Raw genomic sequence first — 72,089 nt, forward strand, 5'->3', positions numbered from 1 at the left:
GTACGTGCTGTACACGTCATCGCGCACGCTTTCAGCGGACTGTTCGTTCATCGTGTGTGGTCAAGTCCGCTCATGCAAATTTTGAGCGGACTGTTTGTCGGATTGTTTGACAAACTAAGTTGGGCGAACAGTCCGCCCGTGTGTACGCGGCCTTAGGCTGCATACACACGAGAGGATTGTCCGTCCAACTAAGTCCGTCAGACAATCCGACAGACAGTCCGTCCTACTTTTGAATGAACGGACTTGACCACACACGATGAACAGACAGTCCGCTGAAAGCTTGCGCGATGACGTGTACGGCACGTACGATGGGACTATAAATACGACGTCCAATACACTGCAATGCAACCTTCCGCCGTGTAAATCCTTTCTGAGCATGCGCCATACTTAGTCCGTCCAACTTGCCTACTCACGAGCGGACTGTCCACTGAAACCAAAGTTGGACGGACAATATTACGGAAATTCCGAAAGACTTAGTCCGCCAGACTGTCCGCTGAAAAAGTCCGCTGAAGCCCACACACGAGCGGACTGTCCGCTGAAACACGGTTCAGCGGACTAAGTTGGGCAGACAATCCTCTCGTGTGTACGCGGCCTAAGCCTGAAAACCAGAAAGCAACTGAAAAAAAAAAGATTTTTTTTTTTATCCTTTTTTATCCATTTACTAATGCTGGCAGCTTAAAGCGGAGTTACACAGATTTTTTTCATCATCTGCTGACCTTTAAAATATGGACACTTACCTGTCCAGGGTGCCCGCGATGTCGGCACCCGAAGCCGATCTGTCGCTCGGCTCCCGGTTGGAGGTGCCGCCATCCTCTGTAAGGGAATCAGGAAGTGAAGCCTTGTGGCTTCACAGCCTGGTTCCCTACTGCGCATGAGCGCGAGTCACGCTGTGCGATCCCACTGGTCCCTGCTGTCTTCTGGGACCTGTGTGTCTCCCAGAATACAGCAGGGGGGATGAAGGAGGGGGCTGGACATGCGGTAGATCGCTGAAGAATCTGCGGCGATCTTTCTCCAGAAGTGGGAGCAAATACCTATATTAGACAGGTATCTGCCCCCCCCCCCCCTGAAAGGTGCCAAATGTGACACCGGAGGGGGGAGGGGGGGAACGGGAAGAGCGAAAGTTCAATTTTTGAGTGGAACTCCGCTTTAAGGTTTAAAAATAGTCCATGTTGCTTGAGGGAGTGAAGTTCCGCTTTAAATCCAAGGACAGTCCCTCAGAAATCGGGACAGTTGGGAGCAGGACCGTCTTTAATACTGATTGGACCCCGGGCATAACTTTTCTTGGGGCCCCCCCCCATGCAGTTTTTCTCCCCACCTGCTCTGAGACATACAATAAATAACAGCTAGACTCAAAATCGGTTTACTGAATCCGAGATTCGCTGTCCAAGGGCCTCGGCTATGGAATGCTCTACCAATCAACATCCGCCTGGAAGAAAATCACCTGGCTTTTAGGAAAAACTCAAGACCTTCCTCTTTTAGCAGATGATCAAAGCTCGCCACAGCGCCTAGAGGCGATTCAGTTCGCATTGTGCGCTATACAAGTATTTAATTCATTCATTCATTCAATCAGATCAGGCAGCTATTGCGATTGATTGCCAGAGGTTACAGTGTATCATTACCGCTCACTGACTGGTTGTTAGAGGTTACAGCACATCATTACGGCTCACTGATTAGTCACTAGAGGTTACAGCACATGATTTCTGCTTGTTTATCGGTTGCTAGACATTACTGTGGTTATGACCTCAGGGGGGCATGGTACATATCAATGCCGCCAGCCGCCCCAATTTATATATGAATGCTGCCGCTATTTACATATGAATGTTGGTAATGTACATGTAAACACAGGGTCTGCAGGTGAGTCATCTGTACACAACAATAGGGCAGAGCTGGGCAGCATTAGTAGCAGCACTTCACACTGAGATATCGGGACACAGCACAGGACTAAAACCTCAAGGGACGAGGGAATTTAATCCAGGATAGTTGCCAAGTATGAGGCAGCTGCTTTGGGCCCCACAACAATGACAGGGCCCAGGGCAGCTGCCCCTTTTGCCCTGCCTTAAAAACGGCCCTGGTTGGGAGGTATGCCAGCCTTCCCCTCTTCTTCCCCTCTTCATTTATTTATTTTTTGTTGGAGACTTTGCTGACTTTCCTGTTTGGTAAAACATTGCACAAGAACAAAGGGTAACAGAATTTTTTTTTTTTTTACAGCAGCAAAAACCCAACAGGGGTCCTAAACCTTCTCTTCGTTTTGTTTTTTGCTATACACACACGCCCTTTAAATGTTTTCCTCCCCCGATTCTCCAATCAACCAACATCCCGCCGAACAAATACCCACAATTTCCAGGAACGGGGTGACACGTGTCACTCCCTCTGCGCAGATCTGTAGAAAAACAGGAGAAGCCGTTTGCTGTTGTGCTGGATATAGGAAGGCGTCTTCCTTATACAGATATAAATAGTAACCTGGGAGTTCCATTAAACACCCGCCTTGCTAATGCCAAGGTTGTTCGGGCAAATGAATTCCTCCTCCTTCTACTTTTACAACTTCTTAGAAACATAAAACCCGAAATTGAAGAGAGATGTCAGAAAAAAAAACACCAAGTCCTTTGAGTCTGGCCGCAGCTTTGACTCCGTTCAGGTTGTCTCCTGTGGTCCAGGTGGAGGGCAAAGAATGGCAATCTAGCCTTGGGGGGGACTTTATTTTATTGATTTTATTCACAAATAACACATAGGAGTGTATTTATACAGAAAATTGAAACCTCGTACATTCTGTTTTTGTTCCGTGTGAATGCCAGCAAAATGGAATGTTACTAGGCTATTTTCTCTGCAGGTTAGATATTCCTCATTCATAAGAATACAGTGAATGAAGAAAATACTGCATTGTGGCCACTAGATGGAGCTGATGGGCATAGCAAATAAGTATTTATTTCCTCCTCATTGAGTGGCCATAATGCAGTGTTTTCCTCATTCGCGGTATTCTTACGAATTAGGGGTATTCGCACGGAGGAGAAAATAGCTCAGCAACATTCGATTTTCCAGCATTCACACAGAACAAATGTACATACGTTTTTATTCATTTTTTGAAAGACACCCCCTTCTTTTTAACTATACTGCTATAGATGTAGCCAGGGCTTTTGTTTTCTCAGAGAAGAGGTGCAGGTACTCCCTAAAACCCAAGTAACCCCCTTGCCTCCACCCCCTACCCACCTCAGAGCACTGTCCATTGGTTCCACCCCATATTCACCTCCCATTACCGCCATTTTTAGAGAATAGAGCAGTGGTCATCAACCCTGTCCTCAGGGCCCACTAACAGGCCAGGTTTTATGTATTACCTTTGGGGAGATGCAGACTAGAATACTGCAATCACTGACCAGCAAATAATATCACCTGTGGTGTATTTCAGTTATCTTGCAAACCTAGGGTTGCCACCTGTCCAGGATTCACCCGGACAGTTCGGGTTTTGAATCAGGTGTCCGGGTTTCATTCCACCTGAAACCCGGACACATTATTCAGACCAGGCTGTGGCTCCCCAAGTAACCAAGATAGTCATACACAAGGCGGCTGTTTGGGGGCAGGTTTGGCAGCACTGAAGGGTGGGGCGATGATGTCTGCAAGAGCAATTTGGCCACACCCATTGGCGCGCTCTGTGCGCTATGTTACTGCTCCCCTTGGGGCACCCAAATCTGTCCCAGATCTTTTATAATCCTATAGTGTTTACTGCAGGAAAAAAAAAATGCCCTGTGCCGCAAAAGTGTTGGGGTTTGGCTTGAAGAAAAGGTGGCAACCCTATACAAACCTGGTCTGTTATTGAGCCCCGAGGACAGGGTTGATGACCACTGGAATAGGGAACCAAGTATGATTTTGTTAATTTGTTAATGAAAACATGAAAAAGCAGTAAAGTAGATCCCCCTACAGCCAGCAGCAATAGGACCCCTGGCAACAATAAGACCGGGTGCAAAAAATCCCCCCACCAGCAACAATAGATCTTCCATCAGCCAACATCAGGAGACCCTTCCCTCAACAGTAGATCCCTCTTGGCAAAGATTGCCCCCCCCATGGCAACAATATGCTCCCTAATACAATAGATACTCCCACCGACAATAGATCCCCACCAGCAACAAAAGATCCCCAAGTAGATACCATCAATAGACCTTCCAGAACACCCCATCATGCCAGTACATACATTCAGTGCTGGGGGTGCCGGTGTTGTGTCGAATACTGTCCCCCGTCGCATAGTGTCCACCCTGTACTGCGTTTGCGCAGTACGGAGGGCAAGGAGACGGCGAAAGTCTCCGACGATGAACGGCCAGGTTCAAGCCCACCATCCAAGTGGACATAGAGTTAGAATAAAAAATTGCAGAGCGAAGCGAGGCCGTGCCTGAAGCATGGCGAGCGAAGTGAGCCCGCGAGGGGACCTGTTACTAATTGCTACAGTATGTCCACTTGGATGGTGGGGCTTGCACCCGGACTCAGGGCAGAAGGTACTATTAACTGCGCAGGCGTCGTTCATCTTCGGAGACTTTCAGAGTCTCCTTGTCCTCTGTACTGTGCAAGCGCTGCGCCTGCGCAGTACGGAGGCAGACACTATCCGATGGGGGGACAGTTCTCGTCAGAACACCGGAACTACGACCCCCCACATTCTTGCTGAAAAAATGCCCTGGATGTAGCACCCTCCTAGTGTAGAGTGGGCTGCTAGATAAATGTATTTTCCACTGTAATCAAAGGAGTAAGGGGTTGATTAATTAGGGCTGCTCAGTGTTTCCCAGGCTTCTGCTCTGTTGCTCCTCCCTGTCTTCCAGAGGATTATAGAACCACAGTGTGTGGGGGGGGGGGGGGGGGGTGGAAGACATGCAACCTGGATATTTATGGAACACTAGCCAATCCCTGGGGAGGTGTGCCCAGAAGGTGACGAGGGACCTAATAAATAGCCAGAGGCCTGAGCAGCAGCAGAGTTCCTTGGTCCAGTCCTGCTGGGGGAGACCCCTGTGATGGGGTTTTGTCCCTGGGGCAGACTTCTAGAAGAATCCATTGGGGAAATACTGAGGTCCCAGCTAGGCTTAATTAGGGGGCCTACTCGCAAGCTTGAGTCCGGGGATCCAGTTGGGTCTGGAGAAGCTCACTGAAGAGAGCTAGGAGAACGTGGTGGGAAAGAGTCCATCTGTTCTATGGTGGTGTAAGTCTAGCAATAGCCCAGTGGATATCAGCAGGAGGCAACCAATGATCCTTTGGCTAAGCGAGTAAGCAACAACGTTGCTGAGGAGTTCCTGTCTGTTTGTAGCTTTTAGACCCTGGAAGGAGTCACCATCAGCATAGAGATCCTGTGGGACTTTTATTTATGTAATATGCAGCCTGAAAGTCAGGACATCCTCAGGTTATTCAGTTCTACAGTTTTCTGGGATATCCCGTGCTCCCTCTCCTTATCCCAGTTCACCGTTCTCACTAAAACCCCCCCAAAAGAAACCCTAAGCCCTTGTACACACGGTCGGAGATTCCGACGGAATGTGTCCGATCGGACCGTCTTGTCGGATATTCCGACTGTGTGTGGTCTCCATCGGACTGTTTCCCTCGGAGTATCCGACGGACCAAGTTTTCCAACTTATTGGTAAAATTTTCAGACAAAATGCTCCGATCGGACATACTTCGATCATGTGTAGAGAATTCCGATTGGACCAAGTGCCACGCATGCTCAGATCAAATTCCTACACCAAAGCTATTGGCTACTAGCCTGAACGTAGTCCCGTTGTAACGAAATAACGTCATCACGTCGGATTTCCCGACAACTTTTTGTCCGACCGTGTGTATACAAAAGTTTCGGACAAAATCCGTCGGACAAAATCCGACGGATTTGGTTGTCGGAATCTCTGACCATGTGTACAAGGGCTAAGACTGCTCTGGAACCAGTGGAAGGATGCAGGAAATGCTGTGTTCCTGGCTGTGTGTGCTCTAAGGAGGAAACAGAACCAAAATTCACCACAGGGGGGCACCACATATAGATGCTGAAAGAAGACATTAGTTTTCGTGACTTATTATAATTTAGGATTTAATCTATTTTATCATTACATACATAATTTAACATCTTTCTAATTTTTCTTAGTGGAAAATGAGAACCTCCAGTGGGACTTTCCTGCATCCCAGATATAAAACCAGGTGAAATCAATAACACAAAAGGTAACAAAGGCTCTAACCTTTCCCTTAAGCCACGTAAGAAACAAAAATGGTCTGGAGTTTCACTTGAAAAATGGCCGTAGCTGAACAGTTCGTCGGTGGAAGAGATATAGTCCATTAGGTGGCACTCGCGAGAGACCAGAAACTGTCATCAGACCCTTGAAGGGAAGAGAACAACGAACAAACTAAAGACCATAATGAGTCCGCCATATGCTCCGCTCTGCAGGTGGTAGGTCGATGCCCCACGGTGGTTGCTGGCTTTTGAGGCAACTCCATACTTATTGTTACACAGACTGCCTTCGCAGCAATAGAGTTCGGTTTCTGAGCCCAAGTCCTCCGAGTCGCTGTCGCTGCACTGTTTAGCACAGTCCCTGGTGACCATCAGTGTTGATGTTTCGTAGGGGAAGCCTGAAATGCACAAAGAGGGGAAAAAAAAAAAAGTAATTATCATAAAACAAACGCTAGCTTTGGTTGGACCAAATCCTGAAAATAGGGGTGAGGGGCTTCAGAGGAAGTGGTCCCTCTCAAACTCATCAAAAACCACATATCCAAGAGGAGCTGGGACTTCAAAATGTATTCGTTCAATAAGACGAAGAAAAAAGAATTATTCTACTGAGGCGGCTCACATAAAACAAGGCTCCCCGTCAGCGGGGACCCAGAATGTGGCTCAAAGCGTAAAAACACAAGAGCGGTGCCAGATCAGATTGTGAGATTTAGCATGCGATCACCTATTCGTCATGGGCTTCAATAATGCCCAAAGAGGCAGAATTACCAGGGCACATTAATTGATCAGTGGAGTATAAAATATCTCCAGAGTATCTCCATTACCAACCATTGACAGATAGGAATCTGTCATAGGTGGTGGTAGAGATACCAGTACTATATATGTTCAGCGTGGACAGCCACAGGGCTGAGGATCTTTGGTGATGTCATTTACCATACTTGGTTACGTCCCTAAATAAATAGTCAACTGGGTTGAGTGAAAGGCTTGGACCGAACCTTGAGCTCATCCCTAATGACCATATATGGTCAAATCATGGGAGTCCTCACAACACATACCCCCTTCCCCTTCTCCCCCTCCCCCCCTTTTTTTTTGTTTAATATATTGATAGATTGTATAAATATATATGAATTATTTTATGATGTTGATCTGATTGATATATTCTCTGTTGCGTTGCTCAAAAAGGCGAAACATGTAGAGCGCCAGAACATATCTGAGTTTTAGTTTTGTACTTGATACCCTGTCTTATTTACTTCCTGTATTAATGTATAATGTGTCATTTTCTGGATATACAGTGGTGTGAAAAAGTGTTTGCCCCCTTCCTCATTTCCTGTTCCTTTGCATGTTTGTCACACTTTTTGCCCCACTGATGCATTTGGCTGCTACTGTCAGGGGGTTTTTCGCCTTCCTCTGGAACAACCATAGGTTAGCATACCCCTACCTCCGGCCTCCTTTCCATTTTTACGCTATCCTAGGACGACTATTCCAGATCACAGCCAGACTTCTTTTCTAAGCGGAGACCTCCACCTTAAGTAAAGGCAACTGGAACAGCCAGCAACCGAATACAACAACTCCTTCCGCATCCATATAGGCATCCCCTGATCAACTTGCGCGCTAATAGCCTCAAGCACGGCGGCAAGTCTGATACCTAGCCCCACCTCAGGATCAATACCCTGATCAGGATCATCATCTTAGGCCCATAGTACCATCAACAGCATCCACAAACCATGTGCTACTTCAAATACTCAGCTGAAGTTCTGCACAGACTAAGGAACATCAACACCACATTGCCATCTTCCATACAAAAAATACTTCAAAGAGAACAACTATTAAAAACCGGACGACAAGCAGCTCCCAACCACAGGAAGACATCTACTCGACCACTACAATTAGATTGCGCCTTGATTAACGCCAGGTCTGCAGTCAAACATAGACTGGAAGTACACGACTTCATCATCGAGAACAATGTAGACTGCCTCTTCATCACCGAAAGCTGGTTAACCTCTGACTGCAACACCATCCTCACCGAATTGGTGCCGGAAAACTACAGGATCCTAACCGAACACCGGATAGGGAAAAAAGGAGGAGGCCTAGCAGTGATCTTTAAAGGTCACCTGGATCTCACTAAACCATCATCTCAGAACCCAGTGCCTTTTATGGAAACCCTGACGCTACATCTTCAACCAACACCCCATGACACCACTCATATTCTACTGTGCTACAGACCACCGGGACCAAAGTCCAATCTTCTTTCACCCCTCACGGAATCCTTTGCAATGCACACCCTAAAATTCAAAAATTTCCTGGCACTCGAAGATTTCAACCTTTGGGCAAACGAGCCTAAAGACCCCATCGCAACTGCCTGCATCAATCAACTAGAAGAACTGGGTCTACAGCAACTGATAAAGACTCCCACGCATGGGTCAGGACACACCCTGGACCTCATTTTCAAACAGAACATCGACGTCAACATACTCGACAACATAACTCTGCCATGGACGGATCACCACGCCATCAAATTCAAAATCACTACCAACATGACCAACGCAAAACGGAAACCTGTAACAACGCACTGGACCAGATCGCATAAAAAACTGTACTCCGAAGCCTTCAAAACCACTCTGTCCAAAAAAATATCTACAATAACCTTAAACCACTCTACGGAGGAAACACTCAACTCCCTGAACAAGGCATTACTGCAATCAGCAGACTCGGTAGCACCAAAACGCAGGGCTCTCAACAGGAAGAAAAATGCTGGATGGTTTAATAGCTCCCTCTCCGTACTAAAGCAAGAACGAAGAAGAGCGGAAAGAACATGGAGAAGAAATCCCACCGAGGAAAACCTATTTAACTACAAAGGTCTGACAGAGAATTATCGGAAAGCAATCTTCAAAGCCAAAAAGGACCACTTCTCATATACAATCTCAACGGCCGCAAACCAACCACAGGAACTGTTTAAACTGGTTAATCAATCAATGAATCCGGTGTGCCTAGAACCCCCAGAAAGCGAATCCCAGGATTACTGTGACAAACTGTCGGATTTTTTCATCGATAAAGTCAAAACCATCAGGGAAACAATTTGTCAGAAGAAAACATCCAACCTCAGCCAGCAAATACATAAAGAGGATGTCCGCACCAACATACCGCAACCGCCAAAATTTTCACTATCCCCAATTACCGTAGACACCGCAAAAAACATCATTAATAAACTGCGTGACAGTACCTCACCTATTGACATCATCCCCACAAAACTACTGAAAGAATGCTCCGACATCGTGGCTCCAACCATAACCCACCTCATAAACCGATCATTCCACGAAGGGATTGTTCCCAGCATCCTCAAACAAGGCATCGTCAAACCTCTACTCAAGAAACCAAACCTGGACCCTCAGGATCCAAACAACCGTAGGCCGATTACAAGCCTCAACGCCATTTCTAAGATCATGGAGAAAGCTGTAGTACATCAGCTACAACTTCACCTGGATACTCACAAACTCCTGGACCCGCTGCAATCAGGCTTCCGCCCGGGTCATGGAACAGAAACGGCTCTCCTCAAGATTTGGGATGACGCCCTCGAAGCAGCAGATGACGGAGAGCCGTGTCTCCTCGTACTGCTAGACCTAAGTGCAGCGTTTGATACAGTAGATCACAATACTCTACTCGTCCGCCTCACAGAAGTAGCCGGAGTCCAAGACATAGATCTCCAATGGTTCGCGTCCTTCCTAGGAAATCGGTCACAGACAGTGAAACTAGGAAAATTCCTCTCCAAAACTCGGGCAGTCACCTTCGGAGTCCCTCAAGGCTCTCCGTTGTCACCCGTTCTCTTCAACATTTACATTCGCCCACTCCTTCAAATCATCAGATGCTCAGATCTCTGCTTCCACTCTTACGCTGACGACACGCAACTTTATTTCCGGATCAATGGAAAAAAAGATCACCAACAACAACTTGAAAACTGCCTCAAATCAATAGAGGACTGGATGACCACCAACTCCCTCCAGCTGAACCAATCAAAGACAGAGCTTCTTATCTTACACCCAAATCATAAGCCCGCAACCAAAACCTCCTGGTCTCCACCAACCGTCTTTGGGCAGACTATCTCCCCAAAGACCAAAGCGAAGAGTCTCGGGGTTATTTTAGACGCACAAATGTCAATGGATGCGCAAATAGGATCTGTAGTCAGTCGATCTCACCATCTGCTGCGAATGCTTCGCAGACTCATCCCTTTTATCCCAAAGAATGACAAAGCAGTGGTAGTTGGAACAATCATTAATTCACGACTGGACTACGCAAACTCGCTTTACATAGGATTACCACAATATCAACTTGCGCGATTACAACTGATCCAAAACACGGTGGCAAGGCTGATAACAGGAAAAAAACCCTGGGAATCCATTTCTCCTTCACTGAGGAGCTTACATTGGCTAACCGTAAAAAATCGGATCACGTTCAAGACCCTTTGCCTCACCCACAAATGCGTGCATAGAGAAGCTCCGCAATACCTAATGGAGAAAATAAATCATTACACACCAAACCGCAGTCTTCGATCAGCCAACAAAAACCTCCTCCTCGTGCCCAAAGCCCGGTATAAATCCAAGGGTGATCGGAGATTCGCTGTCCAAGGGCTTCGGCTATGGAATGCTCTACCAATCAACATCCGCCTGGAAGAAAATCACCTGGCTTTTAGGAAAAAACTCAAGACCTTCCTCTTTTAGCAGATGATCAAAGCTCGCCACAGCGCCTAGAGGCGATTCAGTTCGCATTGTGCGCTATATAAGTATTTCATTCATTCATTCATTCATTCACACTTAAGTGTTTCGGAACATCAAACCAATTTAAACAATAGTCAAGGACAACACAAGTAAACACAAAATGCAATTTGTAAATGAAGGTGTTTATTATTAAAGGTGAAAAAAAATCCAAACCATCATGGCCCTGTGTGAAAAAGTGATTGCCCCCCTTGTTAAAACATACTATAACTGTGGTTGTCCACACCTGAGTTCAATTTCTCTAGCCACACCCAGGCCTGATTATTGCCACACCTGTTCACAATCAAGGCATCACTTAAATAGGAGCTGCTTGACACAGTAAGGTCCACCAGAAGATCCTTAAAAGCTACACATCATGCCGAGACCCAAAGAAATTCAGCAACAATTGAGAAAGAAAGTAATTGAGATCTATCAGTCTGGAAAGGGTTATAAAGCCATTTCCAAAGCTTTGGGAATCCAGCGAACCACAGTGAGAGCCATTATCCACAAATGGCGAAGACATGGAACAGTGGTGAACCTTCCCAGGAGTGGCCGGTCGCCCAAAAGTACCCCAAGAGCGCAGCGACGACTCATCCAAGAGGTCACAAAAGACCCCACAACAACGTCCAAGGAACTGCAGGCCTCACTTGCCTCAGTTAAGGTCAGCGTTCATGCCTCCACCATCAGGAAAAGACTGGGCAAAAATGGCCTGCATGGCAGAGTTCCAAGGAGAAAACCACTGCTGAGCAAAAAGAACATCAAAGCTCGTCTCAATTTCTCCACAACACATCTTGATGATCCCCAAGACTTTTGGGACAACATTCTGTGGACCGATGAGACAAAAGTGGAACTCTTTGGAAGGTGTGTGTCCAAGTATATCTGGCGTAGAAGGAACACTGCATTTCATAAAAAGAACATTATACCAACAGTAAAATATGGTGGTGGTAGTGTGATGGTCTGGGGCTGTTTTGCTGCTTCAGGACCTGGAAGACTTGCCATGATAAAAGGAACTATGAATTCTGCTGTCTACCAAGAGATCCTGAAGGAGAATGTCCGACCATCTGTTCGTGTACTCAAGCTGAAACCAACTTGGGTTCTGCAGCAGGACAATGATCCTAAACACACCAGCAAGTCCACCACCGAATGGCTGAAGAAAAACAAAATGAAGACTTTGGAGTGGCCTAGCCAAAGTCCTGACCTGAATCCTATTGAGATGTTGTGGTATGACCTTAAAAAGGCCGTTCATGCTCGAAAACCCTCTAATGTAACTGAATTAGGACAATTCTGCAAAGATGAGTGGGCCAAAATTCCTCCAGGACGCTGTAAAAGCCTCATTGCACGTTATCGCAAACGCTTGGTTGCAGTTGTTGCTGCTAAGGGTGGCCCAACCAGTTATTAGGTTTAGGGGGCAATCACTTTTTCACACAGGGCCATGATGGTTTGGATTTTTTTTCACCTTTAATAATAAACACCTTCATTTACAAATTGCATTTTGTGTTTACTTGTGTTGTCCTTGACTATTGTTTAAATTGGTTTGATGTTCCGAAACACTTAAGTGTGACAAACATGCAAAGGAACAGGAAATGAGGAAGGGGGCAAACACTTTTTTACACCACTGTATATGGAAATGAATATGGATTTCGTCTAGACTGTATAAACACTGACAGGATATAAAGTAGCACTTGATATGCTTTTACAATCCACCCTTTTTTTGTTCTAATTTTTAGTTTTTTAAATAAGAAATATATTTTTTGGATTTATCCTTTTTTATTTTTTAATTTTGCCTAAAAAGTCCAATAGAACCAACACTTTTCCTTGAGGTCTTTTGTGTGAAGGTTTTTTTCTTTTTTCTTTTCTTCTTTTTTCCCTTTTTCCCTATTTCCTTACAATTTTTTAATTGAAGTTATGATTAGGACGTGGCAATTGGTTTTTTGACTCTTGAGGGTATCCGCAGATGCCACCCTATGATAGATACACACCCTTATTTAACATATATGGTTAATGACATCATCCTTATTGCACCAATATGGTCAATGACTTCACCCAGGGTCCACTTTGATTGATGGTGGACTTTAGTAAGTGCACCCATGTGTTTATTTACTGTACATTTTGCTCTTTCTGGTGAATGAGCAATAAGAGGTACTAATGTACCCTGTACCCACCCCCCCCCCCCCCCCAGAAGGGGGTGGGTATTTGAGGGCCCCATATTTTAAAGGGGTTTCCACATTCTTTTATAAGCACTCTCACTTTTTTTTTTTAGGCCCTTATCCCTCAACATTGGTCATGACCATATTTGGTCATTTGGGATAAGCTGAAGATTTCGACCAACCTTGAGCTCATCCCTATTGACCATATATGGTCAATGACAGCATCTCTATTGAACAAATATGGTCAATGACATCACCCAGGATCCCCAGCCCCGAGTTAACATCACTGGATGCCTTAAAGGATGATGGATTTACATTGGGGACTTTAGAAGTGCGTCCGTGTGTTTATTTACTGTACATTTTGCTCTTTCTGGGAAAGCGTAATAAGAGGTACTAATGTACACAATACCCATTCCCCCTGGGAGAGGGTGGATATTTGGGGGTCCCTTATTATAAAGAGGTTTCCAGATTCCTTTAAAATCAATGACTGGATCAAGGGATCCCGATATTCTTTTTGAGGCTCTTAAACCTCAACATTGGTCATGACCATATTTGGCCAATTGGGATGAGCTAAAGGTTTCGACCTGAATCTTGAGCTCATCCCTATTGACCATATATGGTCAATGACATCACCCCGGATCCCAGCCCCATGTTCACATCACTGGACACCTTGATTGATGATGGAATTACATCAGGAGACTTTAGTAAATATGTTTGTGGTGTTTTTTTTTGTTTTGTTTTTTCACAATGTATTATTTCGGGGGAATGAGAAATAAGAGGTAATAATGTACCCTGTACCCATTCTCCCCGGGAGCAGGTGGATATTTGGGGTTCCAACAATATAAAGGGGGCTTCAAGATTCCTTTATAAGTACCCCCACATTCTTTTTTTGGGCCCTTATTCCTCAGCATTGGTCACAATTATATTTGGTCAGTTGGGATGAGCTAGAAGTTTCAACCAATCCTTGAGCTCATCCCTATGGTCGATGTGTGTTCACATCACTGGATGCCCGGATTGGTGATGTATTTACATCAGGGGACATTAGTAAGTGTTGCTCTTTCTGGGAATGAGTAATAGGAGGTACTAATGTACCCCTGTACCCAATTTCCCTGGGAGAAGGTGGATATTTGACGGTCCCATATTATAAAGGGGCTTCCAGATTCATTTATAAGCACTCCCACTTTCTTCTTGAGGCCCTTATCCCTCAACATTGGTCATGACCATATTTGGTCAATTGGGATGTGCTCAAGGTTTCAACTAAACCATGAGCTCATCCCTATTGACCATATATGGTCAATGACATCACTCAGGATCCTCAGCCCTGTGTTCACATCACTGGATCCCTTGATTAATGACACATTTACATCAGGGGACTTTAGTAAGTGTGTCTGTGTTTTTTTTTTTTTCAAATTTTGTTCTTTTGGGGATGAGTAATAAGAGGTACTCATATAACTGTGTATCCATTCCCACTGGAAGTGGGTGGATATTTGGGGTTCCAATATTATAAAGGGGGCTTCAAAATTACTTTATAAGTAACCCCAAATCCATTTTGGGGCCCTTATTCCTCAACACTGGTCACAACCATATTTGGTCAGCTGAGATGCTCTAGAGCAGTGATGGCGAACCTTGGCACCCCAAATGTTTTGGAACTATATTTCCCATGATGCTCATGCACTCTGCAGTGTAGTTGAGCATCATGGGAAATGTAGTTCCAAAACATCTGGGGTGCCAAGGTTCACCATCACTGCTCTAGAGGTTTTAACCTTCAAACCTTGAGCTCATCCCTATTGATCATATATGGTCAATGACATCACCCTGGGCTTCCAGATTCCCTTTTAAGTGCCCTCACATTCTTTTTTGAGGCCCTTATCCCTCAACATTGATCATGACCATATTTGGTCAACAGGGATGACCTAAAGGTTTCGACCGAACCTTGAACTCATCTCTATTGAACAAATATGGTCAATAACATCACCCAGGATCCCCAGCCCTGTGTTCACATCACTGGATACCTTGATTGATGATGGATTTACATTGGGGACTTTAGTAAGTGTGTTCATGTGTTTATTTACTGTACATTTTGCTCTTTCTGGGAATAAGAGGTACTAATGTACCCTGTACCCATTCCCCCTGGGAGAGGGTGGATTTTTTAGGGTCCCTTATTATAAAGAGGTTTCCAGATTTCTTTAAAAGTACCCCTATATTCTTTTTGAGGCTCCTATCCCCAAACATTGGTCATGACCATATTTGGCCAATTGGGATGAGCAAAAGGTTTCAACCGAACCTTGAGCTTATCCCTATTGACCGTATATGGTCAATGACAACAGTTCTATTGAACAAATATGGTCAATGGGATTACCCAGGATCCCCAGCCCCATGTTCACATCACTGGATGCCTTGATTGCTGATGGATTTACATCAGGGGACATTAGTAAGTGCAGAGCCGGACTTACCATTGGGCTTGACTGGGCTCAAGCCCATGGGCCGCGCCCAAAAGGGGGCCCCCACGGGCCCCGCTGAGATACATAGCCGAGTGTACTCGGCTCGGCTCCGCTCACAGTCAGACCCAGTCCTGCCGTATGATGGACATAACACAGGGACTGGGCGTGACTGTGAGCCGAGCTGAGTACACTCGGCTACTCTGGGCTCCGCTCGGGACTGCGAGAGGACCCGAGAGCCTCAGAGAGGACCTGAGAGCCGCCCAGAGGACCCGAGGGCTGCCGAGAGGACCCCCAGAGCCGCCGAGAGGACCCGAGAGCCGCCAAGATACACAGGACTCTGTTTCTTGCTGGCGCCATTTTTAAACTTCAAGACTGCAATGACAAGGCTGCAAATGACAAGGCTACACTGACAAGGCTGCAATGACACTGGACAAGGCTGCAGATGGACACTGATAAGGCTGCATTAATGGGCATTTAAATGTAAGTTTTTTCCTTAAACTTCCCTCCTGAAAGGTTTTTTCCTTAAACTTCCCTCCTGAAAGGTTTTTTCCTTAAACAGAGGGAGAGCACACAGGGGGACACTGGAGGGAGCACACAGGGGGACACTGGAGGGAGAGCACACAGGGGGACACTGGAGGGAGAGCACACAGGGGGACACTGGAGGGAGCACACAGGGGGACACTTGAGGGAGAGCACACAGGGGGACACTGGAGGGAGAGCACACAGGGGGACACTGGATGGAGAGCACACAGGGGGACACTGGATGGAGAGCACACAGGGGGACACTGGATGGAGAGCACACAGGGGGACACTGGAGGGAGAGCACACAGGGGGACACTGGAGGGAGAGCACACAGGAGGACACTAGAGGGAGCACACAGGGGGACACTGGAGGGAGAGCACACAGGAGGACACTAGAGGGAGCACACAGGAGGACACTAGAGGGAGCACACAGGAGGACACTAGAGGGAGCACACAGGAGGACACTAGAGGGAGAGCACACAGGAGGACACTAGAGGGAGAGCACACAGGAGGACACTAGAGGGAGCACACAGGAGGACACTAGAGGGAGAGCACACAGGAGGACACTAGAGGGAGCACACAGGAGGACACTAGAGGGAGAGCACACAGGGGGACACTGGAGGGACAGCACACAGGGGGACACTGGAGGGACAGCACACAGGGACACTGGAGGGAGAATACACAGGGGGACACTGGAGGGAGAATACACAGGAGGACACTGGAGGGAGAGCTAGCAGGGGGACACTAGAGGGAGCACACAGGGGGACACTGAAGGGTAAGTTAACAGGGGGACACTAGAGGGAGCACACAGGGGGACACTGGAGGGAGAGCACACAGGGGGACACTGGATGAAGAGCACACAGGGGGACACTGGATGGAGAGCACACAGTGGGACACTAGTGGGAGAGCACACAGGGGGACACTAGTGGGAGAGCACACAGGGGGACACTGGATGGAGAGCACACAGGGGGACACTGGATGGAGAGCACACAGGGGGACACTGGATGGAGAGCACACAGGGGGACACTGGATGGAGAGCACACAGGGGGACACTGGATGGAGAGCACACAGGGGGACACTGGAGGGAGAGCACACAGGGGGACACTGGAGGGAGAGCACACAGGGGGACACTGGAGGGAGAGCACACAGGGGGACAATGGAGGGAGCACACAGGGGGACACTGGAGGGAGAGCACACAGGGGGACACTGGAGGGAGAGCACACAGGGGGACACTGGAGGGAGAGCACACAGGGGGACAATGGAGGGAGCACACAGGGGGACACTGGAGGGAGAGCACACAGGGGGACAATGGAGGGAGCACATAGGAGGACACTAGAGGGAGCACACAGGAGGACACTAGAGGGAGCACACAGGAGGACACTAGAGGGAGAGCACACAGGAGGACACTAGAGGGAGCACACAGGAGGACACTAGAGGGAGAGCACACAGGAGGACACTAGAGGGAGCACACAGGAGGACACTAGAGGGAGAGCACACAGGGGGACACTGGAGGGACAGCACACAGGGGGACACTGGAGGGACAGCACACAGGGACACTGGAGGGAGAATACACAGGGGGACACTGGAGGGAGAATACACAGGAGGACACTGGAGGGAGAGCTAGCAGGGGGACACTAGAGGGAGCACACAGGGGGACACTGAAGGGTAAGTTAACAGGGGGACACTAGAGGGAGCACACAGGGGGACACTGGAGGGAGAGCACACAGGGGGACACTGGATGAAGAGCACACAGGGGGACACTGGATGGAGAGCACACAGTGGGACACTAGTGGGAGAGCACACAGGGGGACACTAGTGGGAGAGCACACAGGGGGACACTGGATGGAGAGCACACAGGGGGACACTGGATGGAGAGCACACAGGGGGACACTGGATGGAGAGCACACAGGGGGACACTGGATGGAGAGCACACAGGGGGACACTGGAGGGAGAGCACACAGGGGGACACTGGAGGGAGAGCACACAGGGGGACACTGGAGGGAGAGCACACAGGGGGACAATGGAGGGAGCACACAGGGGGACACTGGAGGAAGAGCACACAGGGGGACACTGGAGGGAGCATACAGGGGGACACTGGAGGGAGAGCACACAGGGGGACACTGGAAGGAGCACACAGGGGGACACTGGAGGGAGAGCACACAGGGGGACACTGGAGGGAGCACACAGGGGGACACTGGAGGGAGACACACAGGGGGACACTGGAGGGAGCACACAGGGGGACACTGGATGGAGAGCACACAGGGGGACACTGAAAGGTTATGTTAAGCATCCATCTTGTTTCTGTCAGCCATCTTAATATTCACAAACTTCCATTTTACAATATGTACAGTTTGAACACCCCTTTAACTTCTCAGATAACTGTCTCAACATGAGATTCTCCTAACTCATTTGTTCTCACACACTTATCTATAACTTTCACACATTTTCTCAGCATTGCTTTAGCTACAAAAGAAATCATGTACTGTCTCTTATCTTTTTCTCATATTAATTTAGCTAGCTTAGAACAAAGAACAATAGCGTTTTGTCTTGACCAGCTGTAATCGTCTTGATGTCTACTGAGCATGTCTTATTCTGTGTGACGTGAAATTTACTATATCAATCGCTTTGTAATAACTCAATACAATTAGTTCTTGAAGGACGCCATGGTGTGTGTGTGGTTTTATTTGTCCTTCGAGAATTGATTCCAGAGCGCTCTGAATTTATACAATACATTGGATCTAAGGTCTGAGAGGTTGAAGGGACCACCCTAGACACAGGATTAACCCTTTCAGACACTAGTGGGAGAGCACACAGGGGGACACTGGAGGGAGAGCACACAGGGGGACACTGGAGGGAGAGCACACAGGGGGACACTGGATGGAGAGCACACAGGGGGACACTGGAGGGAGAGCACACAGGGGGACACTGGAGGGAGAGCACACAGGGGAACACTGGAGGGAGCATACAGGGGGACACTGGAGGGAGAGCACACAGGGGGACACTGGAGGGAGAGCACACAGGGGAACACTGGAGGGAGCACACAGGGGGACACTGGAGGGAGCACACAGGGATACACTTGAGGGAGACACACAGGGGGACACTGGAGGAAGCATACAGGGGGACACTGGATGGAGAGCACACAGGGGGACACTGGAGGGAGAGCACACAGGGGGACACTGGAGGGAGCATACAGGGGGACACTGGATGGAGAGCACACAGGGGGACACTGGAGGGAGCACACAGGGGGACACTGGAGGGAGAGCACACAGGGGAACACTGGAGGGAGCACACAGGGGGACACTGGAGGGAGCACACAGGGATACACTTGAGGGAGACACACAGGGGGACACTGGAGGAAGCATATAGGGGGACACTGGAGGGAGCACACAGGGATACACTTGAGGGAGACACACAGGGGGACACTGGAGGGAGCATACAGGGGGACACTGGAGGGAGCATACAGGGGGACACTGGAGGGAGAGCACACAGGGGGACACTGGAGGGAGAGCACACGGGGGACACTGGAGGGAGCACACAGAGGGACACTGGTGGGAGACACACAGGGGGACACTGGAGGCAGCACACAGGGGGGCACTGGAGGGAGCACACAGGGGGACACTGGGGGGTGGGGGGACCAGGAAAGTATCATGGGCCTTCCTGCGGTCATGTTGGGGCTCGGGCCCCATACATCTGTACTTTCCCCCCCGTCCCTCTGTTGATGACCCCGGCGTCTCTCTCAGTTTCACTCACCCAATGCCTCTAATACGGGAGGGTAGGAGGGGCCAGCGGGGAGCAGCGCGCTGTTGGCTGTAATAATGCCATTGCCGATAATAAGACTGCTGCTTCAAGTGGCCTCTCAAGTGGCCGGGTCCGGGCCCCTAATGGCCTTGTGCCCTCAGGCGATGCCCGAGTGCCCGATGGGTCAGTCCGCCCCTGTGTATGGCCAGGATCACACCACCCAATTATCACATACAGCCACCATGACCCTGGTTGATGCCCCAATTGAATCAGAACACTCACTCACCCATGTTTGGACTCGATGTGACAGTTTTACAGTAAGTAAAGTTCATTGGACAGGTCTTGATCTCGTTGCAGTATTGTACTTCTGTCGGATCATAGCAGAAATAGCACTCCGTTCGGTTTTGTGTGGAGGCTGGTTGGAAAGACACAATATGAGTTAGTAATCTGACAAAGCATACTATACAATCATTCTTTCTAAGCAGATAATTAAGGACCGTAAACTTTAATATAACAAATAAAAGGAAACAACAGTGCTGGTAATCAAGCACTGAGAAGAAGTCATGCTCAACATATTTGAGATGTATCTGGTCTATAAACCAGAGGCGCTTGATGGACATTTGGATAAATGGTTCTATATTTAGAATGTATCCGGTCTATAAACCAGAGGCTCTGGATGGACAGTTGTGGAAATAGCTCTATATTTAGTATGTATCCGGTCTATAAACCAGAGGCTCTCGATGGACATTTGGATAAATGGCTCTATATTTAGGATGTATCCCGTCTATAAACCAGAGGCTCTCAATGGACAGTTGGGGAAATAGCTCTAAGTTTAGGATGTATCCGGTCTATAAACCAGAGGTTCTGGATGGACAGTTGGATAAATGGCTCTATATTTAGGATGTATCTGGTCTATAAACCAGAGGCTCTGGATGGACAGTTGGATAAATGGCTCTATATTTAGGATGTATCTGGTCTATAAACCAGAGATTCTGAATGGACATTTTGGCCCATTCTTTCACACAAAGTCTTCAAATCTTGAAGGTTCCGTGGGCCTCTTCTATGAACTCTGATCTTTAGTTCTTTCCACAGATTTTCTATTGGATTCAAGTCAGGTGATTGGCTGGGCCATTCAACCAGCTTTATTTTCTTTCTTTGAAACCAATGGAGAGTTTCCTTGGCTTTGTGTGTTGGGATCATTGTCCTTCTGAAATGTCCTCCCTCGTTTCATCTTCATCACCCTTTTAGATGGTGGCAGATTTTTATTCAAGAATGTCTTGGTACTTTTTTCCATTCATCCTTCTTTCAACAATATGAAGTTTGCCAGTACCGTATGCGGAAAAACAGCCCCGCCCACACCATGATGTTCCCTCCTCCAAACCTCACTGTTGGTATGGGGTGATGTGCCATGTGATCTCCATACATGGTGTGTACTATAGCATCCAAAGAGTTCAAATATGGTCTCATCTGAACAGACTATATTCTCCCCGTATTTCACAGACTTGTCTAAATGTTGAAATATACAAACATATACCGCGCTGTCCAAGCATGCAAGGGTAGCATCCAGCACCGCCGAAAATATAAGTGTCACATAGATAGTGAAAATTAATAGAAGATCCACCCCCAAAGTCACCAGTTACTGGAACGATTGGACTCAAATAGGTATACACCTAATGCCGCGTACACACGATCGGACTTGGTCTGCCGGAAAGGTGTGAATGGGCCCTTAGTTATTAATATGTAAAAATTGTAAAATCGAAAAGCGATATTAAACCCAAAAATGTCTTATATGGCAGCTTACCAATCCAGACATCCCAACCTGCAAAAACCTAATTTCGGGGAAGGTGGTAGATGAATGGAGAGGGGACACACAGGACACAGGAGTGATCGGTAGCGAAACGCTCTCTATGTCCCATTTAGAAAATGAAGGGGACGGTAAATGACATATTTACCGGCCCCTTCCTCCGATCTCCCCCAGCAGCAGGCGGGAGAGGAGAGAAGCTGGGGGACAAGGGGAGGAGGCAGGGGGAGGACACGGAGAGGGGGTCCGGAGGAGAACAGGAGGGGGGCGGAGAAGGACATGGAGGGGGGCGGAAAAGGACACAGAGGTGGGTCGCAGAGGAGAACACAGGGAGAAACTGGGAATGAACAGTGCGGCGGGAGGGACAGCTGTGATCACCGATCTCCCTGTATAGCTTTTTAGCCAACAGCTGAGGGAGGGAGCGGAGGAGGAGAAGTGTCTGTCAGCTGAAAAGCAATACAGGGAGGTCGGTGTTCACAGCTGTCCCTCCCACCGCACCAATCATTCCCCCCAGCCAGTATCAATAGACCCTCTGGTAGCCAGCTAAAAAAAAGGCTATTCCCTCAACAGTAGATCCCTCCCAGCAATAATAGAACCCCATGCATAAATATATCCCCGCCAGCAACAATAGATCCCCACACAACAATAAACCCCCCTCTGCTACAATAGACCCCCCTCAAAACAAAATACCACACCAGCAACAATGGACCCCCTGCAGCTACAACAAATCTCCCAGCAGCCAGTATCAATAGGCCCTCTGGCAGCCATCTAAAAAAAAAGGCTCTTCCCTCAACAGCAGATCCCTCCCAGCAACAAGTGACATCCCTAGCAGCAATAGAACCCCATGCAAAAATAGATCGCTGCCAGCAACAATAGATCCCCCACACAACACTAAACACTTCTCCTCAACAATGGACTCCCCCCCAAAACAAAATACTACACCAGCAACAATAGACCCCCTGCAGCTACAACAGATCTTCCAGCAGCCAGTATCAATATACACTCTAGCAGCCAGCTAAAAAAGAGTCTCTACCTTCAACAGTAGATCCCTCCCAGCAACAATTGACCCCCCCCCCCAGCAGAAATAGAAACCCATGAAAAAATAGATTCCCACCAGCAACAATAGATCCTCAAGCAGCCATCATCAATAAACCCTCCAGCACCCCTTCCAAATGCCCTGGTCTTATCTATGTAACTGTTACGTCTGCAGGCTAGCTTGTTCTTTTGAAGAACAACAGACTTACTGGCTGGATGACTATATGAAAATAGAGGAAAGAAAGCAGAAAAAAGAAAATGAAGGCAGCCATCACATCTAAGAATCGGTAAGCTACAGTATAGTGAATGTTTGCTTTTGGGTTTCATACCGCTTTTATGATCACTGATAGGCTCTGAACCGAGAGCTACACCTTCACCATGGAGAATTCCCGGCTTTTATCTCTATGGGTATCAAATCCCTTCCAAATCATAAATCAGTGTGATCAGGATAAGACAAGATATTACTGCAACTGCTGTTCCTCGATATTCCTGTATCCTATAATTATCTTCCATTCATAGTCCTATCCATTTATGACCGTTCTATTGCAAATATATTGAAATCAAATGCTTAGAGGCCCCCAGGGGTGGGGGTGGGGAGAAGATACTTGGAAACCCATTCCCTCTCTCATTAACCACCATTGACTTTCCTTTCTTTCCATTTTCCTTCATTGCCTTCACTTTTTGGATATCCTCATGTCACCGTAATTCTTCACCTACAGGCTCCGGTCACACCGGAGTGATTCAAAGTGCTTTTCTAGAAGCCCTTCAACACCCAACATGAGGATTCCCATTGTATCCTATGGTGCCCATTCCCACCCTGAGTGTGGTGTAGCCCGGAACGTGGTGTAGCCTAGATTGTAAGCTCTTCTACCTTCTCTATCCCCCCTTATACCCCAATAGATTGTAAGCTCTTCTACCTTCTGTATCCTCCCTTATACCTTAATAGATTGTAAGTTCTTATACCTTCTATATCCCCCTTATACCCTAATAGATTGTAAGCTCTTCTACCTTCGGTATCCCACATTATACCTTAATAGATTGTAAGCTCTTCTACCTTCTGTATCCTCCCTTATACCCCAATAGATTGTAAGCTCTTCTACCTTCTGTATCCTTCCGTATACCCTAATAGATTGTAAGCTCTTCTACCTTCTGTATCCTTCCTTATACCCCAATAGATTGTAAGCTCTTCTACCTTCTGTATCCTCCCTTATACCCTAATAGATTGTAAGCTCTTCTACCTTCTCTGTCCCCCCTTATACCCTAATAGATTGTAAGCTCTTCTACCTTCTGTATCCTCCCTTATACCCTAATAGATTGTAAGCTCTTCTACCTTCTCTGTCCCCCCTTATACCCTAATAGATTGTAAGCTCTTCTACCTTCTCTATCCTCCCTTATACCCTAATAGATTGTAAGCTCTTCTACCTTCTGTATCCCCCCTTATACCCTAATAGATTGTAAGATCTTCTACCTTATGTATGTTCCCTTATATCCTAATAGATTGTAAGCTCTTCTACCTTCTGTATCCCCCTTATACCCTAATAGATTGTAAGCTCTTCTACCTTCTCTACCCCCCCCCCCCCCCTATACCCTAATAGATTGTAAACTCTTCTAACTTTTGTATACTCCCTTATACCCTAATAGATTGTAAGCTCTTCTAACTTCTGTATCCTCCCTTATACCCTAATAGATTGTAAGCTCTTCTACCTTCTCTATCCCCCTTATGCCCTAATAGATTGTAAGCTCTTCTACCTTCTGTATCCTTCCGTATACTCTAATAGATGACACTTCTACTGTTACACAATAATAAAAAAATATCATAAAAAAGTAAAACTGCAAAAGAAAAATCTTCCATTTGATATGAGAAATATGAAAACTGGTCCCATTTCAGTGGCAGAAATCCATGGATGAATGCCATGGCCGAGGCCCCTCCATGGTCAGCGTTGTCTTGATTTTGATGTTATGATGTGTGAATTCCTCTCTCACTACGACACAAAGTTTCCATCTCTGAAAAAAATGTAACAAAAAAATGCCAGAAATCCGAAGCCAACAACTGCAGACTGCTTACCTGGGACTAAGAAAAGAGCTGCAGCCAGCAGGCAGGAGATCAGCACCTTCATCTTGGTGAGTCGCTGGAGAGGAATAGAGCAAGTGAGGCCCCTGTACAAAGTTTTATAGGTCCCGCCCACATTGCCTCATTAGCATAAAACTCAATTCAGAGGAAAAAAATGTGATTAAAATTCTGGCGGAGTTTGGAGGTGTTTGATGTCAGGTGTGATTGTTGTATAACATGTCCTAGGAGTGCCGGAGCTCTGATTACCCAACTTCTCCTGACACCTCTGCGACCGCTTCCCATACATTTCTATGGCTGGAGAGACGATCTCACATATCATTGCGTCACGCCAGTCACGTATTATTATAGATGGATGATTGGGCGCTTCAGCAGCAGCAACCCAGGATAGGACGTGTACCAGTGGCGACTTTTTAAAAAAAATTTAGGGGGGTGCAAACAAACTGAAAAATACAAAAAAAAAACATCAATTGCAGCCTCACTGTGCCCATCAAATGCAGACACTTATGCCCATCATATGCCACCACTTGTGCCCATCATATGCCACTAGGGATGAGCTTCATTTTCGAGTCGAACTCAGTAGGAGTTAGTGGGTGTTCTCTGTGTACCTTCAACACAGTATACACCGTTCATGATCGGCCGATTTTGCATTCTTGCTTTTCTGTAATTGAGCTGTTAGAAATCTGCAGGAGTTTGTGCCTGTTGTCTGCGTGTCCTGACCGCAGTATACACCGTTATATCCACCTATATAGCTCGCTATATTGCTCTTTTGTAATAGAGCTTGCAGTCAGTTGTAGGAGATTGTGCATGCTGTCTGCATGCCCTGACCGCAGCATACACCGTTATATCCACCTATATAGCTAGCTATCTTGCTCTTTTGTAATAGAGCTTGCAGTCAGTTGTAGGAGATTGTGGGTGTTGTCTGCGTGCCCTGACCGCAGAATACACCGTTATATCCACCTATATAGCTAGCTATCTTGCTCTTTTGTAATAGAGCTTGCAGTCAGTTGTAGGAGATTGTGCGTGCTGTCTGCGTGCCCTGACCGCAGTATACACCGTTATATCCACCTACATAGCTCTTCTCTAATTGAGCCATCTGCCATCTGCAGGAGTGGGTGTTGTGTGCCTCCAGCACAATATACACTACCCAATTGCTGGTTTTCCCATCTCCCTTCAGGCTATTACCATGCCTGGAAGGCCAACAAGGAGAGGCAGACAGCCGCAAGCCGATAAAAGAGGGCAAGCAGGCTCTGTGTCTAGAGACAACAGTGCTGGTCGTGGACACGGTGCATCGTCATCATCAGCACGTGGCCATGGGACGCTTGTCCTTCTTTTCGGCAGCTGGACGTGTTGAGCCGCATCATGCTGAAGACTTGGTAGAGTGGATGACCAAGCCCTCTTCATCCTCCTCATCCTCTCTCACCCAGGCTCAGGATAGTAGCAAAGCAGCTGCCAATGCATCGTCTTCCCTCGTCACAATGTCATCATCATTGACTCCTTCCCTAGACCCACCATGTCCTCCTGAGGAATCTCCTGAACTCTTTGAGCACAGTGTTGGGTACATGCTCCAGGAGGATGCCCAGTGTTTTGTAGGCTCTGATGATGATACTCAGCTAGAGGAAGGCAGTAGCGTGAGCGCAGAGAGAGGGGATGCTCAAGAAGGACAGCAATCTGGCAGTCATGTTCCACAAGCTGCAGCATACTGCCAGGTTTGCTCCAGCGATGAAGAGGGAAGGGATGATGAGGGCACTGACTCCACGTGGGTGCCTGGTAGAAGAGAGGAGGAGGAGGAGGCACATGTCCAACGAGGCAGGATGCCCTCCGAGGGCCAGCTTAGGGGCAGCACACCGACTGAATCACACCGCAGAGCTCCGCCTGTGCAGGGCGCTGCCTCTGCGCGTTATTCTAAAAGTTCTTTGGTGTGGGCCTTTTTTGAGACGAGTGCATCAGATCGCACCGCTGCTATTTGCAACATATGTCTCAAGCGTATCTCGTGTGGCCAAAACATCAGCCACTTGGGCACCACATGCTTGACCAGACATATGTTGACCTGCCATGCAGCTCATTGGCAAGCGTACCTCAAAGACCCACACCAAAGAACAAAGCGGACCTCTCCTTGCTCCTCATCAGCTGGGATCTCCAACCCCACTAGACCTTCAGTCCTCTCTGAAACCTGCTCTGAGAGGAATGAAGGTGTAGAATTAGGTGTGTCACAGCCAAGTGCTTCCGGGCACTCTGCTAGCAGTACACCCAAGTTCGATTATAGCAGGCAAATGTCCCTGCCCCAGCTGCTGTACCGTCGAAAGAAGTTCACTCCCAGCCATCCACATGCCCAGCGGTTGAATGCTAGCTTGGCTAAATTGCTAGCACTTCAACTGCTGCCTTTTCAATTGGTAGACTCAGCCCCCTTCCGTGAGTTTGTACAATGTGCGGTTCCTCAGTGGCAGGTCCCCAAACGCCACTTTTTCTCACGGAAGGCGATTCCGGCTCTCTACCGGCATGTGGAAGGCAATGTCCTTGCCTCGCTGGACAGGGCGGTCAGTGGTAAGGTGCATATTACAGCTGACTCATGGTCCAGCAGGCATGGACAGGGACGTTACATGTCTTTCACGGCCCATTGGGTCACTCTGCCAGCTGGGAAGGATGCAGGACAAGGTGCGGTAGTGTTGGAGGTTGTTCCGCCACCACGTTTCAAAATGCTACTACTGGTTGTGACACACCTCTCTCCTCCACCCCCTCCTTTTCTTCTTCCTCCATGGCCTCTTCCAGTGCTCTGTCCTCAGAACCAACGGTGCTCCGTAGGCGTTCTAGGGGCTACGCAAGTACGCAGGCAAAACAATGCCATGCCGTGCTTGCGCTGGTTTGTTTGGGGGACAGGAGCCACACCGGGGCAGATATTTTGTCAGCTCTGCAGGGGCAGGCCAAGAGGTGGTTGACGCCACGCCTGCTCAAGCCAGGAATGGTAGTTTGCGACAATGGCACCAACCTCCTCTCCGCCCTCCGACAGGGACAACTGACACATGTGCCCTGTGTGGCTCACGTCCTTAACCTGGTGGTGCAGCGGTTCTTGGGCAGGTACCCGGGCTTACAGGATGTCCTGAAGCAGGCCAGGAAAGTCTGTGTGCATTTCCGCCGATCATTTAATGCCTGTGCTCGGCTGGCTGAGCTCCAAAAGGAGTTGAACCTGCCCAAGAACCGCCTTATATGTGACATGCCCACCAGGTGGAACTCAACGTTGGCCATGCTGCAGCGGCTGCACACACAGCAGAGGGCCATCAATGAGTACCTGTGCGACTACGGCACCAGGACAGGGTCAGGGGAGCTCGGTTTTTTCTCACAATGCCAGTGGGGCATGATCAGGGATGCATGCACTGTCCTGTCACCGTTTGAGGAGGCCACAAGGATGGTGAGCAGTGACAGTGCATGCATCAGTGACACTGTACCTCTTGTCCACCTGTTGGAGCATACGCTGTGTGGAATAATGGACAGGGCACTTGAGGCAGAACAGAGGCAGGAAGAGGAGGACTTCCTTGCCTCTCAAGGCTGCCTTTATCCAGACAGTGTTCCTGCTGTCCCACCCATCACACAGGAAGAAGACGAGGAGGAGGAGGAGGAGGATGATTGTGTCAGCATGGAGGTGGAGGCTGGCACTCAGCAGCAGTCCCAAGAAACCCGTGGACTTGTACGTGGCTGGGAGGAGGTAGCTGCGGATCATGTTGTCCTTAGTGACCCAGAGGACTCCGGACCGAATGCCTCAGCTAACCTACGCTGCATGGCCTCCCTGATCCTGCAAAGCCTGCGGAAGGATCCTCGTATTCTTCGGATCAAGGAGAGGGACCATTACTGGCTGGCCACTCTCCTTGATCCACGGTACAAGGGTAAGGTTGCCGACCTTATCTTGCCGTTGCAGAGGGAGCAGAGGATGAGACATCTCCGGGAGGCCTTGCAGAAAGCTCTGTGCAACGCGTTCCCAGAGACTGGGAGGTTACAAACTCTTCGTCCTGGACAACGTGTTGCTGAGGCATCGGTCAGAAGGAGCGGTGGAGAAGGTGGCCGCCTGACCGATGCGTTCAGACAATTTTTTAGTCCACAGCCCCAAGGTATGATCGGTTCCAGCAACCATCGCCAGCGTCTGATTTACATGGTGCAGGAATACCTAGGGTCAAGGTCAGACTTGGACACCTTTCCCACCGAAAATCCTCTGGCTTACTGGGTCTTGAGGATGGATCACTGGCCAGAGCTTGCACAGTATGCAATTGAGCTACTGGCCTGTCCTGCATCCAGCGTTCTTTCGGAACACACCTACAGTGCTGCTGGTGGCTTTGTCCACCGACTCAGTTGATCGACTGACCTTCATCAAGATGAATCAGTCTTGGATCACCCACAGCTACCAAGCACCTGAAGCTGATGTAACCGAAATAATTTGTTTTTTAAATTTCACATCCCTTCAAGACTGCCTATGCTGATGCTGAGTGACTGTCCTGTTCTGTTGATTGTCTATCCTCTTCCTCCTCCGCTGATATGTTGGAAGAACATTTTTGGTTCTGTGTGATGCCACCAGCCCAATTTTTCTGCCCCTGTTTAACAGGGGCGTTTAATTACAATTTTTGATGCAATGCTTTGCAGCAGGGCTCATTCCTGCACCACAACTAGAGTATATGGGAGAGGTTGCAGTGTCGTGGCACCAGCACCAGTGTCTAAGGCCCAATTTTTCTGCCCCTGTTTAACAGGGGCGTTTATTTACAATTTTTGATGCAATGCTTTGCAGCAGAGCTCATTCCTGCACTACAACTAGAGTATATGGGAGAGGTTGCAGTGTCGTGGCACCAGCACCAGTGCCTAAGGCCCAATTTTTCAGCCCCTGTTTAACAGGGGCATGTAATTACAATTCTTGATATAATATTTCACAGCAGGGCCCGTTCCTGTGCCCACCCAGAGTAACTGTGAGGACTTATAGTGTTGTGGCACCAGCACCAGCACCACAACAACCAATGGTAAATTTTTCTACCATTGTTCAACAATGGCATGTAATTATAATTCTTGATATAATCGTTCACAGCAGGGCGCTCCAGCGCCCACCAAGAGTCACTTGTGGCAACACCAACACCTTGTTCCGCCATTTCTGCAGAGCAAATAGGGCTGGCCCCTACTTTCAAACATCCAACTTACAAACGTCTCCTACTTGCAAATGGAAGGAGACAACAGGAAGTGAGATGAAAAAAGACGGACGGCAAAACAAATTATACAGGGGTGATAACCCTTCCCTATGTTTTCCAAAAAGCTTAAAAATAGATTTTTTGACTGGAGCTACACTTTAAAAATGTACCAGTTCAAAATTACACACAGATTCTACTTAACACAACAAACCTACACAGTCCCTGTCTTGTTTGCACCGCCTATATACTGCTGTTCTGAGTATATAGGGCCTGGGGGCCAAAGGTCTTTCCTTTTTTTAATATGGGTACGGGGTTCAGCTTAATATCCGTACAATCCCTTATCCGAGAGTGCAACCTGGCAGGCCGCCAGGAAAAGAGGGGGGATGAGAGAGCGTCCCCCTCCCTCCTGAACCGTACCAGGCCAGATGCCGTCCCCCCCCAAAGCACCTTGTCCCCATGTTGATGAGGACAAGGGCCTCATCCCCACAACCCTGGCCGGTGGTTGTGGGGGCCTGCGTGTGAAATGGTAACGGGGCACCCCTACCATTTCACCAAAAAAGTGACAAAAGTGTTAAAAATTACAAGAGACAGTTTTTGACAAGTCTTTTATTAAAGTCTTCTTTCATCTTCTTTCTTCTGGTCTTCTTCCTTCTTCCTTTCTTCATCCTTCGGTTTCTTCCTCCATCTTCTTCTTCCTCCATCTTCTTCTTCCTCCATCTTTTTCTTCCTCCGATCCGCTTCTTCTTGCTCCGGTGTTCTCGTCCGGCATCTTCCTTCACGGCGTCTCTTCTTGGTTCTTGGGCTGGCCGGCGCAATGGGAGGCTCCCGCTGTGTGACGCTTCTCTTCTTCTGACAGTTCTTATATAACAGAGGGCGGTGGCCCCACCCTCCCTTATATAAGAATTGTCAGAAGAAGAGAAGCATCACACAGTGGGAGCCTCCCATTGCACGGAGCGGCCCGAGAATGAAGAAGAGATGCCGTGAAAGAAGATGCCGGACAAGAACACCGGAGCGAGAAGAAGCGGATCGGAGGAAGAAAAAGATGGAGGAAGAAGAAGATGGAGGAAGAAACTGAAGGATGAAGAAAGGAAGAAGGAAGAAGATCAGAAGAAAGAAGATGAAAGAAGACTTTAATAAAGGACTTGTCAAAGACCGTCTCCTGTCTTTTTTAACACTTTTGTCACTTTTTTGGTGAAATGGTAGGGGTACGTCTGTACCCCCTTACCATTTCACATGGGGGGGGCCGGGATCTGGGGGTCCCCTTGTTAAAGGGGGCTTCCAGATTCCGATAAGCCCCCCCACCTTCAGACCCCCACAACCACCGGCCAGGGTTGTGGGGATGAGACCCTTGTCCTCATCAACATGGGGACAAGGGGCTTTGGACGCAAAGCATCCTCCCAATGTTGAGGGCATGTGGCCTGGTACGGTTCAGGAGGGGGGGCGCTCTCGCATTCCCCCTCTTTTCCTGCGGCCTGCCAGGTTGCGTGCTCAGATAAGGGTCTGGTATGGATTTTAAGGGGGACCCCACACCATTTTTTTTGAGGCGTGGGGCTCCCCTTAAAATCCATGACAGACCTGAAGGGTCTGGTATGGATTTTGAGGGGGACCCCCACACCATTTTTTTTTGGTGCAGGGTTCTCCTTAAAATCAACGCCAGACCTGAAGGGCCTGGTATGCTCTTGAAGGGGAACCCATGTCTTTTTTTTAAAATTAAAGTCACCTGGCCTGTGGGCGACTTAAAGTAGTGTTGTAAGTCGCCCCAAGTCGTGCTGTGATTCACACTCAAGTCGTGTCCAAGTTGCCTCCCAAAGTCGTGCTGGGAGTCGTGTTGCCCCTGTGTGAATGGACTGTTAATGATACAAGTTCAATAGGCACAGATTGTTATTGTCAGAGTCACGACGAATCTTCTATTCTATATCGAACTGTTGTCACAACAAAAACAAAAGCATTTATTTATGTCGGATCTTTCGTTTTTCGGATTCTGCGCTTTTGTTATCGTTAGTCAAAACGATAATGAAAATATGTAAAATTCGAACAAAAATGCATTCAGACGAAAACGAATGCACATGTCTAGCAGCCACTGTGCCCATCATATGTAGCCACTTGTGCCCAACAAATGCCGCCACTTGTGCCCATCATATGCAGTCACTTGTGCCCATCAAATGCAGCCACTTGTGTCCATCATATGCAGTCACTTGTGCCCATCAAATGCAGCCACTTGTGTCCAACATATGCAGCCACTTGTGTCCATCATATGTAGCCACTTGTGTCCATCATATGTAGCCACTTGTGCCCATCAAATGCCGCCACTTGTGCCCATCATATGCAGCCAATTGTGCCCATCATATGCAGCCAATTGTGCCCAACAAATGCCACCACTGTGCCCCCTGTCCGCCCACTGTCTGCCTGGCACTTACCCTATCTTGGTGGCGGGTCAGGCAGTGGGTGATGGCGGCGAGCTGTGTAGGATGTGTCCTCCATGTGTCTCTTCTCGTTCTTCTAGGCTTCCAATAGGGACACCTGTGCCTTCAGCCAATCAGGTGATGGGTATTAGACCATGTTTCCTGACTGGTGGAGAGGTTTTTCTAACACCTCTGGTGGAGTTGCTTTTCAAACACATCTGGGTGGACTGCGAGCGCCAAGCTTTGCGCTCGCAGTTCACCTTTTTTGAAGCCTATTAGAGCCCTTATACTTTAATAGATTGTAAGCGCTTCCACCTCCTGTATCCTCCCTTATACCCTATTAGATTGTAAGCTCTTAAACCTTCTGTATCCTCCCTTATACCCTAATAGATTGTAAGCTCTTCCACCTTCTCTATCCTCCCTTCTACTCTAATAGATTGTAAGCTCTTCCACCTCCTGTATCCTCCCTTATACCCTATTAGATTGTAAGCTCTTCTACCTTCTGTATCCTCTGTAGACATGTCACTGGAGAAGTGGTTGAGGGGGTGTACATCTCACCTAGGTTGCTACACAGTGTGAGATGGTAAGTCCAGGATGGATCAGTTTCTCAGCAGCAATATGCTGCTGAGTTGTTATTTAATCTTGCCGGGCCTGGGTTTATATGGAATGGCAGGTAGGTTTGGTAGAGGGACCTGTCATTCCACACCCCCCATCCCTTGTTCCAGTTCTGGGTTTTGGATCAGGTGAGCTTTGATCCTAATTAGCCTGGGAAGGTAAAGGCTCTGCGGGCCTGCAGGTGATTGCTCTCAGCCAGGGAAACGAACAGTCTGTGTGTTTGAGGAAGCTGCAAGCACAGCCACTGCTGGAGCTAAAACCCACCCTGCGATATCCAGGCGAAAGACGCTGTGTTTATAAGTGTCAGATAGGTGAGAAGAACCTGTTTAGTAAGCGCCCAGCCGGGCTAGGTTGTTTGTTTTGTTATTATTTTGTTCCTGTTATACACAAGAAGCACGGTGTTGCTGTATATTTTGTTTGTTGGACTGTTTGTACCACGAATAAACGCCAAGGTCTGCTTTATAAAGTCCAAGTCTGCTGTGAACTGTGTCCAAACACACCCTACCCCGGGAAGATCCCTTACAATTGGTGGAGGTAGCGGGCAACACGGTTGCTAGGGGCAACGGTGTGGACAGACTTGGCTACAGCTGCTGATGTCCTGGGTGAAAGCTGCAACTACACTCCAAGAACAGTCCAGCAACATGGAGGAGATGCTGAAGCAGTTTATGCAAGTGAGTTTGCAACAACAGCAGGCGCAGACAGAGGCCAATAGACGACATGAACAGTCCATGGCTGCACAACAGCAGATGCATAAGGAAGAGTTGCAAGCTTTGCGCCAAAGCCAACAACAACTTATCGAGCACCTGATAGTAAATCGAGAGGCGCCTGTGGTTGCTAATCCACCCACAGTGATGGGAGCCGCTCCAGAGATTTTTTTTGGGAGAAGGACTGTGCAGAAAGCGCTGCAAAAGATGACTGCTGAGGACGATGTTGAGGCCTATCTAACAGTATTTGAGCGCGTGGCTGAGCGAGAGAAGTTACCAGCCGCTGAGTGGGCAGAGGTAATTGCGCCCTATTTAACAGGTGAACCTCAAAAGGCCTACTATGACCTCAGTGAGCAAGAGGTTAAGGACTATACTCGGCTAAAAGAGGAGATACTTGCCCGACTAGGAGTTACTACTGCAGTCCGTGCCCGGAGGGTACGCAACTGGAGCTACAGTCTGGACAAATCAGCGAGGTCCCAGATGTATGACCTAATCCATTTGGCAAGAAAGTGGTTGGAGCCAGACACTTCTACTCCTGCACAAATCCTAGAGAAGGTCGTGATGGATCGCTACCTCCGAGCGCTTCCTACTGACCTGCAACGCTGGGTGGGACAAGGTGATCCTAAGAATGCAAACGAACTTGTCAACCTTGTGGAGAGGTTCCAGGCGACTGAGGACTACCTCCGTGATGTTCCTGCAGCATCTTCACCTCCCCGGAGCGCCAGATCTGTGCCGTCAGCTGGTAAGAGACTTCCATCTATTGGGGGAGTGTGGAGGGGTGCTGATGGAGGGAAAAGGGCTCAAGTGGTGTCTCAGGGACAAAAGACTGGTGATGGTCCCGGGTGGCTAAGGGGCTCTGAAAAGGACTCCTTGCCAAAGAGACCAGGCCCTATCCAGTGTTGGAGATGCCATGAGGCGGGACACGTGTCTGCCCATTGCCCTCTTACCACTGAACCCATGGAGTGTGACGCTAGCCGGCGTCAGTCGCTGTTTGCGGAACCATCTTGTGCTGCAGTTCCTGGACTAGAGACTGAACCGCAAATCTGCAATATTACCATCAATGACCTTCCCGTTGAGGCGTTAATGGACTCGGGAAGCCTTGTAACCTTGGTGCATGCTAGCCTGGTGGCTGGGGACTTAGAGTCTAAAAAGCATATGAGTGTTGTGTGCATACATGGTGATACCAAAGTGTACCCTATAGTGCTGGCTAAAGTCGGGACTGAACAAGGCACCGTACAATATGAAGTGGGTGTGGTAAAAAACCTCATGCATAATGTAATATTGGGGCGCGATTTTCCATTATTCTGGGCTCTCTGGGAAAAAAGAAAAATCCCCAAAAGGAGTGGGGATACCTCTAAGGGGGTTGCTTTGTCCCCTGTGAATGATAGAAGTGTGCAGGATGAAAATGATTGTTCTCCTTTGCAGGTCCTGGCTGGGGAGGAGGAGGCTCCTCCCACTGAGCAAAATATACTAGACTTAGAGGTGTCTAGGGATAATTTTGGCGCTGCACAATTACAGGACCCCACTCTCAAAAATGCGAGAGAGCAGGTTGCTGTTATGAATGGGGTACCTCAGGAACCAGATGCTGAAAAAAGATTTCCACATTTTTCAGTGACTAATGATCTTTTCTATAGGGTTAATAAGGTTAAGGATGAGATTGTGGAACAGCTTCTGGTACCTAAGCCGTACCGGCGTCAGGTGCTTGACATGGCACATAACCATGTTCTTGGGGGACACTTGGGGACTGACAAAACGCGAGAGAGGGTTCTCCAGAGGTTTTTTTGGCCGGCGATATATGATGACATTAAAAAATACTGCGAGTCGTGCCCCACATGTCAGGTTAGTGCCCCAGTGTCACATTTTCGCAGTCCTTTGGTTTCGCTCCCTATTATAGAGGTGCCTTTTGAGCGTATTGCCATGGATTTAGTGGGTCCCGTGGTAAAGTCAGCTAGAGGACACCAGTATATTTTGGTAGTCATAGATTATGCGACCCGCTATCCTGAGGCTGTACCCTTAAGAAACACTGCATCTAAAACAATTGCACGTGAGTTGTTTTATATGTTCTCTAGGACTGGGATCCCCAAAGAAATCCTAACTGACCAAGGTACGCCATTTATGTCAAAACTGATGAAGGAATTATGCAAACTATTTAAAGTCTCACACATCCGTACCTCTGTATACCACCCCCAGACAGACGGATTGGTGGAGAGATTTAATAAAACTTTGAAACATATGTTGAAGAAAGTGGTGGGAAAAGATGGTCGTGACTGGGATCATTTATTGCCCTACCTCATGTTTGCTATTAGGGAGGTGCCCCAAGCATCCACAGGGTTCTCACCATTCGAGTTGGTCTATGGTCGTCACCCTAGGGGTCTACTGGACATTGCAAAAGAGACATGGGAGAGTGAGTCCACCCCATACAAGAGTGTTATTGAGCATGTAGCACAAATGCAGGACCGTATAGCCACTGTAATGCCCCTGGTAAGGGAACACCTCCAGAGAGCTCAAGAGGCCCAAAGTAGAATTTACAACCGGTCCGCAAGAATCAGGACATTCAACCCAGGCGATAGGGTCCTTATACTAGTCCCCACTGTTGAGAGTAAATTCTTAGCGAAGTGGCAAGGTCCTTATGAAATTGTTGAAAAGATCAGTGAGGTGAACTACAAGGTGCACCAACCAGGTAGAAGGAAGCCTTTCCAAGTTTATCACATAAACTTGATCAAGCCCTGGAAAGACAGGGAATCCTTGGTGGCGACAAATACTGTTAATAATTTGTCACCACCAATCCCTCCAGTCAAGGTAGGTGATGCTCTATCAGTGTCACAGAAACAGGAGGCTCTGGAATTTTTACAGAAAAACAAAAACAAGTTCTCTGACCTCCCAGGGCGTACCCACCTCATCCATCATCACATTGAAACTGAGCCTAGAAGCAGAGTAAACCTAAAGCCCTATAGGATACCGGAGGCACGTAGGAAAGCCGTATCTGCCGAGGTAAAACGTATGCTTGATCTGGGGGTAATTGAGGTGTCACAGAGTGAATGGTCCAGCCCGATTGTGCTAATCCCGAAGCCCAATGGAACTTGGAGGTTCTGTAACGATTTCAGAAAGTTGAATGAGATCTCCAAGTTCGATGCTTATCCTATGCCCAGGGTAGATGAGTTGATTGAGAAGTTAGGTAACGCCAGGTACATAACCACCCTCGATCTCACAAAGGGCTACTGGCAGATTCCACTTTCTGGCGAGGCTAAAAAGAAAACTGCATTCTCCACCCCTGATGGGCTATTCCAGTATGTAGTGATGCCATTCGGGTTACATGGAGCGCCTGCAACTTTCCAGAGGTTGATGGACTTGATTCTGCGACCACATCGGGATTACTCAGCCGCCTACCTCGATGATGTGGTCATTTTTAGCCCTGATTGGGAAAGTCACCTCTGTAAGGTACAGGCCGTGTTGGATACCATAAGTGATGCAGGGTTGACCATAAATGCCGAGAAGTGTGCTCTAGCCCTAGAAGAGGCCAAATATCTGGGCTACATTGTTGGGAGAGGATTGATTAAGCCACAGCTAAATAAAATTGAGGCAATACAGAATTGGCCTAGACCCCTGACAAGGAAACAGGTTAGAGCTTTCCTGGGTATTACCGGTTATTACCGTAGATTTGTGCCGAACTTTGCCTCAGTTGCTGCTCCTCTAACTGACTTGACAAAGGGCGGAAAGACAGCAATGGTCACGTGGACCCCAGAGGCCGAGAAGGCTTTCCAAAGCCTTAAGTCTGCCTTGTGCCAACCACCTGTCTTAGTTACCCCCAATTTCAGGCGAGAATTTCTGGTCCAGACAGATGCCTCTAATACAGGCTTAGGTGCAGTACTCTCACAAGTAGTGAATGGTGAGGAGCATCCGGTGACGTACTTGAGTAGAAAACTAACCCCGGCCGAAAAAAATTATGCCATTGTGGAGCGAGAATGTTTGGCAGTGAAGTGGGCCCTAGAATCTTTAAAGTATTACTTGCTAGGCAGGAAATTCAAGTTGGTGACAGACCATGCCCCCCTAACATGGATGAAGTTAAACAAGGAGAGAAATGCAAGAGTGACTAGATGGTTTCTGTCCTTACAAAACTTTAATTTCACTGTGGAACACAGGCCAGGGAAATTACAGGCAAATGCTGACGCATTGTCGAGGGTGAGTTGTCTGTGGGGACAAAAGGCTCAGCCCTCCGGTCTGAAAAAGAGGGGGGGGATATGTAGACATGTCACTGGAGAAGTGGTTGAGGGGGTGTACATCTCACCTAGGTTGCGACAGAGTGTGAGATGGTAAATCCAGGATGGATCAGTTTCTCAGCAGCAATATGCTGCTGAGTTGTTATTTAATCTTGCCGGGCCTGGGTTTATATGGAATGGCAGGTAGGTTTGGTAGAGGGGCCTGTCATTCCACACCCCCCATCCCTTGTTCCAGTTCTGGGTTTGGGATCAGGTGAGCTTTGATCCTAATTAGCCTGGGAAGGTAAAGGCTCTGCGGGCCTGCAGGTGATCGCTCTCAGCCAGGGAAACGAACAGTCTGTGTGTTTGAGGAAGCTGCAAGCACAGCCACTGCTGGAGCTCAAATCCACCCTGCGATATCCAGGCGAAAGACGCTGTGTTTATAAGTGTCAGATAGGTGAGAAGAACCTGTTTAGTAAGCGCCCAGCCGGGCTAGGTTGTTTGTTTTGTTATTATTTTGTTCCTGTTATACACAAGAAGCACGGTGTTGCTGTATATTTTGTTCGTTGGACTGTTTGTACCACGAATAAACGCCAAGGTCTGCTTTATAAAGTCCAAGTCTGCTGTGAACTGTGTCCAAACACACCCTACCCCGGGAAGATCCCTTACACCTCCCTTATACCCTAATAGATTGTAAGCTCTTCTATCCTCTGTATTCTCCTTTGTACCCTAATAGATTGTAAGCTCTTCCACCTTCTGTGTCCTCCCTTATACCCTATTAGATTGTAAGCTCTTCTACCTTCTGTAGCCTCCCTTATACCCTAATAGATTGTAAGCTCTTCTATCCTCTGTATTCTCCTTTGTACCCTAATAGATTGTAAGCTCTTGCACCTTCTGTATCCTCCCTTATAACCTAAGAGATTGTAAGCTCTTCCACCTTCTGTATCCTCCCTTATAACCTAAGAGATTGTAAGCTCTTTCACCCTCTTTATTCTCCCATATATCCTAATGGATTGTAAGCCCTTCCACTTCCTGTATCCTCTCTTATACTATAATAGATTGTAAGCTCTTCCGCCTTCTGTATCATCCCTTATACCCTAATACTGTAGATAGTAAGCTATTCTACCATCTGTATCCTTTCTATATACCCTAATAGATTGTAAGCTCTTCCACATTCTTTATTCTTCCTTATACCCTAATAGATTGCAAGCTCTTCCATCTTTTGCATCCTCCCCTAACAATTGAATAGAAAATTGAACCAGGTAGGTGGGACAAGAACAGAAACAGTATCCATTGTTGGAGTTCCCAAGCTGAGCAGGTGAGTAACAGACCTACTACATTCCACCTATAGCTGATATATGGGTTTCAGGTAGACTGCCCAGTTACTGGGTATGAATGGTAGGAACAAGTACAACGAGGTGGCAAAACAGATTTTAGGCCAGTGGGCCTCTCCATGGTGCTGAAACCAGGAAGTGTAGAAGTATGGAGGATGGACCTGTGCTCCTTCACTTGTAGTGCTGTCACTGGAAGAGAGCAATCGTGAGACACATTTGGGTGCCTCTGGAACCCAGAAAGTAGATATTTGTAAATTTTATACATATAGGAACTGGTTCGGGGGCCAGAAGAAATCCATTCAGTTCACCAGGTAAGGGGAGACCTTGGCACATAAGTTTCCCTCTTTCCAGTCAGTCCCCTTTCCTGGTCATCGGGGGTTGTTGAAGAGCCTGGTAACTGTTAGCATCAGGCACCGTTATTGGGGGGAACCCTTTCAATGCTAAAGGGCTTGCATAGGTGGCACCAGCATGCCAATTTTTTACGTTTTGAATATACTATTTACATGGATGCCAATGGTACCCAACATGCCTCACTAAAAGGTTCATTTCAGGGAGAAAATGTTCCCAGGGTTCACAGATTTAGCCTTTGGACATCCATTGCTCTATTAATTGAAGCCAGGCAACAACAGAACTGCCACAGGCTGGAGTCAGTCTCGGAGACCATTAGCTATAGCAGTAGAGAAGTTCCCCCGACCAGCAGGATAGGTATACAAGCAGGTCACCCTGGTGTATGACACAAGCTTACCCGAGGTGCTGGGTCTAAGCTCTAACTGGTGTTCACCAGAGCTCCTGATAGTGGGAATGGGTTTTGCTGCATGTTAGTACCAGGTCACAGTCCTCAGGATTGCCCCACCATGAGGTGACCAAGCTGGGGTACAGTAGCAGATATAGAAGGTAGGGATCAAGTAGAAGTGTAGTCAGTAAACAAGCCAAAGGTCAGTAACAAGTGGTTGCAGGTTGGGATCAAGCAGAAGCATAGGAACAAGCCAAAGGTTGGTTCCTATGGTCGGTGATGAGGTCAGTGATGAGTGGTAGCGAACATGCAGACAGCAGCAGGAGTGACGAGCAAGATATTGGCTGGAGAGCACAAAAAATTGACAAACAGGAAGTGCAGAGATGTGGCTCAAATCAGGAAGTTCATGTGAGGAGCAGATGGTTCAAAGTTCAAGAGAAACAAGGTTCAAGGCAGGATCATTCAAGGAATTATCCAGGGTGCTTTCCAGCATTTTAGGTGGCTTAGTGAGAATCATTCATTTCAGGCACAGCAGAGGTCTGAGGTCCAGGCCCTGACAAATACCCAACTCAAGTCAACAGGTTCCCAACACAATAACAACACTGAGAGACAAACAAAATCTTACTTTCTGTGCCCACAAATATCCTGGCGAATAAAGGGTTAAATAAGTACTGTATTTTATTAGGTGTTTGGACAGGTTTATCAAACACTTGTTAAATGGTGACTAGCTCTTTAAAATGGAAGCCAAACATGCTCTAAATGCCAAGGTTGATTGAACATAGCCTAAAAATAGGGTGAGGTGAGCTACACTACCTGTAGAGGTCCTCCATGACTTTTAGGCTATTACGCGCCACATTTAGTAAAACGGGTTGCTTTGTGCAGGTTAAAACGGTTAGTAGATCTGGAGTTCTGCTGATTCGACCAGTTTGGGCTTAATGCAGACCTGGGTAAGAGATCCAAAGATCCACCTACCGGTGTGCAGATTGCTGAAGCCCCCAAACTGGGAAGACTGCACTTTAAAGTGGAAGTAAACCCTCCTATCGTTTTCAGTCAAGGAAGCTGCCATCTTGGCCTCTAATGATTCTTCAACTTCCATAATGCCGCAGATGTGATCAGTTATGACACCAGCCATTGGATGGTTTGAAAGTTTGGTTGAGAGCACAACCAATGTGAAAGCTAGCATTTCCGGCATGCCGGGAATGTAACTGTTTTTTGAAACTGGGTTTACTCCCACTTTAAAGTGGTTGTAAAACCTTACAAACCACTTTGACCTACAGGTAAGCCTAGATTAAGGCTTACCTGTAGGTCCAAGAAATATCTCCTAAACCTATACGGTTTAGGAGATATTTGCCCGAAGACGGGCACCGCTGTCTACGGCGCACTGAGCGTGGCATCCTCGATAACGAAGATGCCGCGCAATGTCGCGCATCTCAGCTCCCGTGCACATGCACGGGAGTGACGTCATCGCTATGGTTGCCACCTTTTCTTCAAGTAAAACCTGAACACTTTAGCGGCGCACAGCAATTCTTTTAATAGTATAAACTATACATATATTCTGCAATTAAAGAGTCCACAGAGTTCCACTTTTATATCTGAATCCACAGAGTTCCACTTTTACTTCAAAATCTGCAGAGTGCCCCTTTACATCAGAGTCCACAGAGTTCCCTTTTTACATCTAAACTCGCAGAGTTTCCTCTTACATCTGAACTGGCAGAGTTCTCTTACACTGTAAGGGGGGACTCTGCAGACTCTGATGTAAGGGAGAACTCTGACATAAGGGATGCTCTGGGAACCTTGATTTAGGGGGGAACACTGAGAAGTCTGATGCACAGAGAGGATTCTGATGTAAGGGTGTCCCTGTTAACCAGAGTCCCAATTACATCAGAGTTCCCTGCATTCCTCTTTAATAAGGGTTCTTATAGCCCCTTCTACATCAGAGTCCAGAGTCCCCCTTTACATCTGAACTAGCAGATCTCCCCCTTTTACATCTGAACTTGCTGTAAGGGGGGACTCTGCAGACTCTGATGTAAGGGAGGACCCTGATGTAAGGGGAAACACTATGGCCTCTGGTGTAAAGGGGCACTCTGATGTAAGGGGTGCTCTGAGAACCCTGATTTACCTTAGTGTACTCACCCTGACCTGCTGGGAAGTCATAGTCTGGAATGAATAATGTGTCCGGGTTTCAGACAGCCTGAAACCCGGACACGTGAGTCAAAACCCGAACTGTCCGGGTGAATCCTGGACAGGTGGCAACCCTGGTCATCGCGGCTTCGCCGAATGACAGCGTCGGAGCTGCGAGACCCACCGAGAAGATGGATGCGGCGGACTACAGGGGACAGCGGTGACTTCGCTGGCTCCATTGTCAGGTAAGTGACACATAATGGACTACTATGCGATGCATAGTAGTCCATTATGCTTTGCCTTTGCAGGGAATGAAAGAGGAAGTAAACTCATCAGGGTTTACTTCCTCTTTAAAGGACGCCATCACCCCACTCTATGTTTTATTAGGATAGTATCTAATAAGGAAATGTACCACTTTTTTTATTAGGAGGCTTTCTGTATTCAAAAAAGAAAGTGAAAGTGGGAACCCAATTCATTTCCTTTTGTTGACTGGAGGTCACGCAGTTTGGACTTCCTCTATTAGGGGTCTTGCTATGCAGCCTGCACTAAGAACCACTCTTTACCAGGTGTACTGTTTTGTCTCACCTCGCCTGAATGACTCAACATGACACAAGAGTGCAATGTGAGTCCAGACTGACCCTCCGATATCATACCTCCCAATTTTTGATCTTGAGAATGAGGGACCTCTCATTGGAAAAGGTGGTTGTGGCCAAACAGTGATAGTGGGAGGGGCTTAAGAGCCACGGTTAAATAAAACCTGGGCTTCCTTGTACCTATAAAATATGGTTTGGTTGCTGTGCCACAAGCTGGATTCTCCAGCGTAAACCAACCGTTAGGGAGAGAGATTGGAGAGAGGGAAGGATCATTATGATATATGGAAGAAAGAAAGAAGGGATCACTATGATACATGTAAGGACAGAAGGAAGGATCACTATGTCATATGGAAGGCAGGAAGGATCACTATGGCACATGAAAGGCAGGAAGGATCACTATGGCACATGTAAGGAAGGAAGAAAGGGTCACTACGGCAGATTGAAGGCAGGAAGGATTACTATGGCACATGTATGGCAGGAAGAAAGGATCACTAAGGCACATTAAAGGCAGGAAGGATCACTATGGCACATGTAAGGCCGGAAGAAAGGATCACTAAGGCACATTGAAGGCAGGAAGGATTACTATGGCACATGTAATGCAGGAAGGATCACTATGGCACATAGAAGGCAGGAAGGATCACTATGGCACATAGAAGGCAGGAAGGATCACTAAGGCACATTGAAGGCTGGAAGGATCACTATGGCACATGTAAGGTAGGAAGGATCACTATGGCACATTGAAGGCAGGAAGGATCACTATGGCACATTGAAGGCAGGAAGGATCACTATGGCACATTGAAGACAGGAAGGATCACTATGGCACATTGAAGGCAAGAAGGATCACTATGCTACATAGAAGGCAGGAAGGATCACTAAGGCACATTGAAGGCTGGAAGCATCACTATGGCACATGTAAGGTAGGAAGGATCACTATGGCACATGCAAGGCAGGAAGGATCACTATGGTACATAGAAGGCAGGAAGGATCACTAAGGCACATTGAAGGCAGGAAAGATCACTATGGTACATAGAAGTAAGAGAGAGAGGGGCAAGTTCAATCTCAGACTGTGTTCGCTCACCCAAGCCTGGCTGTTCTCCAGAGGCTAAGGCAGTGACATTGTGTGCACTGCATAAAAATTCCCACCCACACGACCCCTTAACAGCCACAGGATTGGCTACACGCCAGGGTTTGTGGGCAGACACAGGGGACATGGGGAAGAGGTGGAGCAGATCTAGCCTCCCTCCTCTTCCATTCTGTAGAGAGGGCGGGCGACCTGGCAGGCGGGGGAGGTAAGGGGGACTGTGCTGGCTGAGCACTGAAAGGCACACAATCACAGGTGAAGTCAAGTGCCAAAACTTGACTTGCTCCGCTTTCGGGAATCAGCCCGGATACATGGGACATCGGGATTTACTTGAAATCCCAGGACGGTCCCGGCGAACCCGTTATATACCACCATTCGGCATGGACCACCAACAAAATGATGCTCTGCTGCATGGGGCTTCATTAAAAGAAAGTGCTGATCTAATCAAATAAAAGCCAAGGTGCAAGGACTGGAGGCCACCACCTGGTCCTCTTTAGAGTAACTGCTGGTATAGATGTTGTTAGGAAGGTGACCCTCCATAACCTGCATAGGTCTACTGTCACTATGACATGTGTTAGGTTAGGTTAGGTTACATCTACCGATCTACATCTTGGTGCTGTGCAGATACCTTAAAAGACCTGCTAGATGCAACAGAGATTTGTTTAGGTTCTTGAACGTATCTTTTATAAGGTTGAAAGTAAGGACACCCCTTTGACGAAGTCACCTAAGCAGTGACGCAACGCGTCACTGGGAGTCAGGTGTCATCACTTCCTGTCCCGGCGAGACCAGGAAGTACTGTGTTCAGTGCTGTTTTACCTATACTTTTGATGTAAGCATATATATTTTTACCTAATAAATTAATTTTAAACTACTGCACAATGGGGATGCTTTTCTTCTTCACATGCCTTTACCTCATCTGCTAAGTTTGAAGTTCCCCACTAGAGATCCGTCATGTGCTGTGACGATCGGAGGAGATCGATAGATTGCTGGCTTACCATTGCCTTCAGATTACAGGTTCATTCTGACCCTAGGGGGTCTCCTTTGGGGGTAAGTGGCTGGGGGAAAACGTGTGACACTCCACGGATTGCTGCTGATTGGATTGGAGCAATCTGAAATCGATCACTTTCTATACATGCACTTTACGTCTTCTATATGAACTGTTGGATGAAGATTCAGTACATTCACGTTTGCACTTTCATGTGATGTCTTCCATTTTAGCGATTTTTTTTTTAGCATTTTATGTTTTTTTATGTTATGTATGGTTTTGTTTCCACCTTTATGCACTTTATGCACTTTATGCACCTTTAGACCTTCCTATTCCTATCTTGCACTTTATGTGAAGAGTTTGGCACTTTATGCGATTTTATGCGAATTATTTCACTTTATGCGATTTTTTTTGGTTAATTGTTCCGTTTTGTGATTGCTATCCACTCACGTGCATTCTATGTGATTGCTATCCACTCCCATGCTTTCGATGTGATTGCTATCCACTCCCATGCATTCTATGTAATTGCTATCCACTCCTTGCACTTTATTTGAAGACTTTGGCATTAAATGCGATTTTATGCGTTTTTTTTCACTTTATGCGAGTTTTGGTTAATTGTTTTGCTTTGTGATTGCTATCCACTCCTATGCATTTTTAGAGCTTTATTGGTTACGTTTGATCATTATTGGTTTCTTTTATCATATGGATTTAGTCAGTCTGGTGATGTTACACTGCTGATTTTTTGTTTTTTTTATTTTATTCAGCTTGACCCCCTCACTTTTCCATACTGCAGTTAGCGCCACATATTTATTTTTATTTGAAGGACACACAAAACACATCTGAATTGTGCTGCACCTCTTATGCCGAGGTGCGAATGTACACTTCCAATACAAGTATAATTAAGTCATCAATGTCATTAACTATATGTTTTGTTGCCAGCAGCTGAAGCGTTCTGACTCTATAAACCTCTCCCTTATGACGGCAACACACTGCTGAAATTTTGCTTCTCCTTGTAGATCCTCCCACTATCCTGCTCTGAAATCCCCAATAATGCCCTCAATCTCAGAGCTCACTAGTCCGGAAAACATTCCGTGCGTCTGTAGGTGCGGCGCCAGCGTGGTGTGCCGGCCATATTTCACACAGTCAGGTGTAAAAATCAACTTGCATTTAAGCAATTTAGCAACCGTTCACAATAATCCCGATGGGAGGACTGCCCAACCAGGTGCACTCACGGTTACAGCAACACGAACAGAGCGGGTTCCAGGGCCAGAGTGACAGCATCTGCAGGGAGGGGCATAATGCAGCCTGGGAATTTCATGCCAAATCGGCAAGATGTCCAGAAGAGATGTGACCCTACTCTTTCCCTCCTTATCAGGAACCTTTCCCTACCGCTAGTAGTGTCCCTAACAGACTGATTACCTTTACCTACTCTACCAAATTGCATAAAGCACGCTAAACCTGGGCGCTAGGGCCTTAAATAAGCTCTGCTTGACCCAGGATGGCTGCCAGAGTCACATGGGACTACAGCATCCAACCGGATAGCTTCCCCAGTGACCCAAGAAAGCAGAGAGGAACCAGGTTTCTCATGACTTTCTGTCACGATCAGGGTTCAGGCTCGAAGACTCGTTGCTATAGCAGTAGCGGGACTACTACCGATCAGCAGGATAGTTACCAAGGCAGTCACCCTGGTGGGTGAGGCGGGCTCACCTGAGGTGCAGAGTCTAATGCCTTGTACACACGGTCGGACATTCCAACCACAAAATCCATCAGATTTTTTCCGACGGATTTTGTCCGCAACTAGTGTTGCATACACACGGTCGGACAAAGTTGTCGGAAAATCCGAACGTTCGGAACGCGGTGACGTTCGTTGCCTAAAAAGCCAGTAGCCAATAGCTTTGGTCTCGTAATTAGATCTAAGCATGCGTGGCACTTTGTCCGATCGGAATTCTCTACAAAATTCTCTACAAACGATCGGAAAAAGTCAGATCAGATTTTTTTGAGGGAAAATTTTAGATCCTTCTCTCAAATTTTTTCCGTCTGAATTTTCGACGGAAAAAGTCCCATAGAGCCCACACACGATCGGATTTCCCAACAATATAATCCGATCGGACATTTTCCGTCTGAATTTCCGACCGTGTGTACAGGGCATTAGTACTAACCGGTGTGCACCTAATGGTGGAGATGGGGTTTTGCTGTGTGTTAGAACCAGGTCGCAGTTCTTTAGGATCCCCCCACCAGGAGGTGAGCAAGCCGGGGGTCCAGTAGCGGATATAGCAGTTAGGGGTCAAGTATAAGCCTTGTTAGTAAAGGAGCAAAAGCTCATTAACAAGTGGTAGCAAATAATGGACGGCAGCAGGGAAGACAAGAGCTAGATACTGGTTGAAGAGAGCACAATAAACTGGCAAACAGGAAGTGCGAAGACTAGGCGTAAATCAGGAAGTTTATAGGAGGATCAAAGCGTTCAGGTTCAAGACAAACAAGGTTCAAGGCAGGATAAACTAAGTAATAGTTCAAGGAACTGTCCAGCATTTCAGGTGGCTCAACAAGAAGAGACATTGCCTGACACCGCAAAGGTTCTGGGTTTTAAACCCAGTCCTTAACACTTCCTCCACAGCTGCGATTGAGCGCCCCCCTGCAGTGGAGAAACCAAACTGTACCTACCTACACATCTGTCCACCAGACTCCAGAGCTCTTATTCTGACAAAAGCCCTTTCACAAATGTCATACAGGCCAGTGGATGATGAACTGTTGGTTCTAGGGCAGGCTGATAGAAGGCTCAATTTGTCTTTTAATTTTTCTAGGCACCCTGTGCTGCACATAATGGCTCCCCAGGAGGATATTGGTAAGCAACTCTTCTCCTCTTATTTTGGTGAGTCGCCTGTGGTGAAGAATCCCTGCCCTGGTCATCGGCACCTATGGGCACAAACCGGGTTGAGGACTGCTCTTTTCCCTTCTATATTGACACCCAAGATGAATAGTCAACCCTAAAGACTGCTATGGTCCCATTGTGGGGTTAATGGGTACATAAAAAGTAAAAGGGAGAAAAAGTGGGTCTCCAGAAGGCTGTGCAGAGCCACCAAGACAAGGACAAGGGATGGGCAAGAAGGGGGGCGGCTGCCCTGGCCACAGCGCACATTGCATAGTGTAGGGATGGGGGTGTCGCAAGTTCCTTCTACTATAAGGCTGACAGGAGTTGCAACAGTGGCATGACTACTTCTGTCAGCCCAGTGGTGGAAGCGGCAAGGAAAGGAGGAGAGGGTCAGGAGGAGGTGCAGGCTGTGCTTTCTCCCCCTCCTCCTCATAAGTAGCGGTGTTCCGCCCCCAAAAAATAAAAATAAATTAAAAGCCAGCAGCTACACATACTAGAGTTGCTGGCTTTTTACAATAGGAAAAACAAAGACAGAACATACCATAGCTCAACTTACCAACCAGTCTGCCAACTGACCAAATTAACCTGTCCAACAGTCTGCGTTAAAAACAGGGGTTTAGTTAGCACACATTTGCAAACGCATGCGTAAGCTGCAAGGACTCTTCACGGCGGTGATTGCTTGCAGTCCTAACGCTAATGAATTTATGTTTATAAGCGTCTCCACAATGGAAGCTCATGCATTAATGGATAGATGAGGGGTAGGTGGATCATGGAGGAAGTCCAATCCCCCTTAAAGGACCAGGAGCACACTGCACACCCAGCAAGAGCACAGTGGCAGCAAAGGTGTACAGTGTGTCTCCGGACCATATTATACACCAGTAACAAACCAAAAGGTCCCAGTCCCCTACCTATAACTGGCCTTCACAGCAAGGAGCACATGGAAGGGCAGACACATGAAAAATGTGTGCTAACTAAACCCCTGTTTTTAACGCAGACTGTTGGAGAGGTTAATTTGGTCAGTTGGCAGACTGGTTGGTGAGTTGAGCTATGGAAAGTTCTGTCTTTGTTTTTCATCTGTCTGCCCTTCCATGTGCTCCTTGTTGTGAAGGCCAGTTATAGGTGGGGGCAGGGACCTTTTGGTTTTTAACAATAGGACACTTACCTGTCCTGGAGTCCAGTGATGTCGGCACCGCAGCTGATGTTTCCATCAGCTGTCAGGTGCTGCCGCCGCCATTGCGGGTAAGGGTACCCGGCAATGCGGCACATGCGCGAGGACCTGCTCCTCTCTCCTACTGGCCCGGGAAAGAGGGAGAGGAGCCCCACGCTGATGTCACGGGCGGCGGCCTGGACTCCCCGAAGTGGGAACAGGATACCTGTCAAAGATAGGTATCCTCTCCCCCCCCGAAAGGTGCCAATCGTGGCACCGGAGGGGGAGAGGAGACAAATGAGCGGAAATTCCACTTTTGGTTGGAACTCCACTTTAATGAAAGGGGGGGAGGGACACAATTTGGCATTTTTGCCCTGGGCTTTGAGGCCGGGTTCACACTGCAGACAGATGCGGCTGACAGCAGGGGCCTGGTGTGTCCGTTCTCCATTTCAGGGATGAATCAGGCCTGAATTTTTGCCTGAATTCGGACCTGCAATGGAGCCAAAGAAGCACAGGACAATTCGCTCCGCAGCCGCAACAGTGATGTGTAAACCGGCTCCAGTGAGAGGCCGGTCACAATCTCCTGTCATGCAAATGGGATGCGGAGAAACAACATGGGCAGGGGGACATGGAAAGGATAACATGGGCAGGGGAGATGGAGAGGGGGACATGGAAAGGGTAACATGGGCAGGGGACATGGAAAGGGGGACATGGGCAGGGTGTCATGGAAAGGGGGACATGGGCAGGGTGTCATGGAAAGGGTAACATGGGCAGGGGACATGGAAAGGGTAACATGGGCAGGGGACATGGAGAGGGGGACATGGAAAGGGGGACATGGAAGGGGTAACATGGGCAGGGTGTCATGGAAAGGGTAACATTGGCAGGGGACATGGGAAGGGTGACATGGAGAGGGGGACATGGAAAGGGGGGCATGGAAAGGGGGGCATGGAAGGGGTAACATGGGCAGGGGACATAGAAAGGGTAACATGGGAAGGGGACATGGAAAGTGTAACATTGGCAGGGGACATAGAAAGGGTGACATGGGCAGATGGACATGGAAAGGGTGACATGGGCAGATGGACATTAAAAGAGTGACATGGGCAGTGGGACATGGAAAGGCTGACATGAGAAGGGTGACATGGGCAGGGGGACATGGATATGGTGACATAAGCAGAGGGACATGAAAGGGGTGACATGGGCAAGGGACATGGAAAAGGTAACATGGGCAGGGTGTCATGGAAAGGATAACATGGGCAGGGGACATGGAAAGGGTAACATAGGCAGGGGACATGGAGAGGGGGACATGGAAAGGGGGACATGGAAGGGGGTAACATGGGCAGGGTGTCATGGAAAGGGTAACATGGGCAGGGGACATGGGAAGGATGACATGGAGAGGGGGACATGGAAAGGGGGGCATGGAAGGGGTAACATGGGCAGGGTGTCATGGAAAGGGTAACATGGGCAGGGGACATGGGAAGGGTGACATGGAGAGGGGGACATGGAGAGGGGGACATGAAAAGGGGGGGAATGGAAAGGGTAACATGGGCAGGGGACATAGAAAGGGTAACATGGGAAGGGGACATGGAAAGGGTAACATTGGCAGGGACATGGAAAGGGGGACATGGGCTGATGGACATGGGAAGAGTGACAGCACACCACACTGCAACGCACAAGAAGCTGTGCAGCATACCTCTGACCATACACTGCACTGTATTGCACCATTGCAAGTAGCATGCGATGCCTCGTGTTGCAGTAACGCCCACGGGATTGTGTGAGTTCCCACAAGAATGTGAATATTTGGCTGTATTTTTTTACTGGAGACAGTATTTGTCTGTGTGTCTCTTTTTATCATTTTGTACTTTATAAATAAAAATATATGTTTTATCTGTACTTTTGGTGTTGTTGGTGGTCTATTAAAGTCCCATCACGGGGGTTTCCTTTTTTGCAATAATGTGAATAGGGCCTAAAACACAGGACACCATAAGACCTTTGCAAAGTGTGCCGAGATCACCCTCCACCATTTCCACCCACTGCAGATTCATTATACATATAAAGCAGCTACTTTCTCGCAACGCTGCTCCTGTATGCACAAAGTCATAATTAAATAAAAAGCGTTGCACTATAAATATAGGACAAACAAAATGTAAATGTGACGGATGCTTCATGTGAGTACATTCCAAGAACTGCCCGAGGTGTACTGCCAACTCAGGTAACACACCTTCTTGTGAAGAGATCAAGCCTTAAATAATCATTTAATTTTGAAGGGAATGTGTAATGACTTTGCATATATTTTATTTTATTTTATTTATTTATTAAAACCTGGACTGGATAAATACATTTAAAAAAAATGTAACCAGGTAAAAATATCAAATTATATATTTTCTACATTCACCTTTTGAGCCAAAGTCTTTGCAAAGTCACTTTGCCCTGCATGCATGGGAGGGTGACATGGGCAGGGGGGTCATGGAAAGAGTGACATGGGCAGAATGACATGGAAAAGGCAATATGAAAAGGGCAACATGGGCAGGGGGACATGGGCAGGGGGACATGGAAAGGGTGATGTGGAGAGGGGGACATGGAGAGGGTGACATGGAGAGGGGGACATGGAGAGGGGGACATGGAGAGGAGGACATGGAAAGGATAACATGGGCAGGGGAGATGGAGAGGGGGACATGGAAAGGGTAACATGGGCAGGGGATATGGAAAGGGGGACATGGAAAGGGCAACATGGGTAGGGTGTCATGGAAAGGGTGACATGGAGAGGGGGACATGGAAAGGGTAACATGGGCAGAGGACATGGAGAGGGGGACATGGAAAGGGTAACATGGGCAGGGTGTCATGGGAAAGGATAACATGGGCAGGGGAGATGGAGAGGGGGACATGGAAAGGGTAACATGGGCAGGGGACATGGAAAGGGGGACATGGAAAAGTTAACATGGGTAAGGGGGCATGGAAAGGGTGACATAGAGAGGGGGACATGGAAAGGGTAACATGGGCAGAGGACATGGAGAGGGGGACATGGAAAGGGTAACATGGGCAGGGTGTCATGGGAAAGGTAGCATGGGCAGGGGACATAGAAAGGGTAACATGGGTGGGAGACATGGAAGGGGTAACATGGGCAGGGGACATAGAAAGTGTAACATGGGCAGGGGACATGGAAAGGGTGACATGGGCTGATGGACATGGGAAAAGTGACATGGGCAGGGTGACATGGAAAGGACAACATGGGCTGGGGGGCATGGAAAGGGTTACATGGGCAAGAGAGCAAGGAAAGGGTGACATGGGAAGGGTGTCAGACCCACGTACCTGACAGGTGAGCCCGAAATTGCAGGGGAAGGTCTCCCTTACGGGTCTGGTTCACGGCCCCTGGTAGGATGGACAGGTGGCACGGGAGCGCAGACGGGTATGATGCTGGAGAAGAGATCCAATGGCTGGGTTCGGACAGGTAGACAGTCTCTCACAGATGGATGCAGGAGCAGACGCAAGCAGGAGATGGTGAGCAGGTCCAGGCACAGGCACAGATGACAGCAGGCAGACGGTGCAGAATAGGGATGAGGAAGTTCAAGTCCGGATCACAAGCAGGGTAGGCAACAGGCGGGCAGCGTGGTACCAAGGAGCGGGCAGATGCGAGGTCAGAGACAGGCCGAGGTCAAAGGCAGGCAGCAGACAGGATAATCCAAGGGACGAGCCGGGTAAACAGGAGGTCAGGAACACAAGCAAAGTCACAGGTAACAGGGCACAGGAAGCTGCAGATCGGACAGCACCGAGCACACCGCGGGGGAACACTTAAGTAGGCCGATTGGCGCCAACGCGCACCGACGCACGCGCACCCGCGTGCGCCCGCACAGCCGTGCACACAGGAGCACCAGCACACACCGACGCCCCGCAGCGTGCCCAGTGACACGTCCGCTATGGGCAACTCTCTGACAAAGGGTGAGATGGAAAGGGGGACATGGAAAGGGTAATATAGGCAGGGTGACATGGAAAGGGTAATATGGGCAGGGGACATGGAAAGGGTAACATACACAGGGGACATGGAAAGGGTAACATGGAAAGGGTGACATGGGCAGGGGTACATAGAAAGGGTGACATGGGCAGATGGACATGGAAAGGGTGACATGGGCAAATGGACATGGAAAGAGTGACATGGGCAGTGGGACATGGAAAGGCTGACATGAGAAGGGTGACATGGGCAGGGGGACATGGAAATGGTGACATAGAGAGGGGAGCATGGAAAGGGTAACATGGGCAGGGGACATGGAAAAGGTAACATGGGCAGGGTGTCATGGAAAGGGTAACATTGGCAGGGGACATGGAAAGGGTAACATGGGCAGGGGACATGGAGAGGGGGACATGGAAGGGGTAACATGGGCAGGGTGTCATGGAAAGGTTAACATGGGCAGGGGACATGGGAAGGGTGACATGGAGAGGGGGACATGGAAAAGGGGGCATGGAAGGGGTACAATGGACAGGGGACATAGAAAGGGTAACATGGGAAGGGGACATGGAAAGGGTAACATTGGCAGGGGACATGGAAAGGGTGACATGGGCTGATGGACATGGGAAGAGTGACATGGGCAGGGTGACTTAGAGAGGGTGACATGGACAGTGTGACATGGAAAGGACAACATGGGCAGGGGGACATGGAAAGGTTACATGGGCAAGAGGGCAAGGAAACGGTCACATGGGAAGGGTGATATGGAAATGGGGACATTTAAGGGTAATATAGGCAGGGGACATGGAAAGGGTAACATAGGCAGGGGACATGGAAAGGGTGACATGGACAGGGGGACATAGAAAGGGTGACATGGGCAGATGGGCATGGAAAGAGTGACATGGGCAGTGGGACATGGAAAGGGTAACATGGAAAGGGTGACATGGGCAGGGGGACATGGAAATGGTGATATAAGCAGAGGGACATGGAAAGGGTGACATGGGCAGAGGGACATGGAAAAAGTATCATGGGCAGAGGGACATGAAAAGGGTGACATGGGCATGAGTACATGGAAAGGGTGAAATGGATACAGTGACATGTGAAGGGTGAAGGAGGACATGGGCATGGTGACTGTGTCTCTTTATCATTAACTCTCCAGATTCAATCTAGACCCCCCATCTCCTCTTTGCAATATAAATCACATTTTGTTTTCTCCACTAGTTTTCTAGTGTCATCTAAGTGAGTATGACATGCCTCTGGTCCCTCAGTCACCTGGGATATCCCCATCACATATCTCAGAAGGCTGTAGGAAATGGGGGACACACAAAGGTCAGTAGGCCGAGCTGATGTGTGTCATTGAGGGCTGGCTGCCTGAACCTGGAAGTGGCTTTTGAATCACTGAGGAGGACCAAGATGACTGCACAGGTCCCATCATAAAAGGTAAGGGGGTGGGGGGGTTAAAAAAAAAGCAAGGGGGTAGTGAAGTCCCACTTTAAAAATTGTTCTGGCCCCCAGGTGTAGGAGCTCCCATAGTTCTTTCTTGGCAGGTTGCTGCCTATGAACAGAGACTAAGGGGTGAATTCATCGATTTATGTACATCAATTCCGTGCAAATGGGGCAAAAACAAACGTTATTAGGCTATTTCCTGTGTTAGCTGATCGTTTTTTATTGATTTAAAATGTAAAATATTGCACTTGGCCACTAGAAGGCGCTAAGTACCATAGGGATTGCCTATCTTATCTGGCACCATGTAGTCCCAAATGCTAATTACTATGGTATTTTTCTTTATAAATAGACCCTGTCTAATAACACCCCCTTGGAAATAATTTGGAGATGTTGGCTGATATTCTGGGGTTATATCCTGGATGCTGTTGAGCCTTTCTCCCCATTGGTCCCCCCACCTCTCCAGATGTATTATACGTAAGTCCTGCAGGCCTCTTATGCAATGCTGACAATTGGAACATGCTGTTTGGGTTCACCTGGCACACCCTGCTAATCCCATTTTATTTTCTGATTTAGCTCTGACAAACTCATATTACCGGCACCAAGCTCTGGCTTGGGTCCAAGAGGTGAAACATTCCTCCCCATACTATTGTTTCATTACTTGCACTTCAGGGGCTGATGGTTATCATTCGATGAGGAGATCGAAAACCTCTGCTTACGGTAAAAGATTTTAAAGTTTGTTCAGAAACCAAGAGTCACAACTTATAAGATTATAAAGTAGAGATACATAGACTGTGACAAAAATGTAAATTGAAGGACCATAGCACTGCAAAAAGGTCTAGATATGACTTTTGAAGTCAGGAGGACAATCCAAAGAATACTTCAGCTGGTGTACAGACCTGAGAACTCAGCAGAGGGATGGTGAGAACCCCTCATTATGGGCACAGCGGGTGTACAGACCCGGGAACTCAGCACAGGGATGGGGGAAACCCCTCATAATGAGCACAGCGGGTGTACAAACCTGAGAACTCAGCAGAGGGATGGTGGAAACCCCTCATTATGGGCACAGCGGGTGTACAGACCCGGGAACTCAGCACAGGGATGGGGGAAACCCCTCATAATGGGCACAGCGGGTGTACAGACCTGAGAACTCAGCAGAGGGATGGTGAGAACCCCTCATTATGGGCACAGCGGGTGTACAGACCCGGGAACTCAGCACAGGGATGGGGGAAACCCCTCATAATGGGCACAGCGGGTGTACAAACCTGAGAACTCAGCAGAGGGATGGTGGAAACCCCTCATTATGGGCACAGCGGGTGTACAGACCCGGGAACTCAGCACAGGGATGGTGGGAACCCCTCATTATGGGCACAGCGGGTGTACAGACCCGGGAACTCAGCACAGGGATGGGGGAAACCCCTCATAATGGGCACAGCGGGTGTACAAATCTGAGAACTCAGCAGAGGGATGGTGGAAACCCCTCATTATGGGCACAGCGGGTGTACAGACCCGGGAACTCAGCACAGGGATGGTGGGAACCCCTCATTATGGGCACAGCGGGTGTACAGACCCGGGAACTCAGCACAGGGATGGGGGAAACCCCTCATAATGGGCACAGCGGGTGTACAGACCTGAGAACTCAGCAGAGGGATGGTGAGAACCCCTCATTATGGGCACAGCGGGTGTACAGACCCGGGAACTCAGCACAGGGATGGGGGGAACCCCTCATAATGGGCACAGCAGGTGTACAGACCTGGGAACTCAGCACAGGGATGGGGGGAACCCCTCATTATGGGCACAGCAGGTGTACAGACCTGAGAACTCAGCAGAGGGATGGTGAGAACCCCTCATAATGGGCACAGCAGGTGTACAGACCCGGGAACTCAGCACAGGGATGGGGGGAACCCCTCATAATGGGCACAGCAGGTGTACAGACCTGAGAACTCAGCAGAGGGATGGTGAGAACCCCTCATTATGGGCACAGCGGTTGTACAGACCTGGGAACTCAGCACAGGGATAGTGAGAACCCCTCATTATGGGCACAGCAGGTGTACAGACCTGAGAACTCAGCACAGGGATGGTGAGAACCCCTCATAATGGGCACAGCAGGTGTACAGACCCAGGAACTCAGCAGAGGGATGGTGAGAACCCCTCATTATGGGCACAGCGGGTGTACAGACCCGGGAACTCAGCACAGGGATGGTGGGAACCCCTCATAATGAGCACAGCAGGTGTACAGACCCAGGAACTAACCACAGGGATGGTGAGAACCCCTCATTATGGGCACAGCAGGTGTACAGACCCGGGAACTCAGCAGAGGGATGGTGAGAACCCCTCATTATGGGCACAGCAGGTGTACAGACCCGGGAACTCAGCAGAGGGATGGTGAGAACCCCTCATTATGGGCACAGCGGGTGTACAGACCTGGGAACTCAGCACAGGGATGGGGGGGCCCCTCATAATGGGCACAGCGGGTGTACAGACCTGGGAACTCAGCACAGGGATGGTGAGAACCCCTCATTATGGGCACAGCAGGTGTACAGACCTGGGAACTCAGCACAGGGATGGTGAGAACCCCTCATTATGGGCACAGCAGGTGTACAGACATGGGAACTCAGCACAGGGATGGTGGGAACCCCTCATAATGAGCACAGGGGGTGTACAGACCTGGAAACTCAGCACAGGGATGGTGAGAACCCCTCATTATGGGCACAGCAGGTGTACAGACCTGGGAACTCAGCACAGGGATGGGGGGAGCCCCTCATAATGGGCAAAGCGGGTGTACAGGCCCAGGGCCCTAGGAGTGCAGGGATTGCAGGGACCTTCAAATGGGAAAATCAGATGTGGAGGGCTAGGAACCCAGTACAAGGATGGTGGGAACTCCAGGTGGGATGGTGGGAGCCCTTCAAAAATGGGCACATCAAGTGGAGAGCCAAAAACACAGTGAACACACCCCCCATAATGAGCACATTGATCGGCAACAGTAAATAAGATATAATTTCCTAGCAGGCTGGGTTCTCATATGAGCCGCATGCACTTCACAGCAGGGGTCCGGGGCGTGCTGGTTCACAGTTTCAGGTCCGGTTTCAGCCCAAATTTTGAGCTGAATTCTTACCTGAAATGGTCCAAAAGACGCACAGTGTTTTTTCTGCAAAACGCACCGGACCTGCTACGGAGATATGTGAACCGGCTCCACAGAGAGCCGGTCAAAATCTCCTGCTATTGCGAATTGGATGTGGAGAGCCCGCATCCAGTTCGCAATGGTGTGTGAACCCGGCCTCAATCATTGAGGGACACAGGAATTCAGTAATTCTTGGCTGGCTCAGGGTTACACTGTCACCTACAGCTGATTGGGACACTGGCAAATAACAACTATTAAGCCAGCCCTTGTATGAACCCGCCTTCAACCGCCATGCTTTTTTCCTAGTGTTGTAGGCGGATGGATGCATGGAGTGACTCTGCGTCCCCTGGAGTGACTCTGCGTCCCCTGGAGTGACTCTCTGTCCTCTGGTATCAGTAACTCAGATTTATGAATTGCTGCCTTCGTGGATCAAATCTCTTCAAAGAGATCCATCCTTCTCAAGAAGAAACCGTCGTATCCTGGACCTTTTCCAGAAATGTCTGGAGCCCCAGGGTTCAACTGTGATGGTCTCTTAAAAGCATCTAAGCTTGTGTCTCATATGGGCATATTGTTTGTTCATATGTGTAAGGCACTTTCACTTCATGCCCGAGACACTAAGAATGCTCAAGGAATGTACTTACCCTTTAAGGGTAGGTGTCTCTTCAGTTCTGCCCTTGACAATGTCACTCCTGATACCTCTGTTGCTTGGAGTTTGCATCTTCCTCAACATAGGAGAACTTTGGATGGGGCAGAGGAACCATACTCGTCATCTCCTTATACAGTACCTCAAGCCACAGATCCTCTGTGTAATCTACTCAACCCTCTGCATGAATGTAGGCCCCCCACTTTTGCAGTCAGTGTACTGCTTGTTTACCCTGAGGGGGTCTCTTGGTGGTTTACCACCTCCCAGTTTGGATGCTCGGGCTTCCTCTTGTGGCTTCCATTGTTGACCCTCCAATCAGGCACCTACTTTAGCTGTCCTTTCTGGAATTACTGTACCCCATTATGAAATTGCCCAGGCTTATTTTGCTTAACTGCACCCTGGGATCTCTGTTTACTACTCTTTACTTTACTACTACTTTACTACTGGTATCATTCCCTTGGGACTACAGTCCCATCCGATAATGCATCTCTTCTCAGATGGGAGTCCTTTTCCATCTTAGATGGTTGCACTCCTTTCAATACCTGGTCCTATTTATCATTATCTCTCTACTAAGGGATCTCATGGTTTGCGATATCACCAGGGATCATATCCTTCTGCTCCTTTACTTTGTAAAGTCCTGGCTCTTCAGTGTCCTCTGGTAGCTCCGGACGCTACCTATTGACCCTACTTATTTTCCAGTACCCCTTGTATGGAAAACTAAAGAAAACTTTTACTTTGTCCTAATTTCTCGTCCTAGCATCTGATTTTTATCAAAAGGGCATGTGCAGGATTTTGTCCAGCATACTAAGTATCCGCAAATTGTCGCTCAACAAACACGAACGTAGTGATGTACTACCAGAGTATAAAGAGGAAGTTCATTTCTCAAGCGTCACCCTTTGGGCCAGGGCCGTCTTTAATTTTGATGGGATCCTGGGAAAAACTTTTCTTGGGGGCCCCCTCCCCATGCAGTTTCGCTCTCCACCTGCTCTGAGACATACAATAAATAGCAGCTAGAATCAAAATCAGTTTACTGAATCAGATCAGGCAGCGATTGTGATTGGTTGCCAGAGGTTTCAGTGTATCATTACCGCTCACTGACTGGTTGCTAGAGGTTACAAAACACATTACAGCTCACTGGTTAGTTGCTAGAGGTTACAGCACATGATTTCTGCTTGTTGATCGGTTGCTAGCGATTACTGTGGATATGACCTCAGGGAGGTATGATATCAATGCTGCCGGCCACCTCTATTTACATATGAATGCCAGTAATTTACATGCAAACACAGGGTCTCCAGGTCATCTGGGACACAGCACAGGACTAAAACTTCAAGAGATGAGGGAATTTAAACCAGCATAGTTGGCAAGTATGAAGCAGCTGCTTTGGGCCCCACAACAATGACAGGGCCCAGGGAAGCTGCCCCTTTTCCCCTGCCTTAAAAACGGCCCTGCTTTGGGCCCCTTCTGCTAATTTCATGTTTAGTAGAAGCGCGATGTACTATCCAAGTAAATAAAAAAATCACCATAAAAAAAAAAATACCAACACCCTAGACTCTGGTGTTTAAAAGTGGTGCATCAATCCATATATACCAAGGTTGAAATACCAAAACAATGTGTCAATATACAAAATTGATATACAATGTAGAAAAATAAACAAATAGATAGATAAGGTGCAAAATAGCCAGTGGGCTATATTCAGCGATGCATAATAAAATAAAACTATCATTATAAAGCCCATAATATTATATTCTCAATATATCCTCATGAATAGATAAGTCTTAGAGGATAAAAGTACTTTTTCAGCGTAGCCAGCAAAAGTGAGTAAATGAGGAAATAGCCACGGCTGAGCGCGTTTAGGCTTCCAGCATAATAGGGATATCCCAAGATATACAAGCCTCACCTTAGTCCTATTGTGTCCAGGTGGAATGATTACAAAGGGATTATCCTGCTGCTCCGCTCAAGGATGGATATTTGCTTATAGCAAACAAGAGGAAAATATATATCATTTCGCAATGCTCCAATTGCTAAACCACTAGGATTCAGTATTGTATCCACTCACATTAGATGAATGATAGTATCGCTTTTAGAAAAAGAATGGTCAGATATCACTGCTTGTTAATGCAGCATACAAACTGCTAGGTTCTATCGTGCGCTGTCACAGGCTCCGCTTCCCTACGCGTTACGTCATTGTCACGTGACTTTTTCAACCCTTGAAAAAAGTCACGTGACAGTGACGTAACGCGTAAAAAAATATTATTCTTGATATTAGAAAACAAAAGAATTTTCTATTTCAATATGTTTATTAAAATTTTAAGTGAACAAGAACAAGAAAGTAAAGTGTGCACATTAAACGCCCACGCAGGGGCTGCAAACATAAAAAGTAGTCCACAGGGCAAGCCATCATAATTAACAGGTAGCATAATGTAACTAGGGGAGGATCTCAAGGTAGGCTACAGTATAAAGTATCCTGTCCCCTACATCGTCCCTAGACGGGAAGCCCGTCTCCTATTACCCCCTTCTATGGGGGGCAGCCGTGATTGCTAGGAACGTTAGAGACTATTAAGAAAAGTGGAAAGAGTAAGAAACAAGAGAAAGAAGGTCAGAGTAAAGAATAGGAAAGGAAGGGATGGGGGAACTCGGGCACGGATGCCCCACCGAGGGGAGTCAGACCAGGCCTAGGCATGCTGTTTGGGGTATAGGGAACTCGTAAGAGATCCACGGCTCCCAGATCTTGATAAATTTAGCATGTGAATCGTGCACAATACTGGACATGCTTTCCTGAAGTAGAAGTCATACGTGTCTTCACCCCTTGAAAGTCTACCAGCTGGGTCTTCCAGGCCTGGGCAATGGTCCGCTTAGCAGCTATAAAGAGGTAAGTGGCCAGCTTCTGCTGGGGACCTCGCAAGACTGGTATCAGACAATGCAATAGGGCTAGCCTGGCGTCCCGTCGGACCGTTAGATGGAAGAGTGTCTGCAGCAACCCGAAAACCTTAGACCAAAACCCCCCCAGCCTCGGGCAGAACCACCACGTGTGTATAACATCACCCCACTGTCCACATTTGCGAAAGCATCTGTCAGTACTTCCAGGGAAGGAACAAAAGAATTTTCAAATATGTTTGCCATAACTCCATCAGTATCACCAGCAAAGCAGCTTCATTATTATCTCATTAAAGAAGAAGAGAATTGTGCGCTGCATTTCGCCAATTCATAATTTGCCAGGTCACGAATGTTAATTCTCCATTCCGAACGCTAGTTTACAAGACTGACCGCTTCTGGCTCGTCCTTGCTTCTAAGAGCATGCATGGTTGTACTTTGGACTTTTGTGTGATGGACTTGTGTACACACGATACGAAAATCTGATAACAGACTAGCATGCTAACCAACATTTGTTGGGCAAAAGTTGGACAACAATCCGATGGAGCATACTGACGGTTGGATTTTAGGCAAACAGTCTGTCATCACACAATTCCCTGCCGAAAATCAGAGGCTGTAGACCCCATACACACTATTAGATTTTCTGCAGATGTTTGTCTTCAGATTTATCAAAACCATATAATATGAGGTTTAACATGGTTTAACAGGTTTAACATAACATGTTCTCAAATTTTAGCTAGCGGGAATTCAGCTAGCTAAATTTCGATGGAGCATACACACGGGCGCATCTTCCGATGAAAAGCTCTCAACGGTCTTTTGCTGGACAAAATTCCGATCGCGTGTACGCGGCATAAGAGTTTCAATTTGTATGCAATCAGACAGGCCCTTGAACTACATGGGTTTTGGTAAATCTGAAGACAAAAATCTGCAGAAAATCTTATAGTGTGTATGGGGCCTAAGGCATGCCGGTTGAGGCGGGTCTATACAGGGGATGGCATAATGTTTTTGTTGGCCAGTGTCCCTCAGTGCACTTCAAGAAAAAGACGTCACTGTACGTTCCAAACCCTTCCAGAGTGAAAAAACGGAATAAGATGGGATATTGATCATTGTTAGTCACCTCTAATATTTGAGCTCACATGTGTCTACGTGACTTGGATTAGAGCTACACTTTATGCATGAATGAGGACATATTAATTGAGACATAATGATGATTTATAGATGAAGAATTAATGAGTACATAAACTACTCCCAGACTTCTCAGCCAGCGCAAATACTGGATTTCCATTGGCTAAATGTTTAATTTTAAAGAGCACTAAAAATGTCATTAATCATCCTTACACATTCATATACAGTATCTCACAAAAGTAAGTACACCTCTCACATTTTTGTAAATATTTTCGTCTCTCTTTTCATGTGACAACACTGAAGAAATGACACTTGTCTACAATGTAAAGTAGTGAGTGTACAGCTTGTATAACAGTGTAAATTTCCTGTCCCCTCAAAATAACTCAACACACAGCCATTAATGTCTAAACCGCTGGCAACAAAAGTGAAAATGTCCAAACTGGGCACAAAGTGCCAATGTTTTGTGTGGCCACCATTATTTTCCAGCACTGCCTTAACTCTCTTGGGCATGGAGGTCACCAGAGCTTCACAGATCACCACTGGAGTCCTCTTCCCCTCCTCCATGATGACATCACAGAGCTGGTGGATGTTGGAGACCTTGCACTCCTCCACCTTCCGTTTGAGGATGTCCCACAGATGATCAATAGGGTTTAGGTCTGGAGACATGCTTGGCCAGTCCATCACCTTCACCCTCAGCTTCTTTAACAAGGCAGTGGTGGTGTTGGAGGTGTGTTTGCGGTGGTTATCATGTTGGAATACTGCCCTGCGGTCCAGTCTCTGAAGGGAGGGGATCATGCTCTGCTTCAGTAGGTCACAGTACATGTTGGCATTCATGGTCCCCTCAATGATCTGTAGCCCCCCCAGTGCCGGTAGCGCTCATGCAGCCCCAGACCATGACACTCCCACCACCATGCTTGATTGTAGGCAAGACACACTTGTCTTTCTCACCTGGTTGCCGCCACACACGCTTGTCACCATCTGACACCAAATACATTTATCTTGCATCATCTTTAGAAGAGGCTTGCTTCTGGGACGACAGCCATGCAGACCAATTTGATGCATTGTGCGGCGTATGGTCTGAGCACTGACAGGTTGACCCCCCCTACCCCTACAACAGGGGTGCTCAACCTGTGGCTCTCCAGCTGTTGCGGAACTACAAGTCCCATGAGGCATAGCAAGACTCCGACAGCCACAAGCATGACACCCAGAGGTAGAGGCATGATGGGACTTGTAGTTTTGCAACAGCTGGAGAGCCACAGGTTGAGCACCCCTACCCTACAACCTCTGCAGCAATGCTGGCAGCACTTATACATCTATTTCCCAAAGACAACCTCTGGATATGACGCTGAGCACGTGACCTCAACTTCTTTGGTGGACCATGGCGAGGCCTGTTCTGAGTGGAACCTGTCCTGTTATACCGCTGTATGGTCTTGGCCACCGTGCTATAGCTCAGTTTCAGGGTCTTGGCAATCTTCTTATAGCCTAGGCCATCTTTATGTAGAGCAACAATTCTTTTTTTCAGATCCTCAGAGATTTCTTTACCATGAGGTGCCATGTTGTACTTCCAGTGACCAGTATGAGAGAGTGAGAGCGATAACGCCAAATTTAACACACCTGCTCCCCATTCACACCTGAGACCTTGTTACACTAACGAGTCACATGACACCGGGTGAGGGAAAATGGCTAATTGGGTCCAATTTGGACATTTTCACTTAGGGGTGTACTCCACGCCACCTCTCCTCCTTCCTTTCCAGAAGATTCCTCCATATACTGCAGAAGAAGTGGGAAGTCTCAGTAATGATGCCTGTAAGTCACCCAACTCTGCCTGAGTCACTCAACACTGACCCAGATGAAAAACACACAGCCAAGTCTGACAATTTACCTATCCTGTACAAAAATCCTATTCGCTATCTAGCAAACGAGAGGGTGCTACAAGTATAACATACATCTACCTCCTTGTGTAAGAGAATACACACTCCCCATAGATCTGCTGATAACATCTTAATTGGGAAATCACTCAGTACTGTGTCATATAATCAGCTATTACATCAACAACCTGGCTGGGAATCAGACCAGAAAAATTTGTTCATCTTATTTATATTTATAGTGCTGACAAACTTCGTAATGTCTTACAAAAAAAAAACACTGAGCCAGTCACATCAGTCTCTGTACCAGACAGTGGAGGCTGGTGCTCAAGAATTTTTTTTGGGGGGGGGGCGCAAACAAACAAAAAAACAAACAAAAAAAAATTGCAGCCGCACTGTGCCCATCAATAGCAGCCACTGTGCCCATCAATTGCAGCCACTGTGCCCATTAAATGCAGCCACTGTTCTATCAATTGCCAACATTGAGAAAAAGATAGGGACTTTCAGGAACATATGACAGGATAAGGTCATGTGTTACCATCCCTAGGGACTTTAACCACTTGCTTACTGGGCACTTAAACCCCCCTCCTGCCCAGACCAATTTTCAGCTTTCAGCGCTGATGCACTTTGAATGACAATTGCGCGGTCATGCAACACTGTACCCAAATGAAATTTTTATCATTTTTTTCCCACAAATAGAGCTTTCTTTTGGTGGTATTTAATTACAGCTGAGAGTTTTATTTTTTGCTAAACAAACAAAAAAAGATGCAAAAAAAAAAAAATCATGTTTAATAGTTTGTTATAAAATTTTGCAAACAGGTCATTTTTCTCCTTCATTGAAATGCGCTGATGAGGCAGCACTGGTGGGCACTGATAGGCGGCACTGGTGGGCACTGATAGGCTGCACTGGTGGGCACTAATAGGCACAGTTAAGGCGACACTAATAGGCACAGATATGGTGGTACCGATAGGCACAGATAAGGCAGTACTGATGGGCACAGATAAGGCAGCACTGATGGGCAAAGATGGGCACAGATAAGATGGCACTGATGGGTGGCACTGATGGGTGGCACGGATGGGTGGCACTAAGGGGCACTGATAGGTACCACTGATAGATGGGACTGATGGGCACTGATAGGTGGCACTGATAGGTGGCTCTGATAGGTGGCACTGCTGGGCACTGATGGGCACTGGTAGATGACACTGATGGACAAGGATATGTGGCACTGAGGTGCAGCACTGTTGTTGAGGCAGATTGTGGGCACTGATAGGTGGCACTGTGGGCACTGATGTATGGCACTGTGGGCACTGATGTATGGCACTATGGGCACTGATGGGTGGCACTGCTGGGTGGCACTGCTGGGTGGAACTTTTATTAATAACTGGCAGGGGGCAGGTGGGCACTGATAAGTTGGCCGTGATCAGGACTGATGTCCCGATCACGGCCGCCGGTGATCGGCTTTTTTTTTTCTCTCCTCGCGCTGTCAGCGCGAGGAGGAAAAATAACCGTTTACCGCCTCTGTTTTGTCACATGATCAGCTGTCATTGGCTGACAGCTGATCATGTGGTAAGGGGTCGGGATGGCCACTGTGCCATCAATTGCAGCCATTGTGCCCATCCAATGCAGCCACTGTGCCCATCAAATGCGTCCACTGAGCCATCAATTGCAGCCACTGTTCTATCAAATGCAGCCACTGTGCCCATCAAATGCAGCCACTGTGCCCATCAAATGCAGCCACTGTGCCCATCAAATGCAGCCACTGTTCTATCAATTGCAGCCACCGTGCCATCGATTGCAGCCACTGTGCCATCGATTGCAGCCACTGTGCCATCGATTGCAGCCACTGTGCCATCAAATGCAGCCACTGTGCCATCAAATGCAGCCACTGTGCCATCAAATGCAGCCACTGTGCCATCAAATGCAGCCACTGTGCCATCAAATGCAGCCACTGTGCCATCAATTGCAGCCACTGTGCCCATCAATTGCAGCCACTGTTCATATCAAATGCAGCCACTGTGCCCATCAAATGCAACCACTGTGCCCATCAAATACAGCCACTGTGCCATCAAACGCAGCCACTGTGCCATCAATTGCAGCCATTGTGCCCATCAAATGCAGCCACTGTGCCTATTAATTACAGCCACTGTGCCCATCAAATGCAGCAACTGTGACATCAATTGCAGCCACTGTGCCCATCAAATGCGTCCACTGAGCTATCAATTGCAGCCACTGTTCTATCAAATGCAGCCACTGTGCCCATCAATTGCAGCCAATGTGCCATCAAATGCAGCCACTGTGCCATCAGTTGCAGCCACTGTGCCCATCAAATGCAGCCATTGTTCTATCAATTGCAGCCACTGTGCCATCGATTGCAGCCACTGTGCCATCGATTGCAGCCACTGTGCCATCAAATGTAGCCACTGTGCCCTTCAAATGCAACCACTGTGCCCATCAAAAGCAGCCACTGTGCCATCGATTGCAGCCAATGTGCCATCGATTGCAGCCACTGTGCCATCGATTGCAGCCACTGTGCCATCGATTGCAGCCACTGTGCCATCGATTGCAGCCACTGTGCCATCAAATGTAGCCACTGTGCCATCAATTGCGGCCTCTGTGCCATCAATTGCAGCCACTGTGCCCATCAAATGCAGACCCTCTGCCCATCAATTGCAGCCACTGTTCATATCAAATGCAGCCACTGTGCCAATCAATTGCAGCCACTGTGAACCCCCAGCGGCATTTAACCAGCACGCTCGCCAACTGGCTGCTTATTGTCTGACCGGCACTTACCCCATCTTGGTGGCAAGTCAGGCAGCGGGTGGTGGCAGTGAGCTGTGGGACAGGCAGCGACGAGCTGTGGGTCAGATGGCAGCTCCTGTGTCCTCCATACTTCCGTTGTGTGTCTTTTCTTTCCTCATGCTAGGCGTCCAATAAGATCGCCCATCCTTTCAGCCAATCAGGTGACGTGTATCAGACCTGATTGGCGGAGAGGCAGTTCAGTGTTAAAAAAGCAAATGAATATTCGCTTTTCTAGCACACCTGAGTGGGCTCTGAGCGCAATACTCTGCGTTCCGAGTCCACCCTATTTTGAAGCCTATTAGAGCCTATGGCTTTAATCAGGTGCTTAAAAAAAACACCCCACCACTGAAATTCACACACTCAGCATGCTAAAAGGGGCCGGACGCATAAATAGGGGGTGGCCGTGGCGGCCCTTAATGGATGGGTTGCCACTGGTACCAGAGGAGCTTATACTCTAATGCCTCCCCACAGTCACATACTATTATTATTATTATACATTTATATAGCTCTGACATACCGCAGTGCTGTACAGAGATCACTGAGCCAGTCACATCAGGCTCTGTATCAGAGGAGCTTCTCCACCAGGTGGTGCTGTTTTGCAAGGTGCTGCTGGATCACTCTGCTATGATCTCAGCTGGGAGAAGCAGCAAGCCTGAGGCCTCTCCTGCAGGCTTTTCCCCAGCTATCTTGGACCGGGCTGGAGAAGACGGAGGTGGAGGCTCTCCAGAGGCACTGAGGTCTACACCATGTGCTCATATTGCAGTGGATCCTGGGCTTGTCCCTATGCAAGGCGAGTCCTTACCAGCATTCCAGGATAGAGTGGTGAATAGACTTTACTGCATTACTTTTGAGGAACAGAAACTTGCTGTCCTGAAAGCAGATTTTGGGAAAAATAAATCTCTCCACAGTAAGAGCGGGAGCAGTAAAAGGGAAAACTCCAAGATGAAGTCTCTGGAAGAGGCAATGAAAAAGCAGGATAAGGTTGAGAGTGTGTGAGAATGTGGTCAAGCATTTGCCCTCCTCTGCCTTTATTGGTAGAGATAGGCTTACCGTCTTCTACCCTGGTCAACCTAAGCTGTGCCATAAATGTGGAGCCAAGGGATATTTCTCCTCTTCCTGTCCAGAACAGAAGTGCTCTTTGTGTCAGGAACTGGGGTATCTGGCAAGGGGCTGTAAGATCATTAAATGTAACTTGTTGGATAAGGTTGGTCCCCTTTATAGCCAGTGCCCTTAGACTTTGCACAATAAGCCTGAGTTAGTGGAGGAATTCTTCAGCCTGGATAGGGAAGAGTCTGGGTTGGCTGAGATTGAACCAGGGGAACCTAGTGTCTCTGTCAGAATCTGTGTCTGTGAGACCCTCTGTGGTGTCAGTGTCCCCCCAATCTGTGGTTCCCCAGTCAGTGTCATACAGTGTGGTTGTCAAGTCTGTGTTTACACCTATTGTTTCTCCTAGTGTAGCGGAGGGTGCTGGGACAGTGTGTATGGTTGTGCCAACCCCTCTTCCAGAAGTGTGGCTGGAGGTCAGCAGACACAGAGGGGTGGTATGAGTGATGGATTGGATAATGGTGGGGGGAGGTGGGAAAGGAATGAGAGTGTCTGGTGCAGAATGCAAGGTGAATGATGTGGAAGTTGGGGTGAAAAATGTGGATGTGGGGGGAGGGGTTAATGCAGGGGCGGACTGACCATTGGCACTGCCCGAGGGCCCCATGTCACTAGGGGGCCCCATCAGGGTTGCCAGCCTCAGAAAACCAGGGACAGTATGTAAAAATTTGTGTTTTTTTTTTTTACATCTGTCTCTGAAATGTCCCTTACCGACATCCTTTTGGTCTAAAAATCCTGAGATTATAGCTGCCCCACCTCTCCTGTACCTTCTCAGCCAATAGAAACATCTCTGTGTATACTGTGTGATTGTATACTGTGTGTGTGTGTTTGTATCTACTGTGTGGCCCCATAATCTCCTATTGCCCGGGGGCCCCATGAGTTTTCAGTCCGCCCCTGGGTTAATAGGGGGGGTTTGGCTGAGAATGTCCTGGGGGGGGGGCAGGTGGGGGGTATTCTGCCGCCAGAATGCCGAATGCGGATATGGAATGGTTGGAGGTTAAAAGGAAAAAGGGTAAGAAGTGGAGGAGGAAGATGGATGTCGGTGCTCCTGAACCTGGGAGGGCGGAGGTGGCAAATGCTTTGTAGGTGTTTTCAGAGGTGGAGGGTGGAAGATACACCACCTAGGGGGAGGGGTACCTGGATGCTGAATTCGGGACTCCTGGATGATGTAAAGGTGAGTCAGTCCCTTGAGGATTTTTTTCAGCACAGGTATCAATCATGGACTTGGTAATGGTAAGTATGGCCTGGAGGGTGGCTTTATTGATTGGCTGAAGACTTTGTACAGAGGGGCTGAAAGCTTCATGCTTGTGAATGGTTAGATCGGACGGCCTTTCAGAAGTGGCGTTGGCACTCGAGTAGGAAGCTCATACTGTTGATGTTCGGCGGCACGGACAAGCGGAACAGTAGATGGAAGCTCACACAGACTAGATGGCAGCAAGCAGACCATTAATGTTTTTCTTTTGGTTTGATGGCAGCACCCCCCCGCTTATCATCACAACACCCTCACCCTTAATTTTCTTTGGTGGTAGGACGGCAGCACCAACCCCCCCCCCCCCCCCCATGGGGGGATGTCAATTTAGTGCCCTACAATCCTGTGATCTGCTTTCTGTACTATTGATTGCTGCTCAGCGCTGGATAGGATCCGAAAACTAAAATAAATAAATAAATAAATAAAAAGAAAGTTAAAAATGTATGCAGAGGTACTCTAATACTCTAAGGAGAGGCAGAGGAGCAATCTGAGGTTTGTCTTTAAGAGCCGTTACCCATAAATGTTTTTCGGTGGGCGGACGGCAGAACCCCCCCCCCCCCAGCTTATCAAACTCATTCATTTTTTTTGAAGATTGGACAGCAGCACAACACGCAACCCCTCCCCCTGGTATATGATGTGCAGAGCCCGGTGTATAATGTACAGCCTGGTATATGATGTGCAGAGCCCGGTGTATAATGTGCAGCCTGGTATATGATGTACAGAGCCCAATGTATAATGTGCAGCCTGGTATATGATGTGCAGAGCCCTGTGTATAATGTACAGCCTGGTATATGATGTGCAGAGCCCGGTGTATAATGTGCATCCTGGTATATGATGTGTAGAGCCCGATGTATAATGTGCATCCTGGTATATGATGTGTAGAGCCCGATGTATAATGTGCAGACTGGTATATGATGTGTAGAGCCCGATGTATAATGTGCAGACTGGTATATGATGTGCAGAGCCCGGTGTATAATGTGCAGCCTGGTATATGATGTGCAGAGCGCGGTGTATAATGTACAGCCTGGTATATGATGTGTAGAGCCCGGTGTATAATGTACAGCCTGGTATATGATGTGCAGAGCCCGGTGTATAATGTGCAGCCTGGTATATGATGTGCAGAGCGCGGTGTATAATGTACAGCCTGGTATATGATGTGTAGAGCCCGATGTATAATGTGCAGCCTGGTATATGATGTGCAGAGCCCTGTGTATAATGTGCAGCCTGGTATATGATGTGCAGAGCCCGGTGTATAATGTGCAGCCTGGTATATGATGTGTAGAGCGCGGTGTATAATGTACAGCCTGGTATATGATGTGCAGAGCCCTGTGTATAATGTACAGTCTGGTATATGATGTGCAGAGCCCTGTGTATAATGTACAGCCTGGTATAATGTGGATTCTATAAGGGGTGTGGCTCATGATAAGTGGGAGGGGCCGAACATGGAGGGCCGGAGTCTTGCACCCCCTCAGCCTAAAACTTAGTGGTCCATTACTTCACGTGGAATGCATGGTGTCAGGTTTCCATTAGCAAAAAAGTCCTTCCTGTCGAGATGGTGGTGCGCAACATTCTGGGTGAGGTTGGGAAGATTCGGGGTCTTGAGAAGGACAGGTGGCAGGTGAGGGCCTAGACAGAGGCGTGGAGGAATGTCAGGTCCCCGTAGCTGCTGTCTGCCAGTCTCTGGGTGTGGGGCTTTATGCCAGTCAATTCTTTTTTAATCACTTATTAAGAAGTGGAAAATTCAGGGCTCTTTTGATGCCAATCCAAGGTCAGGTAAACCAAGAGAGATTGCAGCCACAACTGGTGGAAGAATTGCCCAGGATACAAAGAAAAACTCCACAGGTAAGCACAATTCAATGATACTTGAACAAAAAAGAGATGCATGGTTGAGCTGCCAGTAGGAAGCCTTTAGTGCGCCATCGCCACAAAAAAGCCCAATGAGGCGTGTCAGTATATTGCAACCGGGCTGTTTTGTGGAACTTGTGCAGTAAAGGCTTCTTTCTGGCAACTTGACCGTGCAACCCTTTTTTGTTCAAGTATTGTGCACCTTAAAAACAACCACACCATCTTTTTCCAGAGCAGCCTGTATTTCTCTTGAGGTTACCTGTGGGGTTTTCTTTGTATCCCAAACAGTTGTTGTTGGTCATATTGTAACAGTTCCTGTGGCAGTTGTGGCTGAAATCTTTCTTAGTTAGTAAGGTTAAATAAAGACACCAGTCCATCCAGTTCAACCTGAGTGTCTACAATTGTCCCCATTCATATACTAGGGCCAATTTTGGACAGAAGCCAATTAACCTACCTTCATGTCTTTGGAGTGTGGGAGGAAACCGGAGTACCCGGAGGAAACCCACACAGGCACAGGGAGAACATGCAAACTCCAGGCAGGTAATGTAGTAGTGGTTGGGATTCGAACCAGTGATCCTTCTTACCACTAGGTGAGAGTGCTAAAACCACTACACCACTGTGCTGCCCTAAATTGCCTAAATTGCCCTAAATTGCCCTAAATTGCCCTAAATTTGTGGATCTCTTGATCTACATGACCTTGGCTCGGTATCAAGAGATCCCCAAATTTTTTCACTTCTTATTAGGTGATTGAACAGTACTGACTGGCATATTCAAGGCTTTGGATATCTTTTTATATCCTTTATCATCTTTGTATAGTTTCATTACCTTGCTACGCAGGTCTTTTGACTGTTCTTTTCTACCTCCTCAAGGCTCAGTGTCTATCCTGCTTAGTGCATCCATGTGAGAGCCATCAAACCCATTGACTATTTATACACAGACACTAATTGTGACTTAAAAAGTCACAAATGTGGGAAATTAACCTTTAATTGGCATTTTAACCCGTGTGTGCCACCTTTCTGTGTTTGTACCCAGGCCAAACATTCCAGGGTATGTAAACTTTTTTACAAGGACCACTTGGGTGATTTCTGTTATCATTATGATTTAAAAAGGATCCAAAAAATGATGTGATCATAAATGGCTTCATGTGATCGCTATCCTTAAATAAAAGACAGTTTTTTTGGCGAGATCAGTCATATTTTCAATATTAATGCCAACATTTCACAATTTCTGCCAGGGTGTGCAAACTTTTGAGTACAACTGTATATAGTTTTATTTATGCTTTTTGGTAAAAATCTGTTTGATTTTTTTTGTTATGCAAACCTGTTTTTTTTTATTTATGTATATATTCTTTTTTATTTGTTTTTGTATATATGTAAATATATTTTGACAGCTAGCTGTGTGCTTGCAAGATTTTTACTAAAGTCCCCCCACAGTGGCACGCTGTTATTATTATTATTATTATGTTTCATCTGATATGTGTATTTAGCAAAGGAT

General features: G+C 47.8%; 1 protein-coding gene across 1 annotated transcript; it reads right to left on the reverse strand.

The window, feature by feature from the left end:
• Window positions 1-4,917: 4,917 nt before the first annotated feature.
• LOC143995801 (secreted Ly-6/uPAR-related protein 1-like) lies at window positions 4,918-24,795 on the reverse strand. Its single transcript, XM_077490512.1, has 3 exons — window positions 24,660-24,795; window positions 20,045-20,173; window positions 4,918-6,570 (listed from the first exon to the last, which is right to left on the reverse strand). Exons 1-3 carry the CDS (start codon window positions 24,709-24,711, stop codon window positions 6,314-6,316), a joined length of 438 nt encoding a protein of 145 aa, XP_077346638.1. The 5' UTR covers window positions 24,712-24,795; the 3' UTR covers window positions 4,918-6,313.
• Window positions 24,796-72,089: the final 47,294 nt, after the last annotated feature.

Source organism: Lithobates pipiens, unplaced genomic scaffold, assembly GCF_037356315.1.
Source record: "Lithobates pipiens isolate NorthernLeopardFrog02 unplaced genomic scaffold, aLitPip1_a1.2 Scaffold_19, whole genome shotgun sequence".
Lineage (NCBI taxonomy): Eukaryota > Metazoa > Chordata > Amphibia > Anura > Ranidae > Lithobates > Lithobates pipiens.

Excerpts from the sequence above, each read along its gene's own strand:
- LOC143995801 (XM_077490512.1), bottom strand. The coding sequence starts at position 24,711 with ATGAAGGTGCTGATCTCCTGCCTGCTGGCTGCAGCTCTTTTCTTAGTC. Across the intron at positions 20,174-24,659 it reads AGCTCTTTTCTTAGTCCCAG|CCTCCACACAAAACCGAACG; the intron begins GTAAGCAGTCTG and ends CTTTCCAACCAG. Across the intron at positions 6,571-20,044 it reads CACATCGAGTCCAAACATGG|GCTTCCCCTACGAAACATCA; the intron begins GTGAGTGAGTGT and ends TGTGCATTTCAG.